Below are 72089 nucleotides of genomic sequence, written 5' to 3'. Positions count from 1 at the left end.
CATGGTAGACGCATCCAACACAGCAATCGGAGCTTGCCTACAACAGCTTGTCAACTCGCACTGGCAACCTCTCGCTTTCTACTCCAGGAAGCTTATCAAAGCTGAGATGAATTATAGCGCTTACGACAGAGAGCTATTAGCAGCGTATGCGGCAGTGAAGCAATTTCAACACATGATCGAAGGAAAACATTTCATCCTCTACACAGACCACAAACCCTTGACGTTTGCGTTTCGTCAAAAGCCTCACAAGACATCTCCCCGACAAACACGACATCTTGACTTTATCGGACAGCATACCACCGACATACGACACGTATCAGGCGTACAGAACCAAGTCTCTGATGCTCTTTCTAGAATACAAGCCATTGCATGCCCTCCATCAATAGACTATTCCAAGATCGCAGAAGCTCAAGCGACCGACAGCGAGCTTGATTCTCTCAAGCATTCCTCCTCATTAAAACTCAACATCTGCAATTTAGTTGGTATAGACAAACCGCTCTGGTGTGACACATCCTGCAATCGAGTACGTCCATATATACCGAATACTCTTCGAAGACACGTTTTCGATGTTCTTCACAATCTATGTCACCCAGGCATCAAAGCCACAACACATCTTGTCTGCGATCGCTTTGTATGGCCTTCAATTCGGAAAGACTGCACCATCTGGACTCGATGTTGTGTGCCTTGCCAAAAGTCAAAGGTGCACAAACATACTGTTTCCGCTCCAGGAAAAATAGAAATGCCAGACGCTCGTTTCAAGCACGTTCACATCGATATCATTGGTCCACTTCCGTCATCCCAAGATTACACATATTGCCTCACCTGCATCGATCGATTCAGCCGTTGGGTCGAAGTCTTACCGATGAAGGACATGACAGCAGCCACTGTTGCTTCAACATTCTATTCTGGTTGGATCAGTCGTTTCGGAACCCCAGAGAAAATAACAACAGACCAAGGTCGACAGTTCGAAAGCTTCATCTTTCACGAACTCACCAAACTACTTGGTATTCAGCACATCAGGACGACACCTTACCATTGTGGGGAATCGGTTAAAGCCGTCCGGATATTATATATATTTTTCCTTGTGGTTGGAAGAGAAGTCAAAGCCGTCTAGAGATGACACTCGGTGTTTTGGTTGAGGTGTCACATGTTGTCGCGTATGTGTATGTCCGTTCCATGCGTATGTAGTGATTTTTGTTATTTGTTTTAGTTTAATAAATAAATTGAATAGATTTTATCATCGTTAATCACTACAACTGGTGACCTATATTGTGAAGAGGACAGGCAACCAAAGGATTTAAGCAAAACAAAATGGCAGATGAAAACGCAACTGGTTCGGCAGAGATCGCCCATGTTTCCGTAAAAGCTCCACCGTTTTGGCGAGCAAATCCGGAGATATGGTTTAGGCAGATGGAAAGTCAGTTTCTTCTGGCAGGAGTGACAGCCGAGGTGACCAAGTATCATCACATCGTATCTGCCTTGCAACCAGAGGAGCTGTCTGTTGTCGGGGACATTATCACCAGCCCACCCACCGCAACATCTTACGCTACGCTAAAACACCGTTTGTGCACGCAGTATGCGGACTCGGAGGAACAGCGGTTGCGCGACCTAATTTCTGGATTGCAACTGGGTGAGCGGAAACCATCACGCCTTCTCCTGGAAATGCGAAGTAAAGCTGGGCAACGGGTGAGTGATGATATTTTGAAGTCTCTTTTCCTCCAGCGGCTGCCTACAAATGTTCAGCAAATACTAGCGATATCCAATGACAGCCTGGATAAATTGGCAGAAATGGCTGATGCCATACTTGCCGCCGCGGAAAGCTCCACTGCAATTCATGCGGTTTCAGCTGAAGCTTCGCAAATGCAGACCATTCTAATGGACATTTCTTCCCGTTTGCAGCGTCTCGAAACGCGTGCTCGATCCCAATCAAGAAATCACCGAGGATCTCGTCAGCGTTCCAGCAGTCGTGACAGAAATTACCAGCACTGCTGGTACCACTGGCGTTTCAAAGAAAAAGCAACCAAATGTGTCCAGCCTTGCAGTTTCAACCAGCAGGGAAACTAGTTGGGCCGTCACTCGATACTCAGAGTGACGGCAAACTCGAGTGCTTCCGGCTATATCTGTCTGACCAGTCATCTTCCGTGCAGTTCCTCATAGACACTGGCGCTGATGTATCTGTACTGCCACTACGCAAAGAAGATTCCCGACGTCAGCCAGACAAGCTTCAGTTGTTTGCTGCAAACGGAACTGCCATACACACCTTCGGTCAACGACTGTTAAAACTAGACCTAGGACTTCGTCGTGCATTTCATTGGTCATTCATCGTTGCTGCCGTTTCACGTCCAATCATCGGATCTGACTTTCTGCGGCATTTTGGACTGCTTATAGATGTTCGGCGCGGTCAATTAATCGATCCACTCACTCAGCTTCGTTCACATTGCAAGATTGCTGGTGCGGACGTACCATCCCCAGCAGTGAAATGCATCCGGGACAATAGTGAATTTCATCGAATTCTCACCGAGTTCCCTGAACTGACAGAGACTGTAGCAACGTTTAATGCTGTTAAACATGACGTCCAACACTGCATTGAGACAAAAGGCCCGCCAGTTGCATCAAAACCTCGCAGGCTACCACCGGATAAGCTGCGTGCAGCCAAGTGGGAATTCGATCATCTAGTTGCCCAAGGAGTTTGCCGACCATCTCAAAGTTGCTGGGCAAGCCCACTGCACATGGTACCCAAGTGCAACGGCGATTGGAGACCATGCGGCGACTACAGGAGACTGAATGCTGCAACTATCCCTGACAGATATCCCGTTCCGCACATCCAGGACTGTCTCCAGGTGCTAGAGGGGAAACAAATATTCTCCACCCTAGATCTCGCGAAAGCCTTTCATCAAATCCCTGTGAGACAAGAGGATATTCCGAAAACAGCCGTAACAACACCATTCGGGCTGTTCGAATTTCTCTTCATGCCTTTCGGACTGTCGAATGCAGCTGCAACATTCCAGAGGTTCATACATATGGTGCTGCAGGGTTTCACCTTTTGTGTACCGTATTTCGACGATGTTCTCGTGGCATCTACAAACGCTGAAGAGCACAAGGAACATTTGTGCCAAGTATTCAAACGTTTTTCAGAATTCGGAGTTCGCCTCAACGCTGCTAAATGTGTTCTGGGGCAACCATCAGCTCGATTTTTGGGTCATATGATCTCTGCAACTGGCGTTGCACCTCTTCCTGAGAAGGTGTCGGTCATCGCTCAATACCCAAAGCCAGACACAGTTAAAGAGCTCCGACGATTTTTGGCCCTCCTCAATTTTTATCGTCGCTTCGTTCCAAAAGCAGCAGAGACGCAGGCGCTCCTGTATAAATTTCTAGCGGGTTCCAAGCGATACGATAAGAGGAAGATCGTTTGGACCAAAGAAGCCGATGAAGCATTCCTGAAGTCTAAGCGGGATCTGGCAGATGCAACAGCTTTGGCATTTCCAGTGGCAGCAGCATCTTTGGCTATTGTGGTAGATGCTTCCGATATTGCCATGGGCGCAACTTTGCAACAACGTGTGTCAGGATCTTGGCAGCCACTTGGGTTCTACTCCAAGAAGTTATCTCCTGCACAAAAGAATTACAGTGCCTATGATCGAGAGCTGTTGGCAGCTTACTCTGCTATCAAATATTTCAGGCACATGGTTGAAGGCCATTCATTCGTCCTGTACACGGATCAGAAGCCTCTCACATATGCCTTCAGACAGACTACTGACAAATGCTCACCTCGTCAGCTTCGACACTTGGATTTCATTGGCCAGTTTACCACAGACATCCGACACATCAAGGGTGCAGAAAATGTTGTGGCAGATGCATTGTCTCGGATATCCATATCTTCCATAGACACACCATCTCCCACCGACTTCAAACGAATGGCAGAGGAACAACTCAAAGATGAGGGTATTCAGCAACTACTCACCAATCCTTTATCTACTTCCTTGAAAATCCACTCTCTTCCTGTTGATGAATCAAAGCTTCAGCTGTACTGTGACGTCTCTACAGGACGCATTCGACCACTGGTTCCATCCTCGATGCGTAGGGACATCTTCACTGCCTTGCATGGACTGTCACATCCTGGCGTGAAGGCCTCTGTGAAACCAGTTCAAGAGCGTTTCGTGTGGCCCGCACTGAAGGCTGACGTGACCACTTGGTCACGTACATGCATTAACTGTCAGAAGTCTAAAGTGAGTCGGCATACGAAGAGCCCACATGGGGAATTTTCACCACCTGATGCCAGGTTTGAACATGTCCACATTGATATTGTAGGTCCTTTGCCTCCATCAGAAGGCTACACATATTGCCTCACCTGTGTGGATCGCTTCTCTAAATGGCCTGAAGCCTTCCCTATGCCGGATAGCTCTGCTGATACCGTGGCCAAGGTTTTCTATTCTGGATGGGTTGCTCGGTTCGGTTCACCTAACAGAATCACCTCAGATCAAGGTGTCCAGTTTGAGTCCTTTTTGTTCAAGGCTCTAACCAAGTTCTTGGGAACCAATCGCCAGAGGACCACATCATACCATCCACAAGCAAATGGTCAAGTAGAACGCTTCCATCGAGACCTTAAGTCTGCTATCAAGGCTCACGCAACTAACCGCTGGGTAACAGTACTTCCTACGATTCTGTTGGGTTTTCGAGCCGCCTGGAAGGAGGACTTGCAAGCTACAACTGCGGAAATGGTGTATGGTGCACCTATACGGCTGCCAGGAGAGTTTTTCGTACCTAGTCGTCATCACCCAGATCCATCAAGCTTCGTTGATCAGTTGAAGACCACCATGGAAAATTTAAGCCCAAGACAGACTGTTCGCCACGGAAAACATTCTGTTTTTGTCAGCAAGGACCTGCTGTCTTGCTCATATGTTTTCCTCCGTACGGACAGAGTGAAGAAAGGCCTAGAACCTCCGTACGAGGGACCTTACCAAGTACTGTCAAGATCAGAAAGGGTGTTCCAAATACTAATAAAAGGTCGACCAGTATCTGTAAGCATAGACAGAGTCAAACCGGCTTACATCTGCGGTGATGACCTGCCTTTCAATGCCCACAAGCCTTCCAACGATCAACAAGAAACAACAACTTCAAAGCATCAGCAAGCAACAACAACTTCACGGCAAGCAACAACAACTTCACAGCAAGCAACCACAAGTTCAAAGCATCAGCAAGCAACAATAACTTCAAAAGATCAACAGACTTCCAGTGACGAGGACCAAACTTTCATGACCACCCGCTCAGGTAGACGGGTCAGATTCAGGTTGCCTTGCAGGTAGTTCTCTCGCTATCGCTGGTGGGGGACTACCTGTGGGGAATCGGTTAAAGCCGTCCGGATATTATATATATTTTTCCTTGTGGTTGGAAGAGAAGTCAAAGCCGTCTAGAGATGACACTCGGTGTTTTGGTTGAGGTGTCACATGTTGTCGCGTATGTGTATGTCCGTTCCATGCGTATGTAGTGATTTTTGTTATTTGTTTTAGTTTAATAAATAAATTGAATAGATTTTATCATCGTTAATCACTACACCATCCTCAAGCTAACGGGATGATAGAAAGAGTTCATCGACAACTGAAAGCAGCTCTGATAGCTAGGTTAAACATGAACTGGGTGAACACACTTCCAACAGTCCTGTTAGGGCTACGATCCTGCTACAAAGAAGACCTCAAAGCCACACCAGCACAACTCGTATACGGCACAGAGCTCAGATTGCCTGGCGATCTGATCACCAACAGTAGTAACAACATACCGTGTCCCACAGAATTCGTCTCCATTCTAAGGGACCAGATGCAGCAGCTACAACCAACTCCTGCAACGGCGCATGGTGAAAAGAGACTGTACATACATTCGGAACTGAAGAACACCACCCACGTCTTCCTGCGATCAGACACAGTGAAACGAGCACTCGCCCCCACTTACAACGGACCGTACGAAGTGCTGAAACGTGGTGAGAAGACATTTTGCCTTCTCATAAAAGGAAAACCTTCCACGGTATCGGTCGACAGGTTAAAACCTGCCTTTCTGCTCACCGGCAGTGTGCCTCAGCCAACCAACAAAAACACAGATGTATCCGTGCCAAAAACTTCCTTCATCGTTCCGAAAAGCATCCTAAAAAAGACAACGACCAGCAAAAATATTTGGAAAAACCGTCTACGTTCATCGAAGCAAGTGACTTTTAAAATTTAATTTTTTTTTTCTGTCCTCGTCCTTCGGACTGCGAGGGGGGTACTGTAGTGCTGCCCGTACGATGGCGCTGGCGTATCTTCCCAGCTTGTATAATTATTAGTGTATTTTCTGCTAGTGGCATCACAATGAAAATCGGGAGTCAAAGGCGTCTGGCTCGGTTTGTTGATGGTTGATGTTGTCCTACTCACCGACGGGCGTGTCTGTGTCTCGCCATGCACGGGCCACATTTTTCTCTACCAGCATTTACGTTTATATTGTGTAAATATTATCCGTTGTAAATAAAGTGTAAATATATAAACGAAATCATTTCATAGATCAACTAAAAGCATAATAACACGAATATTCAATACTCACATATAACTTTTAAAAAATTATCTTATAGTTGAATTGAACATATCGCACTGATTAGATAAAAAATGTTTCTTAACGATCTAGCTTCCTGTAAGAGGACGACATCTCCGACCTGTAGCTTAAGACCGTGATCTTTATTTTTCGTTTGGTAGAATGTCGTTAGCTCTTTCAGATATTCTTTCTGCAATCGATTCTAAAAGCCATTCAGGGCATCTCTTGCATTGACTACGATTTCTTCAGATGTGTAGCAGCAGGAACATTTTCCTTTGAAGGAATGATTGTCAGTCGTTGTCCAATCACGAAGTAAGCCGGCGTGAGAGGTTCTTCAAATGTGCCTTCCAGTTCAGTATGAGCTATCAAAGGACGCCTGTTGACTGCGGCTTCAATTCCACAAAAGTAGTCGTCAGGTCAGACGCGCATCGAGAGATGCACGTCTTAATGTTTTCCGTAGACCGTTCATTTGACGACACCGATCATGCGTTCCAACCATCCTCCCCACCAAGTTGCTCTAGGGCTATGAATTTTCAGGTTATTCCGTTGGAGGCGTAGATTAACCAGTTGGAGCGGGAAGTCAGTCAGTAGCAAAGAAGTGAATGTGAATTTGAGGACGAAATCAAAAGTAGTTTTCAATATTGTCTATTTGAAATAAGTATTGTTTAAGAAGTTTTTTGAAAATTGAAAATGTGGATGGCTGTATAAGATCATTTGGAAGGCTATTATAAAATTTAGGAATGAGGAAGCTAAAATGTTTTTTGAGAATATTGTTATGAACTAAAGGCAAAGAGTATGTGAAATTATGTCTATTGGATGTTCGTGACGAATTCAAAGGTAAAGCGAACTGTTCTTTCTTGATTATAAGTATGGATGTAAAAAAATATAAATGCCTTATATAAGGGTAGGATATTTAGGTGTAGAAAAAGTTCATTTGAAGGAGTGATGTAATTTCCCATCAAAATTCTAATAGCTTTTTTTTGTAAGGAAATTAAGGGAGCAATAATGGTGAGATAATCACTACCCCAGAGTGGCAGACCATAAAGTAAGTGTGATTGGAACGTTGAATGATAATACTTTAACAAAAAAGATTGGTTTACATATGGTTTCAGATTGTACAATTTGTAAATAATGAAACGGAGAGAGAGAGAAAGTTTTGCTTTTAAATAATTACAATGCGAGAGCCATTTTAAATTTTGATCAATATATAGTAAATACCGAGGTATTTTATGATGGATATTTGCTCTAGACGTTGACAGTTACATGAATTATTGATAGTACAAATTGGTTCATGCAAAATTATGTCATAGGCAATAGGTGGAATATTTTGTAAGGGAAAGGTGATAAATTTACTTTTGGAGACATTGATTAGGACATCAATAGCAATGAACCAATTACGAACTTATATTAGGTCAGTATTTATATTGTTGATAAGTGTTGGGAGGTCATCTTCTGACGATCATGGGTCACGATCATGGGCCCCCATAAGGCAGAAAGCTCATGATACGCGGCATGAAAAGTCTGTGCATTATCCGAATATACCGTGTTGGAAACACCTCGAAGAGCAACAAAACGCAAAAATGCTAACAAAACCTCATCTGCGGAACAATCCGTGACAAACTTGAGATATACCGAGATGTACACTTTCGTTGAGCCAGAACTTCGACAAACGTAAAGTGGGCCAGCTAAGTCTATTCCCACGACATTGAATGGTTTTTACTGTGTAGCTCTATATCTTAAAGAACTGGAAACTGGAGCTTCAATCGGTGATGGTGGCATGCTTCTAAACATTTTACAGGGAAGACTTTTTACAGGCGTAGGACACTTTTAATAATAACCTGCTGATCTCGAAGAATAAACTTGTCATTTCATAAATCCGATGGTGCAACACTCGTGCTGAGATGATGGATATGATTATGTACGTGACAAATGAGTATTTTGACACATGGATGTGATCCATCTAGCACCAAAGGATGTTTCGCAGTAGCTGGAAATGGTGCAATCTGCAATCGATCATTAACTCGTATCCGATTGTCACTACAATATCGATGGCATTGTGTAATTTTCGAATATTTTGGAAGTTGTTTGGTATGTCGAAGAGCATCAGAATCAGATAGAAAACAATCTATTTGAACTTGACAAATAAAATAGCTATTCGCGTTTCAAGTTCTTTTGCTGTTAATTCGCCCTGAAGTTTGTAAGACGAACGGCGGTTGCAACAAGAATCGTTGCACCCATGAAGTGACGTGAACCGGGAGGGGAGAAGGACTACATACCAACATCGAACTTTTCGCTGACTGCAGAATTTCAGTCTAATGCAAATCAACACTAATATCGGAAGTCCATGATTACTGTGTGTCAAAGAGCCAAGTAGGTCCATGCCACCAGGTGTTCAAGTTGAGAAGTGTTGTGGCAGAAAAACCTCGAGAAACGTCATTCGCAAGATTCGATTCACCAGGGCAATGACGCCATTACGTCGCTTTGGTGAAACGTTGAATTTCTATGACGCAGTTGCAAACAAAGGTTTTCAATTTGTTAGAGTCATGTCGGATCCATTCCAGGGCAACTGTAGAGTCTGACCGCAAAACTGCTTCACGTACATTGAGATCCGTTGCTGTACAGGAGTAGCTCAGCAAACTAGCACCAATAAAAGTAGCTAGAAGCTCAAGTCGGGGAAGCGGGATCATCTTCAGTGGAGCTATGTGGCTTTCAATTGTCGTAGTGCACTCGTGCGTAGATCGGAGATGTAGTACAGCACCGCAAACACGTTCTGATGCGTCACAGAAGGCATGAATGGATGAGTTGGAATGAGGATTATAACCAATCCAACGGAGTAGTCGACAACTTTTTAGAACATGAACTTCCGAAGTCCATGTCATCCAGTGGTTAGCGATTGCGGGAGGTAGAGATTTCATCCCGTGACAGATGTTGAAATCAAGTGTTTTAGAAAAGTAATTTGCCGCGATTGCTGAAAAGTGCATCGATGCCTAATGAATCGTACATACGAAGGCGTTTCGTGCATGACTCACCAACAACAGAGTCGGCAAACGAGGAAAAATCCACTCAGGATGTAGTAGAAAAGGGCTGCATGCTAGACCAAGCATCTAGTTGCGGCCCTGGTTGTACCTCTATCTTGCTCGTGGTGGCTAAGCTGCAAAAATGCTTGACATTCATCTCTGGTGGAAGCAATTGGGAACATTCCAAAACGTAGCAGAGTGGATAATGTCTCAGGAATTAAATTTGGACCACTCTCAAAAAAATCATTCAGGGATGGGTGTCTATTGACGTAAGATGATGCATCAAATACGATGCGCCCCTTCTCCGACCAGGAACGGTCTTTTCCACTGCGTGGAGAGGGAGATAATACATTCTAGGACAAGACTACTCCGGCCCGATTTCTACTTAAAAGTTCTGGATGTAGCGTTCCATTTGCTAAATGTATATTTCTCGCGGAAAGTGCGATCCTTACCCAGATGCCAACGAAGAGTGGCGTGGGGCGATCGGCACATTGTTCGAAGTGAGGCGCAAGTTTTCTTTCCACGATATTGAAAGGACACGACGATGATTTTCTAGGTTGCAGATTCGTGGAAGTCCTTCAATATTTTCGTTTTCACCAGTTTTTTTGAGAGATGTGTCGAAATGTGAGTTATGCCCGAAACGCCTTCGTATGTACGATCCATTAGTCATCGATGCACCTCTCAGCAATCGCGGAAAATTACACTTCACGTTTCAACATCTGTCACGGGCTGAAATCCTTACCTCCCGTAATAATCTAACCACTGGATGGCATGGATTTCGGTAGTTCGTGTTCTAAAAAGTTGTCGACTAGTCCGTTAGATTGGTCGAGAGATATTTTTCGTTTACCTCTATGATCTCTAGTGTCCAGAAGCGTTTGAATGAATCGTTTGTTTCTATGGAAGCCATACAATGCTGTTATTCGAAGCAAGAGTGTGTGTTGGACAAGAACGTTGGAACGGGTACCGCTTAAGATATGCCCAAGATGATCGAGCCTTCCGCCCGGCGCACTCAGTTCTCTCCAGTGTGGCCTAACTCCTAGGGGTGATGTGCTTATATCCCACATGGGGCAGAGCCTGGGTCATGTCTGGCACAACAGCCTCCTACGTTTCACCATCCTTGCCATTGGTGGAGCGGTCACACTACTTCCCGTGGAACGTATTGAGCCAGCCTTAACGCGAGTGTGGCCATGGCTTCATGCGAACGATAAGTACATATTCCTTAGAACAACGACGGAGTTCTTGGCTTTTGCAATCGCAATCGAGCATCGATTATCACTGAGAAGTTTTAGGGCCAATAACTGTACGATTCACAAAAGGGACAAAAAGGTAACTTGGTTTTCTCATTACGTTATAGGCGGAAGTGGACTTAGAAGTCTGTGGGGGGCATGATGATGATTATGTCAGCTCATAAAAACGCTAGATCAGTCGGCTCCAACTTTAACGCTGAGGGATAGGGGAGCTCAATGACCCCCCCTTCCCCCGCATGCGCCCCTCTCGTATCTCCGTCTATGGGTCCGAGTAATGTGGCTGGTGTTTTTCTAGCATAAAATCCAGAATAAAATCATCCCGATTTCCTGCTGCCATCTGATGATCGGGATAGAAATGATTCTCGAACCACGTCAGATCCGACACAGTTCAACTTGTATCGCCATCTACTGGGTTGATTTGTCTTTTCAGATGAAATGTACGAAAACTATGTTTAAAGGATACCACAACCCTTGAAGTGGAATTTTGAAAAATGATTTCACAAAAATTATCATTTAATTGTAAATAAAATGCTAAAAATTTCGTGTCAGTCGGTAAATTTGTTTTTTCACAATAGAGAAAAAGAAATAATGAATTGAAGCGTAAACGTATACAAAAAGAGACACCGTGAACACAATTTTCTCAGATTGCGGTTTTTCAGCTCATCCGTGAAATTAAGAAAAAATAATAAGAAAATTTTGAAAAGTTTCCAAAAATGTTTATTCGACGCGTGCAAATGAAACGAACCCTCCGATCTAAATTGTAACGAATGGTCATACATCCAAGTTCGTCGAAGGGCATTTTATTAACGCATGTCGAATAAACATTTCGGCAGAATTTTTGGGGCAGTTAATTTTTTTTTAATCTCACGGATGAGCTGAAAAACCGCAATCTAAGAAATTCGCGTTCAAAGTGTTTCTTCTCTCTTGTATACGTTCGATGAAAAAAATAATTTTTGAAACAAGTAATTTTTTTCAGAATCTGTGAACTTCATGATGTATATTAGTGAAAAATATTACTTCATTTCAGATTCAATTTTATCTCAGAATTATCAGTAATTGACCAAAAATCTATTCAGAATCAGTGAACAAATTATTTCAGAACTGATTAAAATTTATAGTTTAAAAAAATTATTCAGAAAAAAAAGTCTTCGAAAAAAATTCATTTTTCTCTGTTTTACTCTGACCCCATTGCCCCCCCCCCCTTTTCAGATGTCATTCAGTTCCGTGAGTTGATGGCGCTCGGGCTTCGTGAGAATTTTCAATTTGGCCCACGGTATCTGATAGGCTCAAGACCCTACCCTTGAATGAAAACAGCAGTAATCAACAAACATATTTGAATCTATTTTTGGCCACACCCGCAGAATTTTTGACTGAAATTTTTTGACATCAAGAAAAACAAATTTCTGTAGAAAGAAACTTTTTTCCCGAGAAATTGTGTTTCAAAGTGGGGATTCATTCTTATTTTATTTGTGTGACTTATATACGTCTTCAACATCAGAACAGTTTAAGAAAGGTGCACAGCCTTTTTAATCCATGGGCCAGATATGCGGTATTTCTGCCACTGGCGGGCCAGAAACTTGTACAGAAAGAGTGACCATATGTCCCATATTTTACGAGATATGCCCGTAATTTTGGCTGGTCCAACTTTTTTATATAAATGTTACCCGTTTTTTCCCCAAAGGAGTTTTCGTAATAGAGAAATTAAGATCCTTTTCATGGCTAATGAATTTTATTATGATAACTGTTTTAATTAAAATAACCAATAATAGTCTTATGAATATATTCATCTCATATATTTGTCAAGCATGTACGTTTTTTGCCTAATAACCTTTTGAGAGATTTGCAATACCCATCAGTCTCGGTGATTGGCAATTTGAGAGAGAGAAAAAAAAATACTACTTTTTTATTTGTATGAACAAAATACATGCATACAATGACATAACAGAAACAACACAACACATTAACTGCACACAAACTGAATACAAGGATATGATCTCCCAAAGGACCTATCTCCGTCTAGGAGTGACAACACATTGTTCTATATATACAAGTATATATCCCCTAAACTATCGTCCCATATCGATTTTGCCAACCTTGAGTAAAATCATTGAAAAAACGATGTACAATAGAATTTCGAATTTTCTAGAAAACAATTGCTCCATATATGAAAAACAATTTGGATTTCGTAAAAATATGTCAACTAAAACTGCACTTATACAGTTCACTGACACAGTGCGATGCGTTATAGATGATGGTAATTTCACGTACGGAATATTCTTAGACTTCAAGAAAGCATTTGATTTCGTAAACCACGAAATTCTACTAAAAAAACTTGCTCTCTATGAAATTCGTGATGTAGCGTTAAAGTTGTTTGAGGAAACAGGAAACACTTTTTACATATAGGAGCGTACAACTCTAGTATCAATCAACAACGTCACTTATACAACACCATAACAGGAAAAATGCCCAGCGAGGTGGCTGAGAAAAAGATGCCCATACAAATATGGATGTCATATATTTCAAAAATAAAGCGACCCAATTAAAAATGTAATTAGAAACATTATAAACAATATATACACATGATAAAATATTATACAATGCCCATAAAGAATACTTATGGTTGTCTTATTCTAAGTATGAATAGCTTCTCGATTTACCCCAACATGTTTATCGTATTTATTTTTAAACGTGTCAATTGTGTTACAATTTACTACCTCCGGGGGTAAGCAATTCCATTCATTAACAACCCTATTAAAGAAAAATTCCCTGCGACACCATAACCTTGCATTGTCCCTCACCAATCGATACTGGTGTCCCCTTGTAAAAGCAGTCGATTGGCGGTGTACTAAAAGTTCATGGTCCATTCTATCCATCCCATTGAAAATTTTGAACACTTCAATCATATCTCCGCGGGGTAACTCAGGGTTCTTGCCTCAGACCACTTGCCGCTGTGGTGGTCGAGTGGTCATAGTGACGGACTCGCATCACGAGGATCCGGGTTCGAACCCCACCGGCGCCACAGTGGTGGTCGGCTGAAGTTGGTTTTCTGTGGTTTCCAACTTCAAGATGCGAATGCGAGCCGATCTCCTCGTTAAAAAGTCTCGCCACAGAGAGCAACAGGCCTACAACGTTACAAATATTCAATCATTGCACTTCACTCACAATTTGACGTATAGATGGCAGAACTGAAATATCAAACACAACACTAGCTACACACTCAGACTGTTAGGTGCACTCACTTTGTCCCACACTCTGCCACGAAGCTGGGCTGGAAGAGATCTCGGCAACGGGATAAGTCCGGTGGCAGAGCCCCTGGCGTTCATTCATTCATGCCTCGGACCACTTTTATTTCTGGTCTATGTCAATGATATCTATAAAATATTCAGAAATTGCAAAGTGTTTATGTTTGCAGATGACACGGCCCTTTTTCAGGAAAACAAATTCCTCAAATCATAGATGAAATCAACTACGATATGAACTTATTAAGCACCTGGCTATCATTGAATAAGCTACAACTCAATATTTCTTAATCAGTTTGTATACTTTTCAGACCTTGGCAAAAGCCGTTAGACACTTTGCCATTGCCAATAAAATTCGAACAGGATGTGTTAAAGGAAACATTTATTTTCCGGATATTATGCTGAGTTGAACTCGAAAAGAAAAGTCATCTTGTCTCCGCCGGGACTTGAACCCAGACCCTCTTGCACACCGGGCAAGTTTGTCGATTCGGTTAAATACCTGAGAGTTATAATTTATGATCATCTTTCATGGTCTAACCATTAACTAGAAGTCAGCAAATCATTAAACTCCTATATATACATATTTTCGAAATCAAGGCATTTTGTACCCTTTTAAGTAATGCTAATGCTATATATTTTTCCCTTTTCTTCTCTAAATTAACTTATTGCTTGGAAGTATGGTCATCTGCCACTCAAACATCTCTGCAACCCCTGATAATTGCTCAAAAGAAAATATTGAGTGTATGAGCTCTGCCTCATTTAATAAGCACACGGCTCCTTTTTTTAGACTCTAGCGAATTCTTCCGTAAGATAGCTTGGTAAAATATCGATTAGCCATAATAATGTATGAATCACTACATAAACCAACAACAATTCTCTTTTTTCCTACCCCTGCACACGGATATGCAACAAGATTCTCCTCCAGAAACTGTATCCCCACCCCTACAGCGAGAACAAATTTCAAGAAAAATAGTTTTCTTCCGGGGTATTCACATTTGGCCATTGAGTGTTCGAAATAAGTCCTTAGCATTATTCAAAATGGTTGTATTTAACTATCTTCTGGATGAAAATCCATGAACAGTGCGCGCGTGCTCGTCTGTACATATGTACAAAAGCACTTGCTGTTATCACTGATATATAAGAGGTTTTTTTTCCTTCACCCCCTCCTCTCACCAAAAACTACAGGGTGATTATAAAAAAACTATCCCGACATATGGGCCCCTAACTATCATACCATTCACAGAAACTGAATGAAATTTTGGCATAAGGTATTTTGATGTATGATATGGATGTATGATATGGCTCAAGAATGATATGGAAAACAACAGTGTCACTCTAACAGTTACGGTTACAGTGAGAAAATTTCGAAAATATCAAATGGCAACACCAAGTTTTTTGTATTGTAATGTGATCTCCATTGTGAAAAACCCTAAATAGCGTTCGAACGGCAACTGTAGCATGAAAATCACCGGCGGTAGATAGGCTAAAAGTGAGGACAACCAATAAGGACAGAGAAGCAGCATAAAATAAAGCATTTTATTGTGTTTCACACATGACCTTGTGGAGGACTAATCAGGCTGGGATCTCAGCCGAAGAAACGGTGTGACGAATGAAACGAACATTAATGCTCTGGTGCACGGCAAAGTCCTTTTTCCTTGCCTAGCTCCGGGGATTTTCGTGCTACAGGTGCCATTCCAACGCTATTTAGTGTTTTTCAGTATGGAGATCGCATTCCAATACATTCCAAAACTTGGTGTTGTCATTTCATATTTTCGAAATTTTCTCACTGTAACCGTAACTGTTAGAGTGACACTGTTGTTTTCCATATCATTCTTGAGCGCATACCTCAAAATACCTTATGCCAAAATTTCATTCAGTTTCTGTGAATGGAATGATAGTTAGGGGCCCATATGCCGGGATAGTTTTTTTTATAATCACCCGTATTTTAAAGCATATCTTTGTAAATGTTTCTCCCTTTATACATTCTGTTTTTTATTTTTTCAATAACCAATTTTCTATAACCAGGTTTCTCCATAACCAATCTGTTGAAGTGACAATACCGGATTTTCTTACCGGCACGGTGTCCTTATCAGTATCCCTGCTTTATCCATACCTTTTTATCTTTCCCCCACATCAACAAGCCTTGTGAAGTGACTCACCTGGTCCATCTTAAAAAATTGATCTTTTCTCTGACTCGTTCTTCTGAACTAATTATACAACCACTTATAAACTTTTCACAGAAACTCAGATGAAACTCCTTTGATTGTGAAAGCAACTTTCTTTCAGTTTCATTAGCTGTGGTTAGTAAAGTACTGCAATGGCAATGTCACATTAACAAATTAATGAATGGGAAGATAATAAATGAAATTCAAACAAAAATTGTGAAATGAAAAATTAATTTAACCTGATATCAAATTTTCTATATCAAATAATAAATAATTCAATAGGTAAATTTAAATGGAATCAATAACTCGATTTCGTTATGTAGATAGTTAACATCAAGTGCAGACTCTTATTTATTTTAATTTTTGTCTAGCTTTTTCTCTCCCTTCTATATTATTAAAAATTTGTCATTGAATTAAAGTGAAAAAAAACCGTAGCATGAAATTCTCTTATATCAGCTTTTGGTTGCCATAATTCACTTTTTGAATTAATTAATAAATATATTTACACCTATTGGGCCGATATATACTTCATTCTTTTTATCTTTCTTTCAAGTCAAAAGAAATAAGATTTATGAGCATCACAAATACAGAGATGTCATAGGGTCGAGAGCATTTTACTAACTTTTAGCTACTGCTCTCTTCCGTGTCCCAGCTTCACATTATAAATTAACTGTTTTTTCTACAGTGTTCATTCAAATATTTTTTCTTTCTCTTTGCATTTTCTTTAAAATATTGTAAAATATGTAATTTGATTGTAAACTCTAATTTGTATAGTATTATCGTAATTAACTGGGGACAAATAAATTATGTTATGTTATGTACACTTACACATATAGTATATATATATATATATATATATATATATATATATATATATATATATATATATATATATATATACGTATTAGTTTGTCCCCACTTTTTTTAAGTATGTGTTTATTGGTTCCTCTTAAAACTTTATATACTATTTATGATATTCGTATTTTCCACGTATGTTTTAATCACAGTTTTATACTTTTTTAAGCATTTTTCATTGTTTATCTGTGAATCCAAGGTATTGTAAATTTTTGGTCATAAATAGATTGTTTTCCACTAAAGTTTTACGGACTTGGACTTAGATTTGGTTATTTAATGGAAGATGAATATTAGGAGTATTATATTTAAACTTTTCGTTCTTGTTTTATTTTAGTATTTTGAATATTACAGCCATAATCTTCTTCCCATACACAAATTCAATAATGAACAGTGCACAGGATTCCATGCATTCCAAATAGTTTTTGAAAAATTTTCTGATACAATATTTCGGAGATTATATATTCTAATATTATAGTATTTTATTCTATTGTTTATAATTTCTATATGATTTTTCCATTTCAAATCTCAACTAAATGTTATTCCCAAATACGTGAATGTTTCAATCTTTTCTATTTGATCGCAGAGCTCATCCATACAATTTAGAGAGTGATATCTTATCTGAAATTAAATACGAACGTTATTTCTTCGAAGCTGGAATTTTATGTATTTTGTTTTTGTGACATTTAACTGGAATGTATTTTTATAGAGCCAATATTGAATTCGATTCATGTCTTCTTTGGTGTATTGCTTTAATACTTGATCGTTTGAGGCTATGTTCAATGCAGATCATCGCAAAATGTAATTAATTTCACATGCAGTTGTAAAGGAGAATCAATATCGTTTATATATACTAAAAATGCCAGTGGTCCTAAAATGGATTCCTGAGGAATTCCTTTTCTTATTATCTTATAATCTCTTATTATATTATTTATTTTAACACGTTGCTTTTCTTCCAGGTTTTTTATTTTTGTTTTGTACTCATTTCGAATTCCGTTCAGTTCACTAATCGCTTGCAATAGGTTTTGTTTCAGATCTTTTATTCAATTTCCGTTTATTTCACTCACTTTTGTGAGCTTTTCGATAGAACTGCGGAAGCGTGCGTCCATCCCGTCCATTATTGTGTGTGCGTGCGTGTCGAGGAGATCATTTTCTTTAAAAAAATCTCCATTTAAAAGACACACATTAATAGGACGTTTTGGCTTGTCCTCTTGAACGTCGTATAAACGAGGTTCCGTTGTTACTAGAGAGAGTTTCATAGATATCGCCAAGAAGCTCGAGAAGCGATAAGTAGCTAATTTTTGTGCATATACAAATACAACGCCACAACAGGCAAATTGCCCAACGAGGCGGCCGACTTAAGAACATCATGGATCCCCGAGCCCCTACCTACTACTGCTACACCACACATGCACCCCCCCCCCCGCGGAACCCCCCAACGAATCGGTACATGCGGGAATGTGCGTGTAGTGCAACCTGACGTAAAGTTTTGTTTCTGTGTAATGCTTGTTATGTGTAGTGCTGTCATCTGCCCCCAGTTTTACTAACTATGAGTGAAGTGTTATGATTGAATGATTTATCGTTGTAGGACTGTTGCTCTCTGTGGCGAGACTTTTTAACGGGGAGATCGGCTCGCATTTGCGCCTTGAAGTTGGGAACCACAGAAAACCAACTTCAGCCGACCACCACTATGGGGTTCGAACCCGGATCCTCGCATCACGAGTCCGGCATTATAACCACTCGACCACCACAGCGGCCTATGTGATATTTTATAATTTTTTTCGGCTTTTATAATTGGACTCAGCCGCTAGTTTTTTTTTTTTATGTGTTTCAGGGTGAGATGAATATACTTTAATTTTTTCATAATTTTTTGAGGACCTTCCGACCCTTTCCTTGTAAGTGATACTGGTGTCCCCATGTCGAAGCAGTTGATCGATGGTGTATTAATAACTCATGGTTCATTCTATTCATTCCGTTGAAAACTTTAAACACTTCGATCCTATCCCCCGACAACTGCGTTCTTCTAATGTAAACATAACCAAGAAATTGAGTCTTTCTTCATAATTTCCCATATTTCAAGACTGGCAGAGACAAATCTTTGAGTTTTCGGTATCATTTTACTAGTGTGGCTTATACGCTGGAGTAGGGCTCCTGGTGCGGCCCGTGACGCTGCAGCTAACCATTATATTGGCCCTCGAACAGTGAGAAGTCGGCCATACCTGAAATAGTGTATATGCATGAATTCGAAAATTCATATCGTGGAATATTTTCCACAACCTTGATTAAAAGCTACTGTCTAACAGCTACTGAACACTCGGCATGTAATCGCAAAACTAGAGATTCAACGCTTTTTTAGGTGACTAATCGTCACGGGTCGTACACCCGTTAGACCTTCAACACTAGAAAGCTGTCAAAAAAGTAAGTTTGGCAGTGAACTTAAAAAATTAAGCTTATGATTGAAATGAAACGAGTGCTAAAAGGTAAAAAGGTAAGGACCTCCATTTGTATGCGACGGAAATAAAATGAGACATAGACATAACCATAGACAATTTAAAAAACTCTTGATGTCGTGCAGAACTGAACAAATCAATTGCCCGACATGCGCGGGGAATGTAAAAATTTCGACCAGGCGTGTATTTTTTTCGACCATATGCCCGATGCGGGTATATACGAACCGCAAATTACTGGCGCAACCGTTGACCCTAGAGGCATACTTCCAATCAGAAAAAGTCTCCAAATACCGCGCATACCTCAAGCATATCATATTGCAAGCGGTTGTATAGTTATTAAAATATAAAAATTAACTTTTTATACGGATACCCCCTGTGCTGAAAAACAAAATTAGAAGGTTGTTACCTTGTCTCTCCTGAGGCCAACAAAAGAAGTTAAACGTTTCTAAGTGCAAAGGAGAGATATTTGAATTTAAAAAACCGAAGAGTCGAAGAAACAGCATAAAACTAACGGATAACACTTCTTTCCCTGATTTTTTACGCTGTTTTTTTTTCGCACAACTGTTCTCCAATTTTTAAATTCAAATGTCTCTCTATTGCACTTAGAAACGTTTAACTTCTTTTGTTGGCCTCAGGAGAGACAAGGCAACAACCTTCTAAATTTAAAAACTTTGCTTTTCAGCACATGGGGTATCCGTATAAAAAGTTAATTTTTATATTTTAATAACTGTATAACCCCGTGCAATATGAATGACTTATCGTCAGGGCCGTCTTTAGAGCATCATGGGCACCCTGGCCTAGTGGTTTTTCTGAGGGCCTACCTTGTAAATTATAGAAAATTTCAATCGGATCTCATTTTTGTGAGGCCCCCCCCCCTCTCTTCTCCTGAGGCCTCCCGGGCCATGCCCGGTTGGGCCCGTGCGTTAAGACGGCACTACTTATCGTAGGTACATGCGTTATTTGGAGACCTTTTCTGATTGGTAGTGTGTCTCTAGAATCAACGGGGTTCGCCAGAAATTTGGGGTTCGCGTTGTTAGCTACGCACTCTGTGTAAAAAAAAAATTAAAAAATTAAAAAAGTTGTTGCCATTTTTTTCATCGACGATGATGCAAGAGTTCCCACACACGAGCGGCGTGAAATTCCCCAGAAATCATTTCTTTGGCAGCCATGATTCAAATGTGTAGTCAACGTGTTTTGATATATTTTCTCACAGTCCTAATATTAACAGCCCGGTACGGTCATGCACCCGGAATAGTACAACTGGACTCAACGTAGAATCATATACTAACTACAACTAGGCTGTTCCGGAAAACGGAAAACCCCATTTCCACCGAAATAGTATATCCTAATGGGGTATTCACAGAATACAAATACAACGCCACAACAGGCAAAATGCCCAACGAGGTGGCTGATAATGTAATGTTCTGGAGGTGGGTGGGTTTGAACTCATATACCCTGAACTCTTCCCATCTCTAACTCCGCATCTTACCAACCCACCACTACAGCACTAAATGAGCATGTGGTATAAAACTACAATTTTTTAATTTTATTTTTGGTTTTATGCTCCAAAATACCAGTTACTATGTTAAGAAGAGAAGACTTTTTCGTTTATGAAACGTATAAATATATTTTTGCATAAAAATTATGCATCAAATGACCCTATTATAAGTGCAGTATTGATGAAGTGTTGGAAAGCAATAAAAATTCTGCCATTAATTCTCAAACTCTTGAAAATATTTATAAGCATTTCTCTTCTACATAAAAATGCTGGAAAAAATATGGAACCTCTGCCGCCACCTATCAAATATAAACAAAACTCTTTATTATAATTTTTCAAGTAAAGTTAGTTTTTGCTTTCAAACCGGTATATAGCATGAAAACGAACAAAATGTGTTATAGTACCACCATATTATTTGTTTTTATGCTGCGTACTGCTGTGAATTTATGTGCCAAAATACAGGTTAATATGTTTTTATGTTTGCGCCAAGTTAATTTCGTAAACATAGTAACTGGTATTTTGGAGCATAAAACCAAAAATAAAATTAAAAAATTGTAGTTTTATACCACATGCTCATTTACTTTCATTCTACGCATACATACACTTGAAACCAAAAACCATTTTACTTTGTGAATTATGTTAGATAGTTTCGTTTTTGTTCAATAGATGACAGTAGCGTTCTCAGCTCAACGCAGTTTTTCGTATTTATAATAGCAAAGTATAAATATGAAACATAATAAAAGTCAGAAGCTTAGGAAATTTTCGAGCACGTAAAATATTGATTCGGGTATCTATGATTTCAAGTTACATGCCCGATGGGGCTTGTAAAAATTTTGGAAATTAGTCCAGCCCTGATGTCGCGATATATCGCCTTGCCGTGGTTATTACGGAATATTATTGCCGTGGCTATCTACGGAAAAATCGCGTTAAGAAAAATCTAACGGGATCTCGTGCACTAATATCATTAGATTTCCAACTTATACGTGAGGCCGCTGTGGTGGTCGAGTGGTTATAGTGCCGGACTCGTGATGCGAGGATCCGGGTTCGAACCCCACAGTGGTGGTCGGCTGAAGTTGGTTTTCTGTGGTTCCCAACTTCAAGGCGCAAATGCGAGCCGATCTCCCCGTTAAAAAGTCTCGCCACAGAGAGCAACAGTCCTACAACGGTAAATCATTCAATCATAACACTTCACTCATAGTTAGTAAAACTGGGGGCAGATGGCAGCACTACACATAACAAGCATTACACAGAAACAAACTTTACATCAGGTTGCACTACACGTACACGCACATTCCCGCATGTACCGATTCGTTGGGGGGTTCCGCGGGGGGGGGGTGCATGTGTGGTGTAGCAGTAGTAGGTAGGGACTCGGGGATCCATGGTATTCTTGGGTCAGCCACCTCGTTGGGCAATTTGCCTGTTGTGGCGTTGTATTTGTATTTGTAATGTTTCGTAAGAATTTTTTTAATGCTCCACAGAATCAAACGTCGCGGAATTTTTAAAAATCCGGAACCCGAAAAAGATGGACAAAAACTCTCTCGTTACTGATACTCGTATTGGTTGGAATTATTTTACATTACATTTTTAAACCAGAAGTGAGTTTCAACTCTGCACGAGGGAGTATCACGTCATAAATGTTGTTTTCCGTTTTAATGAGAGTTCTGATAAATACTAATTATAACATCATAAACATATTAATATACTTATAAATTTTATTTATAAGTATATTAATATATAATTATATTAATTTTATTACATTATTACTGTTTATTATTAATGATTATAGCGTATTGATATTTACTATTATTATCAACTTCATTACTTATTACTTTATTGCTTATTACCTTATTTATTGCTTTGGTTGTAAAAAAGGGGATTTTTTCTTTAGAATTTTTGTGTCTACTACGAAAGTGTGTTCTCGAGAACCAAGGAACTTACTCGAACTTTACGAGACACCCATAGACGTCTCAGCGCACCGCTGGGCACGGCCTGGAAGCGTCAGCTACACGGGGGGCATCAACGATAACAAGATCTATGGCATTATAAATCATGAGAAAAAAGTGCAGTATGTAAATCAGGAGGTAGATACCCCCAACATATCATTTTGAACGGATATCAATGATGTGGTTGAGATAAATAGTTAAAAGTTATTTTTGTGTTAAATGAAACAGCCTTGAAACCGCTGTGCGGTCATGTGGGCGTCGTGCTGTACTTACCTTCGAAAGGATCCAAGTTCGAAAGATCGTTGTCAGCACAGTGGTGGTCGGCTGAGGTCAGGGCCGCAACCAGAAATGAATGTTTATTTTGCCGCCCGGGCCAGTGTTCATTTTGGAGCCCCATCTTAAACAATTTTTGTCAGATGGGTAAAGGTAAAAACAAACCCTTCCTGATCCAGCGTTTTGAGGTAACACACCCCCTCCCCGAATTCTCCTAGTTACGACCATGACTGAAGTAGGTTCATGCGGTTTTCCCATTTCGTATTTCAAAAGAGAGCAGATCTCCCATTTGAAAAAGTCTCTACGCAGAGGGCAGGCAGACTTTCAACACGATACATACATACATACATACATTTAACATGAAAATTCAAGCATTTACATTCTTTCTTCATCTGTATGTCTTACATTCTTTAGAGTATGGAAGACATATGGCAGCACCAGTATAACAAGAAACAAGCATAACTCTGACAACAGGGACGTAAACGCCCCTTTCCGATTCAGTGTGTATCGGTACGTGTAGCGTGTGCATGTGTGGCTCTTTCGTAAGCATTTATGTCGTCATAATTAAGCAGCATTTCGTGTCCTAGTTGTGCTGCCATCTGTCTTCAAGCTGCGTTATTACTGTCTCATAAAGTGTTACCCAAAAAATGGACAAGATTTTTTTTCTTCTAAAATGGTGAGTGCGTGTTTTGAGGGGGAGTGATAGGCTCCGCCAATATCCGTTACAAATTTACTTCTTGAAAACTAGAGATGCATTTCTATCTTATCCTTGCCGAGAGAATGAGGAGCGCAGTCAAAAATTAGGACTGATTTGTGAGGAACACGTGGAAATGGACATGAAAATCTTTGTGTGGGGAGGGGAATGGTTATGATGATACGTTCATACGTACGCCGAGATTCATATACACGTAACTAGATCAGGCCGCTCCACCTTTGACACTGGGGGAAAACCCACCACTCGATCCTTTGGTTAAGAAACTCTGATCTACTCAAACACCACCCGTCAAATTTTAAAAATGTTCAAGATCAAAATTCCATGCTTCGCAGAGATGGCTACAAAGTCTTTCCTACGAATATTTCGCTTCTCACGTCCCATCGTGGTCGCTGTCATTGCGAAATTGATGGGCCACCCATCAAACGAGATTACGTCCAAGCAAGAAATATCCTCCATAATAAACAACAGAAGTGTTTCGAAAAATATCGGACGAGACCTTTAAGAACTGAGGGATGAGGAGTCTCTTCATATGGAGAGATGGAGAACGCGTTGTTTCGTGCAAAAATATGCCGTGGCTGAAAGACTGTGTGTGTGTGTGGGTGTGAGGATGTAGGTCGAAAAGGAATTGCGCACTCCTCACACACAGTGGCAACATCCGAAGTGTAACAACGGCCCAAAGCAGGGCCAGCAGTGTCGAATGAGCGCGGAATCGATTCTCTCTCTCTGGAAGTCGAAATCGATATCTGGCTGCATGACAAGCGAGGGAGCAGCAGCACAAGAAATTTTCTGCCCACGGAACAATTTCATCTCCAGCCATCCTCTCTCTCACATCCATCCCTCTCTTTTGAAATGTTGGCAGAGCGAGCAAGCTCTTGTATCGCCTTCCGTGTGCCGTCTTTTGAATGTCTGCGCATGTGCCGACTCATTCCCGGGACATGCGCAGATTCATTCTGACGTATATCATCTCCGATAGTTGGTTCTTTTTTTTTATATTTCTTTTTTTTTCTAAATAACCAGTGCCAAGAAATGTTCGGTGCACCCGCTGCGTACGCATAAGCACGCACTCGTCGAATTTTCAAGAGCCTGAACAGAGAGAGAGCGAAAAAAAAGCGATTTAATTTGATCGGCGTTTCCTTTTTCCAAGAAAACGAAAAAGTGTGGGATGGATCGGGAAATTAAATGCTTCGAGAGAACTTTATGCGCGTAGTTGTTGCCAAGTCGTGCGATTGCGATCACTTCGCGTGGAACTTATGACAAATAAGAACGACCTCACTAAGATTGAGGGATACCCTGCATTCCTCAGAAAAGCAATGCAACCTGCATTCCTTGCAAATTTGCCTCCTCAAGAGATAATTAATAGGAAAAATTTCCTATTGGAAAATGGTTCCTTTTTAGAGCTGGTCTTGGGGGCGAGTTCTCTCTCTAATAAATTTCAAAATTAACGCAGAAGTCGATTTACGGTTTTGCCACCTGTGGGCGAGTTGAATTACTATATAATTTTTGGAGTTTTCTCACAGCTCTGACGCTACGTGCTTTCCCTCCATCTCTACTCACACAATCTTGGCTCTACAGTTGCTCACTCACTGCATGCGATCACTCAACTCTGACTAGGAAGAGAATTATTCAGTCTTCAAATTGCACGCATTTACACGATTTTGACTCTGTGTGGGCACTCACTCAACCTTCACTCTGTATAATCACTAATTCAACCCTCAGTCTTCAGGTTCTCACTAAATCTTGACTCTGCATTCAGTCACATTCACTCCATCTTTACTTTCCAGGCATTTACATAACTCTGCAGACGCTCACTCAACTTTCACTCTGCAAGGGCTCAATGAACTCCAAGTCAAAATTTCTTGAACTGCACTCCAAATTATAGAAGACTGGTGGCAGCACCACAAGTGCACGAAACACGCATTATTTTGGCAGCATAAGTACGGTAGAGCTACACAAAAATTCCAGAATTCGTTAGAAATTTCCACCGGAATAAATGTTTATGAGATGCATGTACGGTAAAGTAGAAAGAAGTAGTACTACTTTAGCAGTGTTAAAAAAGAAAGAAGTGCTTAGAAGCACTTAACCACACAAAAACTCAACATCATCAGTTTGAAATGAACATATCCCTCTATATATGCAATGTGTGTACATAGAAAATAAAATGCCACGAGGGTGCGTGCCCCCCCCCCCCCAGAAAGTCATTAATAGATTTCAAATCATTACATCTTTAAACTGATTCATCTAAAAATGCTCTAATTATGCTTAGCCATCACCCTGTACTGATTTTGAGATTGAAAACACAGTGTATCACGAAACAAGAAATCTAAATATCTACACTGCCCCCCACCCCCATGGCCTCCAACACTTCCAATTAGAAAGTTGTTGCCCGTCTTTTCCGCCCCCAACCAAAGGAAAGTGCCACGTTTCCAAGCGCAATATTCGCAGAGATATTAAAATTCAGAAATTCTCTAAGAATAGGTAGGAAAGAACGGCATTACAACACTAACGGGCAGGTGCTCAATTTGCCGTTCTTTCCGGAAGAATATGCATTTTTGCATTTCGCAGAAAAGCAGTTTCTGATGGCAACCGCGAACTTCAGTGATGATTTTCAACGTCGTTAAGATATCAGCCAAACGGGAAGTTTCTGAGTAATCCTTGTTATGTGTTGTTCGTCAATTTCTGCCATCTTTCTTCTGAATTCTGAAGCAGATAAAAACTCGGCAGGTCATTTTTTATTTTTATTTTGCCTATTGTGTCATGCGTGAATATATTTAACCCAATAATCGAGTTTGACTGTTGTATATGATTGATATATGGCGTTCGGGATATAGAACTACTAAGTTTACCGTACATGCACCTCGTTAACATTCCTCTGGGGAATATCTAACGCATTGGTACATGCAAGAACGTGCTGTGTCTGTGCATACGTTACGGCAGCGGTTCTCAATCGGTGCTCCGTGTGCACTCTCCAGGGGCTCCGCGACCGATCGAGAAAAATATATAAAAACATTAAATTCGAAAAAAGAATAATCTATATATATAAAATTTATTTTGTGTCTGTGTGTAAGATTTAATTCTAGATCGATCGTCTCCAAATTTTGCATATATACCAAATGGGGCCCGACTTGAACGATAGGCTACTTTAAAATTTCGTCAGAGCAGGTCCAATGCCCCAAATGGGCAAAAAACTGTGGGGCAACAATGGTTTTCGGGCCTCAACAATCACTTTCCGAACGTTTACTTTGGTTACCATGGTTCCATAGTAATGCGTTTTAGACGTGTTTATGGTTTTACAATGGTTTGTCACTTCTTTAATGCTGCCAGTGATGTATAATAGTTTATGCCTATATAATGGTTTGCCACTCTTTTTCAATCCTCCCAGTAATGAGAGCTTTTTGAATAGATGTTAGAATCATCATCAGCATTACTTTGAGGGTCAGGCAAAGGATGATCCCCATAGAAATCGATGTTAAAATTGCCGATTTTACTGTAGAAATGCGGAAATTTAGTGGGGGTTTTCCGCCACATCAATAATTTAAAAAATTTTATAGAGCTCTTCATTTTTGAAATATTGAGTTCGCTTACACTTAGGTATTATGCATGATCACAGATAAAGGCGATAAATTTCAAGTATTTATTAAATTTACCAACGACACTTGGTTATTATGAATAATCGCCAGTAAAAGTGATAATGTTTCTAGTATTTATCAAATTTACCAACGGCGCTACGGCATTATGCATATTCGTCAATAAAAGGGATAAATTTATCAAGCTTATCAAGACGATTGGTAAGTATGTATAATAATCGATTTATCACATTTACCGTAACACAGCGGATCCCAACCTTTTTTGACTTGCTTTTTTTGGTATACAATTTCTATGACAGAGCCTCGTAGGCCCAGTTTTAATCATTCATCAAAGTTACTAATTTATATTTGTTATTTAAAAATATTTATAACTACCTGTAATACCTGGCGCCGCCCGGGTTTTCTTCAATGAGGCTTTTTGGATCACGTGATTTCTCCCTTCTTTCTTTGAGGGACATACAAACCGTGTCTATGTTAACCAATATGGCGACTTCCTACGCGACTCATGAAAGAAACAAATCTAGATTTAAAGAAACGTAGAAATGAATATATTTTTTTACCCTTTTTTAAGGGGCGCTGGTATTTCGATTCATCCCCTGAACTTCAAGTTATCCATCTGCCTGTTTCAGCTTCCAAAAATGCTTAATTAATGCAGTGGAGTTTTTTTCGATGTACTTTTTACGGGTCCATAATTTCAAAATATCCTAACCCACATGAATTTATGCAGTTGAATATCAAAAGACAATACGGAGACATTAATTTTCATGCTTGAGAAGATGTAAATAAAAAGTTGAAATCAATGTTAATTTGCATGGATATCCAACTCAAAATTATATATAGGTCCGGATAATTACTTCATATTTAATCTCCTGGGCTTCGTGTATCTCTGGTGAATTTGAGACATTTTTAAAAAAAAATTCAAATGAGTCTAGTATGGGATGAATATAGTCGGACCCCGATATAATGATAACAAATTTTGAGATCGTACCCCGATATAATGATACAATGCATGTATGAATTATCATGTATAATATGTATCGTACAGTACGATTTATCATGTTTACCAACGACGCGACGCTTGGGTATTATGCATAATCGCTGGCAAAAGTGATAATTTTTTTAATACGAACTAAATTTACCAACGACGCTTAGGTACTATGCATAATCGCCGGTTATTATGTATAATAACCGTATTTGTCACATTTACCGTGACATATATATATGCGTGGCTTTAATGTTGTTAGTTTAATTTTAGTTATTTATTTGTTTACGAGACAACCCCAAAAGGCATGAAGTGCGCTTACACTGGAAAATCAATAATAAATATAAATAAAATAATAATGATAATAATAAAAAATAAAAATAGTCCGAAGGGAAAGCACTTAGGAAAGCAAGTAGAAATCTTCAATAGCAGAAGCAAACCTTGCGTAGGAGGCACATGCAAGTTCTGATGGCAGACTGTCCCATATTCTGGCCACACGGCATCTTCTGTATCCGTGGTAAAAGCAATCTCTTTTGGCCGATGGCATTATTCTTTGGAAGTGATGCCTCTGCAGGTTATTAGATCGTCTATCCATGAGCTGAAAGCAAGGTTCTCCCGATGGTAGATAAACCATTTGGTGGAATTGTTTATTCACACATTGTTAAGGATACGCAGGCCAATTAGAATATTTCTTCAGTCCTTCCCTAATTTCCGAATCCTCGAGAATGTCAAAAGTTTCAAACTTGCCTGAATGTTTATTCAGCAATTCAACGACCTGTTTTCTATAGCCACAACGAAGAACTTCCGGAGATTCTTTCATGAACAATATGCAGAGACCCTGGTGTATCAGCTATTCTCACCTTGAATTATTGAGATCCGATTCTTTTGATTTCAAAGAAAATGTGTCCCTGAGAACCTTCATAATTTTTGGAATATTAACTGTTGTCACTGTTACGTTTGTTTCGTGTTATACTCTCTGTCGCTGCCATCTGTCTTTAATATTTTGCATTGAAAATGTGGGTAATTAGAACTGAAAGCTTCTTTTGTTGGACCAGTTTTTATTATAGTCGAGTTTTTTTAATACAAGCAACGTACTTTTCTAAAATTCTCTCTCTCTCTCTGGAACAAGTAAAAACTCTATTACATAGTACGTAAAGAGTCGGTGTTGAAGTAAAGATGCTGTAATGTTGGGTGCCCTGTGAATATTCTTCCCGGAAGAAGACGTATTCATACGTTCTACTTCTCGTTTGCAAATCAAAAAAGCTTTCGCTCTTCTCTATCCGATATTTTCCACTGTTCTTTCATTTTTTTTTCCACACTGTTTCTGTCGGTCGATTTATCGATCGATCTCTCTTTAATCTTCGTGTTGAAAGGTCTTTTCAGATGCATATTTCAGTCTATTAACCCCCTTTTGCAGTCGGTTTCTTTTCAACGAATATTACGATGAAAGAATTCCGACAACCACTAAAGAGCAAAAGCTAGAATTCATTTCCCTTTGCATGATCGTGTTGTAGGAGCAACTGCTTTTTGCGAGCAAAAAATAAAATCAAAGAAGATAATCTAATCAAGAAAAGAGGAAGAACGATCAACTGGAAGACAGCATAAATCGAGGCTTTATGCACGAAGCTCTTATGCCTCATGGGTCTGTAGTGATGAGTGGAGCTCTGTAAAGAAGTTTTTACACATCCATCACCTTGTATACGGACGAGTACTCGGAAAAAATAGGCCGGCGATAGTGAAGCTCAAAACCCCGAAGAAGTTAAGAGATGGAAGTAGCCTATGGTTTGTAGTCCCACCGGTATACATTAATCGTTTGGAGGGAAATGCGTAATCCAGGTTTCGACACTCGGGGTTTCTTGGATCGCAACCCCCCCCCCTTCCCATTTACAAGAAAACTTGCTATTTCTTTCAACTTTTAGCTTTATTAGTCTTCCTTACTTCTTCAGACGTCAAATGATCTAAAAAGGAAGTTCCGCACTCGTCATGAGTTTGGGAAAGAATTTCTGAGACCAGCGATATGTTACTGTAATTAACGGAAAATCTTTTAATTTAATTTGTCATTCAGCTTCGTTTAATTTCCATTTTTATAAGAAATCACACAATACTAAATATGACAAAATCCACACTTGTTTGAATAAAGTTCAGCTGCAATTTCACAGACGCTATGACGTTAATGAATCTTTTTATTAACCTACTCGTGACATTTTAGTGAGGTCGAAAAGGCTAACGACAATTAAATATGGCGGTGCCCTGACAGGAAACAAAGAACTAAACTGATCCGGAAAAATTTACGTTTCCGCACAACAACAGAGGAAACTTCTGCGAATAGCTTATGCGCCCTCCTTTTTCCTTGGGCGTAGTGATGGCACAGCTGCCAGCTTCTCCGTATTTCAGCTCGTTGTCTCTGCAGCAGCAGCAGTAGCATCGCTTTGATGCGAAAGAGGCACGTCTTTGAAGAAGAAGGTCATTATCTGGATGAAACATGTCCGAGATGTCTCTTAGTTTACCCAGCGGTGAATCCGTTCGGAAAACATCGTCTCCTTCCCTCGAAAATCATTAATGAATTTCGGGAGGAAGAGAGAGGGTAGGTTTATGGCTCCTCTTCCTCTTCAGCGAAAGTTCTCCGAGCGCCATTATTAATTCTAAGAATTCACTTACTTTCCTCTCAAAACGCCTAGATCTCTTTCGTGGTTACAACTTCGTAATCATCGTGTATGTAAAACTACAATTTCAATAGCAGCTCTTGATCTCATGCCGAAGATTGTTTCTGAAGTACTCAACTTCTTGCTACGAAACTCATAGTAAAATACTCTTTGTTATCACAGTTTCTGCGATAAACATTTGAAGGTAGCAACACGTGAGGTTTGAACATTGTAACTCCGGTCGAAAAACCGGCAGAACGGGATAAGCTAATATATGGAATGCGGGAGAGAGTGCTACAATGATCGTCCTTAGTACCAATATTGTTACTTAGAGTGTCTCGTATGGCGTCGGAGTTACAAAAGAAGAAAATGTAATGATACAAGTGTTCTCACATGACTTCTGGTAATAATTTCTACAGACAACTTGGGGGAATCACGACAGAAATCGAACATAGCTCCAAAAAAAACTTCTATAAACAAACATACGTACAGGCATTTATGCGATGCATTTAACCTGTAAATCCATTTATGAAAACCTTTTCATATCAAGAGGAAAAAACTGGCAAAAACTCATTATGAGGTGTTTTGATTTTATTTTAATTTTTATTCATTCATATTTAATCGGAATTTGCGTTTTAAAGATTTTTTTTTTTTTTTTTGTATTTTGCATTGAAATTCAATGGGTTTTCAGTAAATAATAAGCTTTTCAAATACTTTTGAGTAATTAATCAGAGATATTTAAGTGCGAGGATGTCGGGTCAGCCGTCACAATTTTTCCAGTCGGATAAAATACAAGCCGAGAAAATTTCGTAATTTTGTTTTTATAAAAGAGGGGAATGTCAAAATATTTTCGGACAATCATATCCAGTCAAAAGATCCACAGCACGGAACGTCAGCTCTCATTCAAGCCATCAGATGCAATACAAGTCTTCTTGCTCAACAGCAACCAACACTTATCATTAGGTAATCTCATCCAGTCCGTTTGATCTTTACCCGTACAAGGGCTCTAATACGATCCAATGATGAACGGCAATTGATGTCTGATGTTACTTTATCTCAGCATTATTTTTTCATTTTTTTTCTCGCTACGATTCAAAGAATAAAATGAAAATACAGTATTGCATGCATTCAAACTCGATTATAACGCAATCGTATATTTCGCAGACTTTATCGTTATAACCAAGATATCGTTACAATCGAATCTGACGTTTTCAATATCTTTTCTAACGAAAAATGTGGTCAGGTGTCATAAAACACTGCAGCAACAAGTTGGTTTTCTTTTTCTTTTTCATTGGAATGGCTATGTATGATCAAGAAAATTACGAAAAATAGAAAACAGTATGAAATTTCAACAGTTCTTTTCAAAAATGTGGCTAATTGTCGAAGAAGTTGACAAATATTAATCATAAATAACTCTTTGTGCGAAATACACAGCTACAACAAATCTGCTAAAGTTTAAAATATATTTTAAGGAAAAAAAATTGACAAAAAATATGCCAAATACTGTATTCCTCCCGCATTAATCAGAATGCCGTAAAAATTGAGGAGCACCATTTTTTTTTAATTGTGGAGTCTGAGCCGTTCCCGGCAGGCCGGTGAAAGCGAGGTTTCATAAAGATCACATTATTCATTCAACCAATTCAATGGATATTTCGAATAATAATATTATTAAGACATTTGAGAATTTTCCAGAATCTATTATTCGAATTTCTCGGCACGCTGTTCCTGGCAGGGGGAATATGGTAATAATCATAGTCATAATCATTGCAACAGAATTTATATAAATTATGCAAATTACTTTCATTCCCGATTCTACTAATAGTTAGGGATAGGAGAAATTTCGTTGAAGAAACAGGACATCTTTATGAAAAAGAAATCGGGAAGGTCAAAATATTACGGTAAAGTACGGATCATATCAACGAGCCTGTTGGGGTGTCAAATACTTAATTTTTTCCAACATCAATGCATCAATTAGTGCAACAAGCAAACACTGTCCCGATGAATGTTCAAATTTTGGAAATTTCTTAGCAAAAAACCAAAAAAAACGGAATTAAAAGCAACAAAAAATGAATCGGAAATCGTTGAGTTTCCATCGAAGATATCAGCAATGTTCATTAACATTCGTCTCTAATTGCTGTCGACGACCGTCCATCCCTTTGGGAAAAAACGCAAACCATTCCAAGATGGCCTCAATATAGTAGAGCTCTCTTTCGCTTTTACATGCGTATAGTAGAAAGATACGTCATATATGTGGGAGAAAAATCACTAACAAGAATATAGTTATATATATATATAATTATTATATTTTTATTAAATATTTATATTTAAAATTTTATTTTTAATATAATAAATTTTATATTAATTTAATAATTAATTATATATAATAATAATATAAATAATAATAAATAATTAATTAATAATTAAATAAAAATAAAAAATATAATTTAAAAAAATAAAAAATAAAATTTAAAAAAATAAAAAATAAAAATAATAATAAAATAAAAAATAATTTAAAAAAAATTAAATATATATAAAAATATAACAAGGGTTACAATATAGCTTCGCGATGGTGAGAAGAGAGGAAAAAGCATAGAGAACTCTGAATTGGATTTACTCCACTGGTGTTTGAACGAAATGTTTCGTCCGCGATCGTAAAGAAGTTAAAGGGAGATATCAAAGGTTCCTGCACATGATATTTGGTTAAGTGGGGCATTCGATTATGCGGGGTCAATTCAATTGCCGTTTCACACCGATAGTATAGTTTGCAAAAGGTCTTGTATATTTTGCAATGTCTTAAACATCAAAATGTTTCTTCACTGCCATCCGTGTAACCATCCGTTTTAAGCGGAAAATTTTTCAGCATTTTAAAAAATTTAGGCGATTTCCATTACTTTTTGCATACTCGTGGCATCGTTGATTAATGCAGTTTTGGATTTTTTCAGCATGAAGCCATTGTAAAACAACTTTGTGGACATCGTCGAAATCAGATTTTCTCTTGCGTTATCTGGTCAAGCTTCCGGTCTTTCGCCAATCTTCTTAAACTTCATCCGAATTTCTGTTGGTACTTGACACGTAAGATCGTGGAATTTCATACTTTTTGACAATATCAGCTGTTGTTCAAAATTTTTACTTCCTGTTTTTTTTTATTGCATCCAAAACTTAATTTTTTGCACAAAAATCCATTTTTTTCCGAAATCGTTTTTTCTAATTTCAAGATAATGCATGAAGCCATGGCATTTGCGTAGATTTTATGAAATTCTTACTTTTATTATAAAACTGCTGGCGCTATCTATGGGCTTAACAAAGAACTAAAATTAAATAAATAAATGTAATGAAGACAGCTGGGCCCGAAGCCCCAAGAATAGATTTTTTTCTAATTCTCATCTGGTAACATATATTCTATAATTTTCAAATTCATTTAGTAAAAATATTTTGTACATAGTGGTTGATATATTAAAGTTTTTCGTGCGGATCGTAATATTTTATTTAGCCAGTAAAAGTTGATAGTATTCTTTTAAGTGGAGAAATATTTTTAGCATTGTCTATATAGAAGAAGTTTTGATTCCAGAGGATTGTCTTTTGCGTCTTAAGGTCTTTCTCATCCATTTGAGAGGGGTAACCATTCATCGGTTACCCGATTTAGCGGGGCCATCTTCATATCTCAAATCAGTTCAGGAAAACCAAATTTGTTTTGCCAGGCTTTCATAAATTTGAATAAATTGAAAAACATTGAACGGTATGGTAATCGAAATTTCAACAACAAAATACGTTAATTTATTTCCGACTACTGAGCACCTCTATATGCCCGTCTCCAAAAAAGACAAGCATCAAAATTCTGCAATGAATGGTTTTATCATAGTGCTAATAAAGCACAAGCATCGAGCACACACACACTCTCGCTCTGGCCGAATTTAAAGCTAGTGTTAATGAAACCTATAAAGTTGCATTATTCAGCGGAACATGGAGGGTAAAGTTCCAATATGAATAGTTACATTAAATAATCAGGGAAACGGTTCGGCAAAAGAAACGCTTTGAAAATATACGCATCTCCAACTCTTCGTGCAAAAAAGAGACCATTCGTTGTTTGTCCATAAATTACACTCTACTATATCTACTCACAACGTATGGAAAATTTCGGGGAGGGGGAGCAAAAGCAAAACATTTCCTTGCTTCTATTTTCTTGAATTATATATGAACGCATGCAGTGAGCGTTTTCTTCTCTATCATCTTATGATGGATTGTTTCTCATCGGCAACGCGAAATGTTTTCTGCTCCTAAAAGTGCCGCTTCATTCAAAACGGTAATTTTTTTTTTTTTTTTTTTTTTTTGCATGTTTCTCATTTCTTAAGACACTGGGAAAAGTTTTCTATTTTAAACTAACACGATTTATATAGGAATCTGGTATATGTATATATGCACACATCCCATTTACATATGTACTTACGTAGTACTTGTTTCTACGAATATTAAATATATATATATATAATATATACAACCCAGTAACAGCAATACTGGGAAATATCCTTTTATATCCCTTCCCTTTCTAAAAATCACAGGTTGAAAAAAAAATAAACTGAATGTACAGCATTTTGAACTGCCAAGAACCAGTTCGACATTAATCCGGCCTGTAAAATTCGATGAGAATACTTAATTGGGATGAAGCAGTGTTGCACAACCTATGGGCCGTAGACAAAATGCGACCCGCCAGTTTTTCCGCTAAAAAAGCAACAATGCAAGCAAAACGATTTATAAATACTTTGCATCAACATATCTCCTTCATAGAAATACGGGAAATTGGAATCCGTGCGGGTTATCACCAATTATCATCAAAAAACTGTCAAATGCAATTAAAATTGCTCATCACAACTAATAAATTTTCAAAAACAAGTTGACAACTTTTATGAAAAAATATTATCAAAGCAAGTAAACTCGCAAATTTTTTCCAAAACAGTCGCAAATCACAGCCCCCAAAAAATTGATAAAGGCAAGTAAAGTTATGATAAAGTTCATACCTTTCGGGCTCATGCCGTGTTTGAAGCAGACGTTTCGTCCACTGCTGCGGTAACATCTTCAGCGCAGTTTTTGACAAGCAAGGAAACGAAACATCCTTGAATGATCGTTATCCACTGACGCTTTTGCTGAAGATGCCAAAGGATCAACCTCGTCGTTGTGACGTTAAAACAATAAATGAATAATTAATTTTATTGATTTGACCAGTAGGTCCTTCAATGAGTGGTAATTCGTTGTTGCTACTGTTTACAGTCATGTTTACAAAATATACAATGCATTGGGAATATAATGAAGCACATATGTTGGTGTCAGAACGATTAATATAAGGCAAGGGGGGGAAAATGAAAAGCAAATGACGTGTCGATGTTGGTTGTTAATCTTTCCGCATCTACAGCAAAAGCGTCAGTGGATAACGGTCATCCAAGGAGATAGTTTCGTCTCCTTGCTTGTCGGAAACGCCACCGCAGTAGTGGACGAAACGATTTATCTTATCATTGGTTAATAAGACAGGCACAAAAAAAGTTCAGCAACTGCATCTGCACCAAAATTTTTATTTGCTTTTACATGGCTTTAAAGTCCTTTGTAATGAATAGAAATTCCTTTAACTCATCGTCGTCCGGACCTAACGAAAATATTTTGTCCAACTGACGACATAAAACTGTCAAAAAAACTGCCTTTGCATATGTTATCCTCGAGGAAGGAACAATTTTACTAACAATTCAGCGTCATTGTTTTGGCAGAGGATACGGATGCCATTGTGCGTAACCCATATGCAGTGAAACGCCTATATAAAGATACTCAAGAAACCTGAGAAACGTATCGTTAAAAAGGGTGTTATCGTTATAAATGGAATATACAGGGTGACCTGTAAGTTCTAATTCGGCCTTCATTTCATTAACCGTTCGCTGGAAAGGCACGATTCCGATTAAAAAAATTCTCAAAATACGTTCAAAAATCATTCTGTACCAGTTTTGGGACGATGTGCCGATAAGCTGCCGATGTGCAGACTCGACGATGGGTCGAAAAGTGTTTGTTTAATTTTTTTTTGTCTGTTTTGTCAATTGTGCTGTTTGTTCAATAAAAAAAAAAAAATAAAAAAAATAAAAAAATTAAATTTTTAATTAAATTATTTTTATGTGGACACCCTGTCCTAAAAATCCCAATCAGATAGTTTTTGCAAAGTTCTCTCGCCTAAGGTCAGCAAAAATTTCATGTTTTCAAGTGCAATATTCACTGGGATATTTTAATTCAAAAATTAGACAAATGTTAGGAAAGAACAGCATAATTTAATGAACAATACTGCTTATCTTCATTTATGTTGTTCTTCCCTCATTTTCAGCTGTTTTGGAATCCAAATATCTCAGCGAATATTGCAAACGTGATTTTTTTTTTTACCACAGCGGGACCGTACAAAAATTTAGGATTTTTTATTTTGTCTTACACTGTATTTTCACTCTCAAAACTGGTACATGATGATTTTTGTAACACATTTTAACATTTTTTTAAATTGGAACCATGCCTCTACGACTAGCATTGATGAGATAAAGACCGAATCGGGACTCACGGGACACCTTGTATTAACACAGTGAAAAAAAGTGCATCGGGACCAGAGAGAAATATCGTTATGTTAGTGATTATCGTTAATGGGATTTTCACTATTCTTCGTACACCCATTAGTTGTCAACACGCATGAGAAAAGTGACATAAATACACCTAAAAATATGCTTTTAGAAAACTCAAAACTTAATAAATTCTATAGGTGCCAAGTACTCGTGCTGATTGATTAGCACGTTGACTTTTCCTGCTTCTGCAAAATATGCTGCATATTTTTCTTTCTACAGCTTGTTACTTACTACATTGTGATACTTTTTCACGATCACATCAGAAAAAAGGAAAGTAGACCTTAATCCTTAAAATGCTCAATTCTTTTTTTCGAAGTGATAGTTTTTTCATAGTTAATGATACAAGATCAACGGTTCGCCAGCAAAATGTGGCACTTATGGACTTTCCTTATTGCTCTAAAAACTTTCTTTTTGACTCAAACTATAGTAGGAAAGAAAATTCGGGTCGCAAACTTTAACGTTAAAAAAAAATTGTAACGCGAACAAGACATTTTAAAAAATTAGCGAAATCACAGCCACATATGCTCTGCAAAAAACAAAGTGCTGTTGTCGTTAATGGGCACCAGCAAATTCAAAATATAAAATGGAAAGAATATGACCTCAGCTTATGTGCAAAGTCGATTCTGAATCTTCATCTTCAAAACTGGCGAACGTAATGAACGTTTGAAGGACCCCTTTGCACATACGCAAAACTGCGCATTTCATGGTAAATAATTTCTCCTAGGTTACTCTTATTTAATCCTTCAACGGGATTTCTCGCCTCTTTAAGAGCCTTTTATTTTAGAATTGTGAAGCCCAGATATTTTGTAAAATTGATTTCTGTGTGGAACACACCTTATACCACTTAGGTTGCACCTGCTTAAAGTCGGAAGTCTATTTCATTCAAAAATATGTGGCATTTTTAATTGGGTTTGGTGATTTCTGCTGTACCCCTTAAAGGGTTAAGTTACTTTATTTGAGCTTTTGATTATCGAAACTCAACAAAATTTCTTCATTACCGAAAAATAAATTCATTGCACTGTGTTCATGTAAAACGTGTGGATGCTGGTATGTGATCAATTCAAATATATATATATATATAGCTATATATATTGCTAGTGATACTGATACAAAATGAATAGGTCTTAACATGAAAAGGTATCAAAAGTTTTCCTTTCGACAGCGAGAGAATAGAGCATCTCTGAATATCCTGCAACTAGCTATTAGTTTGATTCGTTGGTCAAGCGGATATCGTTTAGAAAAGATTCGACTCAGAGGATGTTCGATAGATTTATTCCTCCATCCACAAGTTCGCCCTCATATTTCGGTGTTTTTCTCTCTGCATGAAGCAAGCAAGCTAGTGAATTGTTCCTTTTTTTTCTCCTTTTTTGATTCCGCTCTGGGCATTGCTTGCCCCTGACTACATGCTATACTCACCTACCGCCTTCTCTTAGTGGTAAGAAGTGGTCTGTGGATGGCGGTGGGTGAGATGATGTTGATGCTCTCTGCGTTAGTGCGTAAGTGGCGCAGCTGCACGGCTAGGAGAAGGATGGAGGCACAACACACATCCAGGAGAAAGAAAGAGAGAGAGAGAGCCGCCGTCGACACTGTCGTCGCATCGACCCCTAAAAGAGCTTCCCGCGATTCTTTTAGTCGCTGGGCACATCCTGATGAGAACTGATATTTAAAGCAAGAGAAAGAGCTGCTGCTGCCGCCCCCACGCCTTGCCCACGAAACGTATCGATATGAATATGTGCGAGAAATCCCCGGAAAAAAGTGAGCGGGGAAAAGTTTCGGGCAACCGATCGCCTGAATTCTACCCGATGAATTCCATCCAAGGAATACTCTCGCAGCGGCTATAGATCCACAATATACCTACTTACTCTAGCTTTCGATTCTGGGCCTGCTTTCTGTGGATGATAATCGCCGTTTTCTGTTTTTCGTCTGAAGCCGCTGGTATCGAATACGTTCCTGGTCATGGCGGAGACTCGCGAAAGAATACAAAAGACTCTTCCGAAGATCTAGAAGTGAACGACGGATACTGCTTGTAAAATATGAAGGGATGCATCGGGAAAAAACAGCGTTACCGATGGCCCTCAATCGTCGTCACACGCCAAGGAAATGCTCTTGGCCGACAGGAAAGTCGGTTTCGGGTCGGACAGCAGAAACGAATAACAACGAGTGATGGTCATCAGTGAAACGATCCTGTTGCGGGCGAGAGAGAGACGAGACTCCTCTCTTTTAACGGTGGCAAAGATGTTCGTTGTATAGCGAGTGCGGGTTTTTTCGAATAGAGTAAATAGGTACTTGATCTGGCATGCCAAGACTCCGCGAACACCTACACTCCCAGCAGTTCTCGAGTCATGGACTTTAAAAGCGCGCTTACTCTCACCGTCGTAGTGATAACTTACTATGGAACGCTTACAGGTATATATTTTCAAATATAGTTGCAATTATATTTCCACTCAAATGAGAAAATTCACATTCAAAACATTATATTTAGTGCATATTTATATGATTTTCTCTTTAGCATTAATTAAAACTCATTTATAAATATATGTATTAGGATAGGATAATTACTATGCAAATACAATTAAACCTCGATACAACGATATTCTGCGAGCAAGAAAAAATACCGGTATAGAGGGGTTATCGTTTTATCGAGAAGTAGTACGTACTATCATCAGGCGCAGCCAAATTTATGCTTGACATCCTAGCTGAATTGGTGTTGTTAGTACCCAAATAAAATGCATTTGTAAGTATTTATTCGCAGCAAAATATTCTAATTGATTAGTTAACGAATAAAACTTATTTAGAGGTTTCACCTAGTATAAGAGTTTACCGCATAGCAATTTTGTGTGTACTATACACAGAAAACAGTCTCACCTCAACTTCATCAACACTTTCGGAGTGTTGATGACAGTGAAAAATACCGATGTTGTTAAACAGCTTCGAAAGAACAAAAACTGGTGACGAATTTAAAAATATATTGAAGGTGATTTTTTTGAGCGAAAATAAAAAAAATTGCTCCAGTGAAAGAGATTTTGAAATATCCTCAAAAATATGGTTAGAGAGGGATTTATCGTAGTAGAAGATATCGTTGTATTCAGAGGACATTAGACTATATGCAATTTTAAACAACATTTGAAAAAAATATCGTTGTACAGGGATTTACCATTATATCTAGCATCGTTGTAGCGAGATTTCGCTGAACATATTTATGTAATAGGGGTACATACGTTGGTATTTTATCGCAAGGGTGGCTTAGCTACCCTAACAGACACGCCTATTTTCGTTCGAAATAACCATGCAGTGGGTTCCCCCGGATGTTGATCTTTGTATTGGTTCAACAAAAAGATTTCATATATATTCATTTTATCACCATGTATATTTATATAGACATACAGGGTGTAACGTTAAGTCCTCATACGCCCTCTTTTAACTTCTAAACCAATGATTCTAGATACACACTTTTAATTACAAAAGTAGCGAAATAACGTACCAATTTTAGATATATATGCCATTTACTTTACTAGGGGTCCTGCATGTACCGAGATACAAAATTTAATTTTTATGCGGTCTCCCTGCCATCTAATTTCCAATCTCAAAATTATTACTATTCCTCTCTCAACCCAAGAAAAAATTCTATGTTTCTGATTGTAATATCCGCCGACATATTTCAATTCAAAATTACTGATATCAAATATCAGCAATTTATGAATTGAAATATGCGGATAAATTTTTCTGATAAATACCTAATAAATTTTATCAGAGAAAGAGCACCATATATTGAGGGGAAAAAATATAGTCATAAGTTAGAAATATTTTTTAATGTTTTAGTTTATTAAAATAAATGGAACTCCGAGATGTCTCTCCAACTTCCAATGAGCAATATCTCGGTGAATATTGCACCACCACAATGGAGCACAATGGAGAAAGGATTAAAAATTTTCGATTGAACGTTAGAGGACAAGAGGACCGTGTAAGAAAACTAAATTTTGTTTATCTTGTTACATATATAGTGAGTAAAATGGATGACATATTTAACGGTGATCCCGAGATATCTCGCCTCCTTAACACACCCTCTCTCATTTGGCAATAACAATCCCAGAGAGAGACTGGGTTGTGTTTTTTTCCCCTACTTAATCATGTTTTCCATTTCCCTTTCTCAACCTCCTGTCGATCAACAGCCAGCGGGAAGAACCAGCTTTTGTTCTCATTTTGGTAACAGGAGAGAGACGCTGTCTGAGAATTGGTACAATACTTCTTGCTTCCCCCCCCCCCCGCCGCCTTCGGACAAGATCGACATTTGGAATCGACACAAGGAATTTCCTGCAGAGAATTTCGAGTTACTAACCTTCAGGAAGCATTTCAATGAAACGAAATGAATTAATACGTGGTAATTATAAATTCATGGGTCAAACTTTAAGAGATGATATAAGACACCTAAACAATCATTTTGGTCATACAGTGTGTGGTCGAATCGCAATAGCAAAGGTGGTAGAGGGTGGGTTTTTAGAAAGTGATCAACAGCATTTCACCGAAACAAATATAACTTTCTGACGGATTTGCTGCAATAAGTGCAATCAGCCATCCGAGGGGTTTCGGGTATTGTAATGCGGTAGGCCAACTCATGATGCAACCTGTGTAACGCAAATTCTACTACGTGTCATTATACCGCTTAACCATTGTTTGGCGCAGCATAAACTTTATGGTCCTTACACAAATATACAATGAACTCCAGTTCAATCCGAAGGTGCATATGTATTCTCGAATGGTTGAGAGCACATATCGTAGCAAATCCGTCAGAAAAATTATATTGGCTTTTGGTGAAATGCTGCTCTCTGAAAACACCCTCTACCACCTTTGCAATTTCGATTCCACCAAAAACGCTTGTTTAGGTGTCTCATATCACCTCTTAAAGTTTATCCCATGCCATGAATTTAGAATCTCCCTGTTTAGCATAAATGGTATTTTTTTCGTAATTTAAATTTTTTTACAAGAATATTTGGAAATGTTTTTAATTTTTCATGGTCTTGGGGGGGGGGGGTGCATGGGTCTCTTGTGACCCACTGCGTACGCCCCTACCTTAAGGGTAGAATAGAAATATGCGCGTACAATATAATAGGACAAAAACTGAGACCTCTTCCTCGGTTTACTATTTTTAGAGTCGGGGAAGCACTATCACCTGCACAAAATAAGGGGAAAAAAGTCTTCTTTTGAAAAAACATGTGGCATTTTGCAGGGAGTTAAGCAATTTCCGTTGTGCCAGTTATGATGCGGATTCCCTGGAATTTATAAAACCGTGGAAAGGGTTAAAATGTCCCTATTATTTGAATGCTAATACTATCAAATTCTAATTGAAAGTATATACCTTATAAATAACCAACGTTGCAAAAGATAAAGGATATATATGAACTTTCATAAGAATTTACCCTGTACGTGAATACGGAATGAGCCGTCCAATTTTAAAGCCAGATAAATCACTTTTGATATAATTTTTTCAGGAAAAAAAACTAATTAATTGCATTATTTATGGAAAAATTTTATTTACTTATTTTCTACAAATCAGTATTAAATAAACACAGGTCTTGACCAAAAAGTTTAGCTTTGTATAAATATTACTTTGAGAGAAAAAAAATATTTTCTTTTGAATCTAATCTAGTTTTGCCACCAAGCTATGGAATCTATCTATGCCTACGCGCTCAATGATCTATCTGCTTTTGAAACTTATTCCTTTACTTATCTGGTTTTGCAACCAATTGCTTCTTCCACATTGGAAAATGAATAGCAGTATATAAGAACTATCTGGATTTCAAATTACACAGCTCAAATATACTCTATACAGGGTGATTCAAAACTCAACATACAAACTTTTAGCGGAAGTAGAAAATACAAAAACAAAACAGAATCACATAGGAATGTATGACTAGAAACCCCAACTTCATCAGCTGGAGGATAAACGAAGATACAGAAATGACAAGCCAATAATGGTGGGGGGGGGGGATTCTTTATCTAGTGATATTTTACAAGAAGATAGTACGTGTACATGTTAAGTTTCCCAAAAAATGCATATTGCGATACATTCCTATGTGATTCTGTTTTGTTTTTGTTTTCTACCTCCCCTAAAATTTTGCATGTTGAGTTTTGAATCACCCTGTATATTTTATAGGCTATGGTTCAATAGTTTTCTATTTTATCTGTAGAAACCATGTTTTATATAGTTAACAAATTTACTTGCCTATAAACAGTATAAATTATGTTTTATACTTTCTATAGACAAGTAAATTTCTTTGTAGGGGAAAATGCTGAACCATAAAAGATTAGCCGTATTGGAAGAAAAACCTTTCATGGATCTATCCTTCAGGAAATTGGTCAATGTTGCCCATTAATATATTTGTCGTTTCAGAAATGTTACACTGTGTTTTTTTCTCTTTCTTCAAGTAATATTCTCAGCAATGTTATAAATTTGGTGGAGTATTTTTCCATTGTAATATAAGTTTTAAATCGAATCGAATATTGGCTTGGGAAGAATGGAATCAATTTGACAGAATAATGTAATTTTTATAGTTTTCTTTTTTTCGAGAGTCGGTAGTTATTTCTACTAGTCATAGGGGAGCCGTTGATTAAAATCTACTGAAGAATGCTTTACATAAAACAAATTCTGTAAAACCGCTCGAAGAGAACCACTCTTTAATTCCAAAGAAAATTCCTCCTACGGAGATCAATGTTTGCAACACAAATTGCATGATTTTTGTCATTTTTTTTGTTAATAATAACAATATTATTATTATTATGGCGCTGTATTCGCCATTCATAATCTGAAACGGCTCGTTTGGATGTGATACAAGTGAAGAGGAGGAAAAACACCACATTCAGGGATTTCTTGCATACAATGGCTGTTTACTATGGGCGTTGGTTGATGGAGATTCATATATTCTTTGACATTTTCCTTTTACCCATATGATTTATCTCTTTGCGAAAATAAAGTACACGGATATATATTTTCCGTCGTCTCTTGAAGAACGCTGGCCACAAAATCAATTCCCCCCCCCCCCAAACACCGAAAATAAAATAAGAAAAGAAAAAACCATAAGGAGTAAAGGGTCAATCTCTATTTTATTTTGAAAGAAAGTAAGTGATGTTTCAGGGAGAGAAACTTCTTCATTCGAACAGATAATTTCTATCCATATGAACCATCACCTATATACTCCATCAAAGTTTATATATATTGATGATTTCCTTTCTTTTTCCTCTCATTCTTTTTCCTTTTTCAACTCATTCGTAAGGATTTATCGCATTTCTGATTTGTACAAGCACTTTAAGTACAAATCGATCCCAATTGGGATTTTATAAAAACGTCTCTTTTACAATGCAGTTAAACTCAATTGTAACAACATTTAAGAAACGAGAAGCTGCTTTGTTAGAAGAAAAGTGTGTCTTAGAGAAAAAGCGAATTTCAGGTTTTTAATACACTAGTTTGAAATATATAATCAAATGCTATTCTAGAGCAGTTTTTTAGCCTTATGTAAATAATACAGAAATAAGAAACGCTTGTACCTCCAGCAGATAAAATCTTGCTATGCAGACACGCAGAAAATATTTATGAAATCTTAATTTATGATATAAACAAATAACTTATTCTGACCCTGGCGTATTTCTTGGAGTGTTTCTCAACCTTTTTAGCCCGTGGCTCCCTTTGGATCATATATTTTTCTCGTGCGTTCCCCTGCCTCCCATGTTATCTAGAGGCCCTCCACCCTAATCCGGGAGTGAGACCTTTATACGTATAAAACTATATGTAATAAAAACTACGTTTATAATGAGGAAAAATTTCGTAAGATTGATCTCTGTAGTCTTGGGCCACACCTGAATCCAGAAGTTGGAATGATCATTCCCCCCCCCCCTCCCAGAGCGGAATTACATGTGAAAAATAGGTCTGTGCAAAATACCGGACAATCCAACGAACATCGGGACGGACGATAAATGACCTTTCCCGAGACATCACCCTGGGTCAGTGCCTACCCTGAATTAAAGTTATGTGAGTTCCCTTCTCCTGGGGGTTCTATTCATGGCCGTCTCAACACCATGTGTCCTAGAGAAGAGTGTCGTTCTGGCTGTTTTAGAAGAAGTATTCAGAAAACTGGATTGGGATAAAAAAGAATTAAAATAAATGGAGAATTTCTCAACCATTTGCGTTTTGCAGACGACATTGCTGTAGTAATCCAGATAAACTAGAAGAAATGATACAAGAATTGTCAAAGGCAAGTATTCAGGTGGGCTTGAAACTGAATCTGCATAAGACTAAAGTTATGTTCAACCCCTGTGCGTTGAAGAGGACAATCTTTCTCAACAACACAGAGATAGAAGAAGTAGAAAGCTATGTATACCTGGGACAAGAAATTACCATGGACAACGGAATCATTAATGAAGCAACGGAATCATAATGATTAAACCGAAGGATCAGGATTGGATGGAGCACTTTTGGCAAAAACTGTACTTCTGAAGCACATACCATTATGCCTGAAAATAAAGGTTTTTAACCAGTGCGTGCTACCAGGACTGACTTATGGAGCTGAAACATAGACACTGACAAGCTAGACAATACAAAGGCTACAGACAACACAAAGGATCATGGAAAGATATATGCTAGGCATCACAAGGAGAGACAGAAAACGAATCACTTGGATAAGGAACCACACAAAGGTGTATGATATCATGGAAAGAATTAAACGTTTGAAATGGAAACGGGCTGGGCATATTGCGAGAAGACAGGACAACAGATGGACCACAAGTATTCTAGAGTGGTATCCCCGTGGTGTTAAACGTCTGAGGGGCGTCCCCAAGCAAGATGGATTGACGAGATCAGGAAAGTAGGCAGGAGTCAACTGGGTGGCTAAAGCATCAGACAGAGCAGAATAGAAAAATTTAGTAAGACCATCCAGCAGTGAATTGAAAATGGTTGTTGATGATGGTGATGACATAACGTTGCACTAGGCATAACATAAGTTACAGCAAATGTGATGAATCGGTAACTATGGAAATAGGCTTTTTTCAGCATTTAGGTAGTAAAGAAGAAAAGATGAATAGAATTGGTCTCCCCTAATTCATTCGTTATATCAGGGGACGACCGTAAAATTTATTGAATGCGAAATCGTTATATCGGGGTGCGATCTTGAAATTTGTTAAATAGGCTATCTAATTTCAGAATTCGTCAAATAGGATTTAAGTATAGGAGTTATGAATGTGCATTATGCATTATAAAAGGCAAATATTGTGAATTTAGTAGGATTTGTCATGTTCAAAAAATACACTTGGATATTATGTATGATCACCAATAAAAGTGATGCTTTTAAAAAAATTTATGAAGATTACCAAAATGATCAGCAATTGTACGTAATAACCGGATTTATTAAAGTTACAGATTTCAAGGTTTAATATCAGGATTTTTTTTTTCTCTGTCATAGTTACTATAATTTGCCGTCGAGTGGTCATAGTAACGAAACCGCATCGCGGGGACCCGGATTGGAACCCCACCGTTGCCACAGTGGTGGTCGGCTGAAGTTGGTTTTCTGTGGTTCCCAACTTCAAGGGCACAAATGTGAGCCGACCTCCCCGTTAAAAAGTCTCGCGGCAGAGAGCAACAGGCCTACAAAGGTATACTATTCAATCATTACACTTCATGCATAGTTAGAAACCTTGATGGCAGATGGCAGCACTACACATAGCAAACATTACACAGAAACAAACTTCACAGAAAGTTCACTACACGCACACACGCACGTACCAACATGCGCCAATTCGTTAGAAGTTCCGTTAAGGAATATGGACGAGGAGCATGTCCGGTTTAGTAGTAGTAGTTGCTATAACTATGACCTCGCATCCACCCCGTTAACATTGCCTGAAAACCATCCAATAATTTAGTGACGTATGTTGAAAAAAGTAATTATTGCCACAGGTCATTTCACGAACCCAGTTCAGCCATTCCATCTCACAGTGAGGAAACCCACGTTGCTTCAAGAACTCGCATCACTTCTACCCACAATGGTATGAAATCACTTACTTGCACTAAGTCCCCCGTCCCACACCTAGGTCTTCACCCCCCCCCTATTCCACACCAGCGAAAAATATTAAATCACAAAATACATACAGTGATATTGATATGTATAAAATTATTAACTGATGACCTCACCATAACTGTATAATTTATGCGTATGAAAAAATTTACAGGGTGTCTTACAAATTCGTAAATACAGTATTTGAAAAATTCATTAAAATTGTAGGAATTGGTATATTTGAATCTCACTTGTAAAAAAGTTATTCACACGAATTCCCGGAAATATGCAAAGCAGAGTCCTATAAAATGCAGGGGTGTACGATTAACAGCTCATTTCTGAATTTTCGGTGATATTCATAACGAGATCCACGATAACATTAAGCCCAAATAGTAGCTATTTAATGCGTCGTGGCAGAATGACTATTTTTCCCTTTCCCGAACGAAAAAACAAATCTGGCCAAAAGCTACTCAATTCAATGGAAATATAAAAGATATTAAGGGAATAGAGAGAGAGAGAGAGAGAGAGAGAGCCTGTCTTCGAAACCATCATGAATTCACCAACGGATGAATATTTGAGGCATACTTACGATGGTAAAGTCATTTCGACGAATTAAAAGACACTTCTGCGACACTTACGATGCCAAGAGATAATTTTAATATTTTCATTATATTAATATGAATAAGAAGAAAATGGAGAGTTTTTATTCAATTCCATTAAATGGGGGTTTTATTGAATAAAATTCTATATCAAACCAATTTCAGCCTACGTCTTGCCTGTTTTAAAACAATCAATTAAGTATTCCTCTGTATCCAACTCATTTATTTATCAGAATCGAATTTTATAGCTTCAAAATTTTCTATCGCTGAGTTTCTCTGATGTCCGTAAAATGACTATTCGGAAAGGTTTTTTTTCGTTTAACTATCTACATGCAAGCTATATTTACTGCTGAAAAAATATTCTTGTCACGCAGACTATCAGAAATAATTGTCTTTGGTGTACTAGAATCAAAGTTAGCGCCTAATTGGTGCACTGATAAGATGCTTGTCTTTCACCATGACGGTTGCTGTAAAGGTCCACGGGGTCGAATCCAGGGAATAACATATCAGAAACAAGTTCTTTACCTACCGAGCCCGGATCGACCAACGATAGATGGCCCCTTCATTTCCAACCCAATTACACTGGTTGGAAATTACTGTATGTTGGGCATCACTGCAACATTGGTGTCTCTGCAAGAAAAGCTACCACAGGAAAAGAACTCGATGGCACGCGTCTTGGAGCAGTGATGGACAAACTTTTTAGTAGTGGACCAAAAAGCCAAAAAAATAATAATTTTTGTGGGCTGGGCACATTCAGACATTGATTCATAATTCATAATATGCTCAGAAATGAAGTGGGGCAATGTGAACATTGAACTACGGTTTCATTACAAATGAGGGTCAAAGGTTTATCCTTTACAACTGCGAAACTTTTGATAACTTTAATGTTTATTTATGGCATGTGTTCGATTTGAATAATTTTTTTCAAATTGAGATTTCTTAGGTTAACGTCGTTTTGCAAACGTTTATTAAAATATACAGGGTAATTTCATAACTCCCTCTCGCCGCATTTCACTGCTGAACCATTGATCATAGAGGTATACTTCCTGTATTGTAATCACATCAATTGCAATATGACATGAATTTGATGCATTATATGCTCATCCAAAAAAAAATAAGAATGAATTTATAACAATAAAAATCTCGAATGCGAAAAATAACCATATTGCTGACATTGTAAAAATAAGGAGAAAATTCAACTGCAACTATGCACAATAAAGACAATGCCAGAGAAAATTATGAAAAAATTAGATACCTGATTAATTGCGGAAGAAAGAGTAAAAAACAGCACACATATAAATGCCTCTGAATTGCGATCACAGCAGCGCGTATGAAATATTTAGATATTTTTTCTATTCGAAAATATGCCTCTAAGATCAGTGGATTGCTAGAGGAATTCAAAACTGGGATTAAAAAAAGACTAAGTGCGATTTTTTCAAAAAATGTTTTTTGGAAAGAAGAATGCAAGTTTTAATGCAATGAAATAAAACTGAAATTTCTCTAACGATTGGTTAGTTTGTTTATTGTAGCTCCCACTAGGTAGTGCTTGATAGTTTTATATTTGAACGGCTTAAAAGCCATATAAATGAGTTACTTCGAGAGGAAAGATCGTTAACTTATTTTCCATATCAAAAATATAATATTATTTCTGAAATTCAGATACTTTCATTGTATTGCATATAGAACGGTTATTATATTACATATAACTTTCGAGAAACTTTCACTGGTTGAGTAAATGTAAGCACAACTACCAAATTGAAATTAAACTGTATCATCGTGAAATGTGAATTAAAGGAAAAGATACAAAGTCTTGATTCGTTTCACGTTTTTCCTTATCAGAGAGATAAAGAAAAACTTTTTTCATATAGTCTTGTAAATTATTTCATTCAACAATTCTGAACAATTCAAATCAAACATTTATTCGCACATAGGCCACAGATTACAATTCTGAAATTAATTCTAAACGTATAATACTGAATTTATTTCCAAATTTAATACTGAAACTATTTATAATGTAATACTAAAACCATTTTTTAACGTAGTATGTCTGATAACGAAATTATCTGAAATAATTTCGTTATCATTGGAAATTCATTTAATAACTCTCAGAAATTTCCTAAAATTAATTATTAAATTATTAAATTATTTCTTTCAATTATCCTGCCATTAATTTTATATGTAATACCGAAATTATTTCTTAATGTAATTCTGAAATAATATTTATCATTGAAGATTCATTCAATAATCCTCAGGTATACAGGGCTTTTTGTCAGCCTAATATATCAAGGAAACAGATACTTTCTGGATTTTATGCCGAGGTGAACTGTGAAAGAAAAGTCATCTGATCTCCATCTGGACTCGAACCCAGGCCATTTTGCATTCCGGGCAAGCATACTACCATTTATACCACTGGAGACACGGCCCTACTATTATATCACACTCGTCCATATTCTTCTGCAGAACTTCTAACGAATTGGTACATGCTGGAAAGTTCGTGTCCATGTCGTGAACCTTACGTAAAATTTGTTTCTGTGCAATGCTTGTAATTCGCAGTGCTGTCATCTGCCATTAATTTTTCTAACTATGAGTGGTGTGGTGATGATTAAAGATGTTACCGTTGTAGACCTGCTGCTCTGAATGGCGAGACTTTTAAACGGAGATCAGCTCGCATTCGCGCATCCAGGGCCGAATGCAAAATAAGTACGTGCTTAAGGCATCGAGAAAACAGGGGGCACTACAAAGACTTATCAAATTATATTTCTTTACAAGGTTCATCGAAAGACTGGTTATTTGTGGAGATGAAGATTACAAGGAAGAAAATTCATCACTGCCGCCACGGGGACTCGAACCCCGGTCTCTCGCTTGCCGGACGAGTGCTCTACCATCTAAGCTATGGAAGCAGATAGAATATTTCAACCTTGGAGCGTATATATATGTTGAAAGCTTCCATAGCTTGGATGGTAGAGCACTCGTCCGGCAAGCGAGAGACCGGGGTTCGAGTCCCCGTGGCGGCAGTGATGAATTTTCTTCCTTGTAATCTTCATCTTCACAAATAACCAGTCTTTCGATGAACCTTGTATTGACAAGTGGAGAGGACGTTTCTATATGTTATATTCTTTATTCATGTACAATTTTCTCACTGTATCAACCATTCGGTAGAAAATCGTCAACGATAATATTGGTAATGAAAGTGTATGTTGAAGTTCTCCCCCTTAGCACATGCTATTTCCACAGCAACAATAATGAGATCTCAAATCCATAGAAACTGGTAATATTGCAAACTAAAGTCCACGTTAATGCTGAGTTTTTGAAATGATGTGTTACAAATTTTCTATAAAGTAAGACCAGGGCATAGGCGGAGATAGACCTGAAAGTCTGGAGAGGCACGATGACTGCTGGGGTGGAGGGCATGATGTCAGTTCATATATACGCAAATACATTAGATCAGTCGGCTTTACCTTTGAAGCTGGGAGAACATTGCCCCTCCATGCCCCCCCCCGTATCTCCGTCCATGGATTAGGGCATCCTTAACAGTATCACAGAATCTACAGGCTTACGCAGGAAGGAGCCCCGTACCTCCCAAACGTCTATTAAAAATTAAAAATGATTTTATAAAAAGAATTAAAATATATACTTTTATATGTTACCAAATCAATATCTGTTGATTTAAAATGCTTTTTTGTAGTTTGTAACTCAACATTTTTCTGGAAAGATTCCTTGTGCCCCTTGAAAGGTCGATCCTGTGTATGCTCTTGAGAGGCCCCCGGGCAAAGCGATTTTTTCGAGGCTCCCATCTAGCTAAAAATACATGCTTTTCAATTTGCCTACTTACTCCCGAAAACTATACTTACTCCCGAAAACGACGATCTAATTATCGCAAGGCCCTCTCGGGTACTTGAAAGTCACCGAGGCGTGCTCGGTTGGTCCCATGCATGGAGGAAGTACAGAGTAAGTAAAGTTTTACAGAATAAGGACATGAACTTAAAACGTGCAGATCTACCATTAAACTCGTACATGGATCATAAGCGGATCAACTGTATTTTGATCTACCATGGAAGGAAAAGAAATGCTACCGGATATCTAGATCGCAAACGAATACGAAAATGTATCGGAAAAAGTACCCGATGATAGTGATTAACTAACAAAACTAAGGTGCATGTACTTGTGGATAATATTGTGGATATGCCTGAAGCTGGTTCTAAAAAGCTTTCGGTGGGAGAAAATATCTTGGAATGTTTCAAAAGACCAGAACAAAAGGTAAAAATCAATGGTCTGCGTTTTTTAAAAATTTGAAAGGATAAATACCAAAGCGTACGTTACGGCAAATTCAAAAACTGTGACAGTAAAGATGTGTGACGTAGCATTGGTTTTGAGTCAAAGACTTTGCAAATGAGTAAAAGCGAAGGGAAGCCTTCAAATAAATGAAATGCGTGCTTAGAAAAATATTCATACTATTTTCTGCCTTAGATATTACAGTATTTAATTCTGAAATATAAAATTTCATTCACCGTTTTTCAATTTTTCAATTGATAGATTAAGGATTTGTCAGGATAGATTTATAGGAGCGAGGGGGGGGGGGGGAGAGACACCAAAATTACTCAAGTGCTTAGGGTTTTAAGCGTCTCCGTCCCTGCGGGCATCGGACATACGACCATGTCTTTCTTATTTCACGCACTGCCACAGTGCGTGAAATAAGAAAGACATGGTGGGAAATAAGGAGGCAGTGTCGTGTCTCCAGTGTTGTAGATGGTAGCATGGTTGCCCGGAATGCAAGTGGTCCTGGGTTCGAGTCTCGGGGGAGACCATGACTGCTTTCTGCGTTCACCTAGCCAAAAAAATCTAGAAAATATCTGTTTTCTTGAATATTCTATTTCACCATTTTCTTATCTCAATTTTTTTATTATTATTATTTTTTTTTTTTTTTTTTTGTTAATTTCCTACAAAATACGGTTATGTAAATACAATCGAATCTTATTACAACGAACTCCAAGGGGCTGAAGAAATCACCTCATTACAAAGGAATTTCCGGTTTCACGAATTTTAACATTGGTTAAAAAAGTTTCATTGCAGTGGAATTTCTTTCTAAGGAAAAATTTACTTATTTCCTAGATGACAAAAAACAAATGAGCTGAATATAAAAAATAAGTCAATTAGGTATTGAATTTTGGATAAGTTTCACTTAATTAACATATTAAAGGCAAATAATCTTTTTTTTTATTACAAGTATTGTTAAAGCCGGGAAAACCTACTCTGCAGTACACGTGTGATTAAATGCTTCCAATGATTGAAAGATTTTGCTTTCTGAAGAACATAAAAATTCTAGTCTTTTCTCATATGAGTGGCTGGTAACGGGCGCATTTCGGGAACGAATGTCCTGGAACCATGCATGTTTCTGGAAAATGTCTTGAATCAATGTCTCCTTGTAAAGACAGATACAGTCACATCTTGAAAATTTTAAAGCGTTGTTTTATGTCTATGGGATCCTATAAGTGATGTTATAATTTGAAATTCCAACCTCGTCCGATTTTTCAAAAATGTTTAAAGAATTGATAAAAACATGCCTTATTTTAATGCCGCACTGTTTTCATTTGCTCCGGCTTCAGAAATGATCTTAAGGTTTTCTTTAATTGAAAATCTTAATTTATTCCTTTCGAGGCCACGTATTTTGAAACAGAAGAAATATGAAACAATCCTAACGCGTGTGACATTTGTCTTACCACAGATTTTATTTCTTTTTCACGCACCGTATTGGTTAAAGTTTGTCTACTCCGCAAGCCATAGAAAAACAACCCTTTTCTTCCACAACAAGTTAATTTCTCAAGTTAATTAAAGATTTTACGGGATCATTTTCTTGGAACGTTCTGTGCTCTTTTTGTTGATTTTCAGAAACATGTTCTTGAATTCGTTATAACGGATTTTTCATTTCGTGATATCGGAATTCGCAATACATTCGCATTGTTCCTAACTTATTTTAGGATTAGAAGTTTCGTTACAACGAGATTTTCGCATATAACGGTATTCGTTACAACAGGATTTCACTGTACAATTGATTTTTTGGTGGTGTCTTTCTTGAGAGCTGCTGCAATTTTACTTGTTGAGAGTTTCATAAAATCGCATAAAATAGATTGGTTTGAAAATAAAATTCAAAGCAAAAGCTATTCAACTCTGCTAAGCAAGATTTTATCTGTTTATAAATAACTTTAAAATCGCTGCAAACTGTATATTTTACCCGTTAACAACCATTGAAGAAATTAAAACAAGTTCTCTGTGTTTTTTTTCCTCTCTCTCTCTCTCTCTTCATCATTGTGGAGCTTCATAGTAACCATATCTACGGAAGTTGTTCTTTCTTTCCCTTCTTTCTTTCTATACTCCTGTTAATAATTTTTGTTCTACACATATAATGTATGTTTCTACTACACGTGTAAAAGCGAAAGAGAACACGTAACGTGAAGATGAAAAGAAGGAACAAAAAAAATTTAAAAAAAACGCTCTTTGCTATTTTACTTTTTTCCTTTATATTTGTTTTTCGTCCCGCTCCCTTCTTTCTTTTCCTAACGTGCGGGTAGGTTACGACGAGGTCACCATATTTATCGGAGATTCGTCAAATAGGGATAATCGAAATTTCTTGCCAAAAGCTTGTACGTGAAGTTGTTAAAAATATGCTAACAGCACCAGTTTGCATACGTATTTTCTAAAGAAAAGTTTTTCCAATACGCCATTGGGGGTCAATCCCCCTTTTCTATTTTAAGTAGCTATTTTCTCAAAATGGTCGATAGACCACGGCGAAAAGATTGCGAGGGCCGTGTTTGGCCGGCGAGCGGGCCATGTGTTGAAGACGCCCTGTTTTAATTGATTTTCCATCTCCCAACGTCCTTAAACCTGCAGGGTTCGATTTTATACATACATAGTGTTTACTTTTCCCGTTCGTTACTTTCACGTCGGAATGTTGCGAAAGACGATCAAAGAAAAGATGGGGGGAAACAGATAAATGATAGAGAGAGGGAACGAAATGTGCCTGACTACCAACAGGTAGTGATGATGATGATGCTGATTTCGTTTCAGTGAATCAAAGACGGTGGCGACAATCTTATCAAAGAAAGACGAGAATCATCACCACACGAAAACACTTTTTTAAGAAGAAGGACAAGAAAAAGAACCTTATTTCATTTGAACGACCGAAAAGCTTAGCACAAAAACTCTCTCTCTCTCTCTCTCGAAGTATCTCGAACAGGTCGAGATGTTGGTTGCTCAGGGCAACCATTCCTGACGTCATAAGTGTATACAATTTACTAAAAATATCTCTGCAGCTGGGGAATGCCGAGAATAATACACACATACACAATCTCTATCTCTTTCTCTCTCTCAGTGCGAGATCAAATGTGTTGTGACCTCAAGAACGAGAAAAATCTGAATCTTTTTTTTTCTTTTTTTGACAAATACAAAACATACTTCTGTTTCTTTCATAACATAATTATAGAGACTTAATAAAATCTGATAATGTAATATACATGAGCCGAATTATATGGTGAAAATAGGTCTGTGTAAAATACGTGACAATCCAATGAACATATACATATAAATCGTCCCTCCACCCAGGGCTAGATTTTAGTGAGCTTCTTTCTGGAGGAAACCCTACATGGCCGTCTCAACATGATGGGTTTCCGAGCAAGGTGATGTTCCGGGTTCACATACTTGGCTGGAAGCACGGCTTTCATATTTGCATGCTCACATTCAAAAATCATGGCACCGGATCTACCCATGTAGGTCCCGGGCCATGCGCGAATGGGCCTAAGGCTAAAGAGTGCTCTAGTTCTATGGACATCTTTGCTCTGGGTACCAAAAGTAACCACATAATTTTTTCCCACCATATTTCGCATGAAAGCTTTTTCTCTTCACAGCTCACCGTGCCCCCTACTTTACTACTTGCCGTGGCCCCCTTTTCATCTGATTTTCACTCGTGCCCCTCCCATAAAACAGCCCACGACCGCAACGGAGCCATATGGCTCCAGGTTGAGAACCACTGGTACACGACACGCGCAGAAGAAATCTGTGATGTTCTCATAAACATTCTAACAGGTCAACGTGTTTTTTAATTTTCACGCTGGTCGTCCACTGGAAGCGACAGCAGCCGACATTGAGTCATATGACCAGGGGGTGTCTGATGCCGTCCACTAAAAAGGACTCTTACGTGCAACTCAGTTCGCGACTGCACTCAATGCATAGGAGTGTGCTCGTTTATAATCTTGAGGAAATATTGAAAAACGATAATATTTAATCCATTGCTACTTGTCATCACAACCCATGAACGGCGATTATGAAATTATTAGCTTCCATTTTTACCCAAGAAATGAGAGAAAGAGTCTAAAGAGAGGGAAAAACGGCGCAGGTGAGTAGTTGAGAAAAAATTTAAACATCTTCACTGCATCTGCACAAAAATGACAAGATGCGTCAAATCCCGATTCAGTGGGATTCGTTACTTGTCTGCTTTCGTCACTCTCTCAAGATCGTTCGCAGCGTGTGGATGACGTTCTCTTACTTTCTGTACAATGGATGAGTCTTGCGGATAGAAACGACTGCGCGTGATTTGTTTAGCGCTTCTACTGGCTTCCAGTGGGGACGCGACGCGAGCATGATTTATAATTACGGATTTAACTATGTAAATAGCCGCACACTTCAAGAGCAAAAAATTATATTCTTTCTATAACACACGGAGAGATTTATGTGCGAATGATCTGATGAAGACTATTGGTTCCCATAAACCCGTTTTATGTGGTCCAATGAATCGAAAAGCAGAAGGCAATTTGCTCGTTTTTTGTGTGTGTGTGCGCGTACGTGCGTGTTTTTTTTTAATTCCAGTCGTAAATGCGAGCCGCGATCTCCTCAGCAAAGAAATCTTTCCATAGAGAGCAATCAGGTCGGTAACATTTAAATTCATACATACACCTACGTACAAGCAACAGCGTTTCGATTATTCACTTCTGAATTTGGAATATAGTTAACGGTCCTCCTGTAACACAGAACACACACGCCTTAAAACGATCTTTTTTATGTGAGGGACAAAACATATACACACGTACACAACACTTTATGGTTTTCCCTCAATAGATGTGCTGTAGGAGAGTATTTACGAGTTGCGTGTGTAATTTAGTAGCTATAGTAATTGTGTGCACTTGGTCAATGTCACAAAATGTTGAAAATTGTAGAAATTTTGTTTCAGAATATTTTAGGATGTTTTCGTCAAAGGCCCAGTACACAGGTTGGTTCTGATTAAATTGTCCTTACTTCGAGCCCTCTGGAGAGTGAACCATTAAAAGAAACACCAAATATGATTGATATGCATTCCAGGCAATGTGAAAACAATTTTACAGGCAAAAATATATATATATCGTCATCGCCCGCAGAGGATAATTTCTGATCGCTTACCATTGTAACCCCCTAATGAATTCCTATGGAATGAAAGTGGTTGGTGAGACACGTAGGGAAAAAAATATTGGTTCCTCTTCTTACCTATGCATGCACCATCTTATGTACTCACGCATACGCAATCTGGTGTCCTTAAAAAACTATTTTTATGGGTTATTTTTAAAACATTTATTTTCATTTCATTCAACCTCACAAAAGAAAACTTCAGTTAATATCCAGCTCGGAATCCGCATCCGCACCAATAAATTCAAAGTTTTTAATATATAATACGCGGAATGCATGCGCATTTACCGTATATACTCGTATATAAGCCGACCCCCCAACTTCAGGACCACCAAAATCACAATAAATTGAAAAACCGTGTATAAGCCGACCCCAAAAACTCCTTACATTTCAGAGAAAAAAAATTCTTATATTTTCATGCAAAATGAATAGCTTACGGAAATTTACAACAGAAAACGATTCAAACTTTTTAAACCGTTTCTTCTGAGTCTGCAAGCTCATCGTAATCCATCAGATCATCATAGGGGGTGCGGCATCTTCGTTTTTATCCTCATCTGGGCTGTCATCGCCATTGTCACTTTAAAAGAGGATATCATCTTCAGTTCCGTCCATCGCATTGTTGATGCAACACTTTTTGAAAGATCGGATGATAATTTTGGTGGAAACAGAATTCCACGCCTCATGTATCCATTCAAGTATGTATTTCTTCAAGGCACCACTTTTTTGTAGTTTCTTTATCTTTGAGAGGCTTGTTAATGCTCACATCTAAGACTGTATAATCAACGTTAGCCACCACCAGCCAATGATTTCGATTTCTTTGCCTCGTCTTTCACATTATCAGTTCTGTGGGGTTTGAACATATCTCATACCAATAATACCGGTTTCTCGAACACTGTTACAAAAATGGCTACTGATTGCAGGGGTCGATATTTTCTCATAAAAAACTGACCCGAGTATAAGCTGACCCCCCCCCCCCACTTTGGGAACGAATTTTTCCACAAAAAAACTCGGCTTATACACGAGTATATACGGTAATTACGATAGTGTCAAAATATCGACCGATCGTTGAAATTTTAATCCGATCATTTCCTGATGACTTTTTAATGTGATGATAATACGTCATGAAAACCCTATTGTACATGCGATAAATTTTCATACGCAGTGCCATATAAGCCCTTATCGATAGTTTTTCGAACAAATCGCTTTTTGGCAAATAAACTGCATCGGATATAACGAACTCTGATTTAACGAGTTTTTCCGAAAATCCCCGAAATAACTCCTATAATTAATTCTTATATGACGAATACTGAAAGCGGATGTATTGAGAAAACTTGTTTTTCAATAACAAATTTTCCAATTTTACCCCGATATATTGAACTCTCATTTAAAAAATTCTACGATCGTACCCTGATATACTTGTATAATAAACTCCTATTTAACAAACTTCACGATAGTTACCAGATATAACGAACTCTCATCTGACAAATTCTTTGAATTTACGAATTTTTAATCACAATTTGCAATCGTTACGTCATGAAATTCATTAAACTGGAGTTCAATTATATCGGCGTGTGGAAATATTTATGAAACATACTAGGCGCATTTAGGATTTTTTTTTTCACAGGGAGTATATTGTAACCAAGGGGGGATATTATACCTAATCACAGGTGAAAGTGATAGATTTCAGCATTTATAAAATTTACCAACGACGCTTGGGTGTTATGTATAATTGCCGGTAAAACTGATAAATTTATCCAACGTACCGAGATGATTGGCGATTATGCATAATAACTGATTTATTACGTTTATCTTAACATATATACTTTAATTAGAACTCTCTGTTCGATACAAACTTGCTCCTCTCGTATTCAATCGCACAAATCGGGTTGTAATAATTTCTTTCGCATTGAGTTTCTGGATCGAGAAGAAGTTTGTTTTGGTTCATGTTTAATTACAAGAATAACAGTTGTTTTGAGCCTAGGAATGCAGTTTTATTGATTTCGAACACAATCACGCTCTCAGTCACTAATTGATTGTTCTCATCAACGAAGAAAAGCAGTCGGAGTCTCTGATTGAAGTCGATGCATCCATCTACTCGCAAGAGCAATGCATGTTAGGAAGGAAACTTTTGTATACACTTATACAGTTTCATTCAATGCTTTCTGGGTCGAATGGGACATTGACGGCCGTGAATTCTCCATATCGTTGTCCTTATTTCATTTTTCCTTTCCTGATATCAAAACTTTTCTATCAAGCAGAAAAAAGGGGAATGACGAAACCAACTCTAATTATTGATCTATCAGATGCATCTGAGTACTAAATGCAATCAGAAAACATCGTCCGGAAACTGAAATTTGTTTCATCTTCAAATGATAATAAAACACGCGCATGTATACCCGAACGTCCACTGATTATTTTTTTGGGGAAATAATGAGATCTTTCCTCGAGCAAAATATAAATACAAACAAGAAACTTTTCGTGAATTAGAGCATTCCAGCACATAATACGGTCAACCCTCGTTTAATACTAATTACGAATTAAAATACCCGTAATTAAATACTCATTTAATATGAATTAAATACTTGTCCCGTGGGTGGTATTGGAGAGTAATCTTCGTTTAATCCAAATATCCTGTTTAAGATAAAATAACAATTAATTCTGAAACCTAATTTTTCTCTTCAAGATTTCTCTCTGGGAATTAAATCAAATGTAATGTACAGGATCATTCAATAATAATGGGTGACACAGCCTTTGTCCTTCCGTGTATGAATCACATAATTCGACTGTGATCTGCAGCTTTGTAATCATTTTATTCCTCTATCCTGCTTCGTTATTTGCATTTGCAAGTGATCCTTCACCTTTTTTCCCCACCCTCACCCCTAGTGCAATACGACTTACGTTCCGGCAACCCCCTAAATAAACAGTTTTCTATTCATTATTTTTTCTGTAACCAATTCAATAAATTACCCCTGTGTATTGATTAATTTTCATATAAACTCCTATATTTATTATTCAATTCCTTTATCGGCTAGTTTGAATATTTAATTTTGGCTTTTTTTAATTAATTCAAAACCTAAACCAAAAAAAAAAAAGATGCTGTTTCATTCAAGATTTTCTAGAAATTTGGGGAAAAGTTACAATGAATTTTCTTCACTTATTGATTTTCCAGCGGGTACAACAATATACAAATTGTGCTTTAAGTCCTAACTCGACCTTCAAGCGTTCGTCGTAGAAAAACTTTTAAAATTTAAAAAATGCTCGAAATGTGTTGTTCCCTATATTAGCTCTGAGAGTGTGTCACAAAATAAAAAATCTAAATTTTTTAGACATCTATACGGACTAGGACGCATTATAGATGTCAAAAAGTGGGGTCCATGGAACACAGAAAATTAAGAACCCCTTGCTTTTGCAGTCAATTGTGAAGATACAAACTTCCTTCGACCCTGTATTCATATATACATAGCTTGTATACATAATACAAGGCACTTAATTCTTTTATTCTAGTATGAATTCAAAACATGAATACAAAAATATAATAAATAATATAATACAATAACCTAATATAGTCAATTCGCGTCAGGTCAAACTCCGATAACCCGAATATCTATTTTATCTATTTAAATCGAGATTTTCACTCAGCCTCAGAACGTTTTTCGTATTTTAATACTCAAATTTTCCCTTAACTCGAAGCTTTCTTCCTTTAAATAGAAGTTATCGCGAATGAGAAAAATTTTTAAATTTTTCATTTAGTAATGGAATGTGGCATTTTGCAATAGAATTTAGCAGATACATTTGTCTTATTCTAAAAAATGAATGATTTTCTCACGAGAAAAAGACAAAAAAAGTCTAAGTTCACTGCATTTTTTCACAGAAAATAATCTTATACACGCTTTATTTATAATTCGTTTCATCTATAGGAGTATTATGCGTCCGTTCCCATAACACAATATGTGTGTTTAGTTTATCTCTGAGTATTCTCACTCAATAATTAAATACGATTTATTCAACTGATGACGATCATTCACTAGCAAGTCGGATAAATACTGATTTACTGCTAATTCGTAATTGGTTTATCAGTAATGACTTACAAATAAATGTAACAAAAACTAAGTTTATGTACTTCTCTTCAATAGCTAATGTAAACTTCAACCATAATCCGATATTCCACAGTAATATAATTGCCGAAATATTTTCACTTGTAACTGCCAGTCTCGAACAGGTTTCCACGATTAAATACGTAGGTATTCATATCGATTATAACCTTAGAAGGAAAACTCATGTAAAATATTTGCAAAATAAACTGCCTTATCTAATTTACAAACTATATTACCTTAAACCATGTATAGATCACTCGTTCATGTTAACACTTTATTACTCATTATTTCATTACTTGCATTACATGGTTTGACTATCTGGGGTGGTGACTTCGTTTCAAATCTTACATCAATAATAAAGCTCCAAAAAAGAGCAAGTGACTTTTTAAATCCTTCAAAACAATTTTTTCACAGTCTTGGAATCCTTGCCTTTTACGTCAGCTTTACTTCTACAAATCTACTAAAATTATTTCTAAACGACAATTTGCTTTGCCTTTAAACAGTTCTCGTTCCTCAAATAGATTTAACAATATACACTCGCTACCACTTATTTACACAACTCTTCTAAAGAAGCATTTTACTTACCTCATCCCAAATTTTTCAACTCTTTACCACCTGATATCTTGATGATATAATAAATATATGACTTATTTATTCCTTCATATTACCTTTCAAAAGACACATGAAGCGATATATTCTTTCAATCAGTGACATTGAGTGTTTCTTTTTAACTGTCATATGCTCCTTACTCAATTAAATTACGAATATATTCGATCTTACGCATTGCAACATTATATTGATTCTTATTTGTACTCATCTGAAAACCATGCAATATATATCTCATATAGCTGCACTACTTGCTGTTGCCAAAAATACTACAAATCATGAGAAAGTTTATTGATATTTGATTTTTTCCCTCATATTAACCACCACAAAAAAAGGGGGGAAAGAAAAAGTTTAATTTTAAAATCCCCTTCTTTTGCGTTTTTTTATTTTATTTTTTTTTTCCGTTTTAGTTTGTTGATATTATTCACTAATAAGTAAGTGTTCATTAGTATTCATTATAAACTTGCAATGTATCAATCAGTATGGAGACCCCTTGACTGATTTTTTGGCTCATCTTGTATTTTATGTAACAAAATGAAACAATAAAATGAAATTCAATTGAAAAATTATAATAGCTTATCTTTTCGAATTTCTTTATCTCCAGTAGTTGTGATATTTTTCTAATACGATATTCGTAAAAATTGTGGTTATTTTAACAAATGTTTCTTTTTCCCACTCCGAAATAGAAATTTCTGATAAGTCGAACACGATAACTCGAAATTCTTTCGAATTCAATGGAAAATAAAATAAGTTGTGTTTTATATGAAGCAGCGATTATTACAAACGTGCTAACACAGTTGTATTTTTTTTTTCAGTCATGGCTTCTGAAGACGAGGAGCGACTCGTTCGAGATCTTTTCCGAGATTACAACAAGCTCATCAGACCGGTCGAGGTCATGAACAGGACCGTCGAAGTTCAGTTCGGCCTTTCGTTCATTCAGCTCATCAACGTGGTGAGGTTTTAATTATCGCATATTGTGTTTCATGAAGAGCATTCGAAAGAAATCATTTTTACGGTTGAGTATGTCATTAAAGTAAACTATGGAAAATAATCAGAAAAAATAAATTCAGCTGTGACTGCTTCGGATTATTACGTAAGTTAATAATTTCACAATACAGAAAGCAAAAATATTTATAGTTTAAACAGCTCTTGTAATCAAAGAAAATGCCAGTTTATAGAAATTGCGACTACTGTAAGCACCGAAAGAAATTCATTAAATGAAAATTCATCGAGGTACTGGTGAATGAAGATTACGTTTCTTGTTGGGTTTTTTTTTTTTGCCATTTCTTAGGAGCTAAAGTACACAAATCTTAAATTGAATTGCACTTGTCATTATAAGTAGCAGAAATCAAGAACTTCAATAACCAGTCTTAGAAAGTTTTTATTCAAATATTATAGGGTTTTTGTTCTTTCGGTACAATGCCAAAGAGACAAATTTTATTTACTTTTTTTTTTTTCTTTTCTTTTCTTTTTTTTACTTCACCGAGGCTGCATAAAAATTGAAATTAAAATATTTTCCCCGAATATGAGTTCATAAAAGTTAAATAATCACAAATCGATTTTTCCAACCATATACATTTTTCATATTTTACCAAAATTTTAGATTGAACATAGAATTTTTTTTTCCTTACGGCTGCTCATTCACTAGGAAACGTATATTAACATACAGGGTGTCCTGTAAATGTTAGAAGGCCCTTTATCTCATCAACCATCCGTCGTAGAGGTATGATTCCAATTTCAAAAATGCGCAACAGGCATTAAAAAATTACCCTGTACCAGTTTTGAGTGAAAGTACAGTGTGCAGCAAATCAAAAATTTTCGATTTGATCGAAAAACAAATAAATCAAAATTTTTAAATGGTCCCCCCGTGCTCTCACTTCCAATTAGAAAGTTGTTGCCCCATCTCTCTTGATGACAACAAAAAAAATCATGTTTCTAAGTGCAATATTCACAGAGATATTCGAATTTCAAAAAATGCAGCAAGTTTTGGGAAAAAACAGCGTTAAATGCGGGTAAAACGGTTTTTCCGCATTTAACGCTGTTCTTTTCCAAATTTCCTCCGTTTTCTGGAATTCAAATATCTTAGCGAATATTGCACTGAGAAACATAGAATTTTTCTGCTGGCATCAAGAGACAGGGCATCAACTTCCCAATTGGATGCACAGGGGAGCAGTTTAAAAATTTAGATTTCTTATTTTGTGACATACTGTATTTCCACTCTCAAAACTGCTACAGGGTAATTTTTGAATGCCTGGTGAGCATTTTGTGTATAGGAATCATATTTCCGGGACGGATGGTTGATGAGATAAAGGCCATGCTAGCACTTACAGGACACACTGTATATGTAAATATAGTGTTTTAGTTCTTTTTATACATGTCATCGACGTTACTTTTTTGTTGCATACAGTAGGCCTACTTTCGGGTCAGGGTGCCTCTAGTACACTATTTCACCCTGGAGAACTCCCTTAATTCTGTTAAGATGGCTCTGGCTATCCTCTCTATCCAGATTTCTCCCCTGGAAATACAGATACCTTCTAATACGTTCGTTTCCCCTTGCGTTTCCCCATGAAATATCATTTTCACTGATAATACGTTGGGTTTTGTTTTTCAGTCTTTTGTAGCTTATATTCTTTTTTTTCTTTTTAGAACGAAAAGAATCAGATCATGACATCCAACGTCTGGCTGCAGTTTGTAAGTATTGTGTTATACGTACCATGGAATGAACTAGCTTTGATAGAGGGTTTTATAACATTAGAAGTAATTAAGAAAAATAATAAATAAGCAATTATGTAGTATAATTAAGGCATTAAATGTTTTTTTTAATTTCACCGATATTCAAAATATCTGTACATCATTAGTTGCATGTAATTGATGGCATGATAAGAATTATATGAACACGAATATCAATTGTTTTTGTCGTTATTTTCACTTCGTTGCAGTCCTGGTACGATTATCAACTCAGGTGGGACGAAGCTGACTATGGTGGAATTAATGTTCTCAGACTGCCTCCGGACAAAGTGTGGAAGCCAGACATTGTTCTCTTCAATAAGTAAGGAAATATATATTTTTTCAATTAATACGAGTATTCTCCGTGTACATAAGGCATTCTTTAATATTACAACGTGAATGTTTTTCCCGAGTTCAAAATATTAGGCCAATATATGAGACTAGCTATAATACCCGGCGCTGCCCGGGTTTTCTACAATGAGGCTTTTTTGGATCACGTGATATCTCCCTCTTTCTTTGAAGGACATGCAAACTGTGTTAACGAATATGGCGACTTCCTGCGCGACTCATGAAATAAACAAATCTATATTTAAAAAAACGTAGAAATGAATATATTTTTTCCTTTTTTTAAGGAGCGCGCGTGCGATCTCCCCCCCCCCCCCTGAACTTCAAGTTATCCATCTGCCTGTTTCAGCTTCCAAAAATGCTTAATTAATGCAGTGGAGTTTTTTTCGATGTACTTTTTACGGGTCCATAATTTCAAAATATCCTAACCCACATGAATTTATGCAGTTGAATATCAAAAGACAATACAGAGACATTAATTTTCATGCTTGAGAAGATGTAAATAAAAAGTTGAAATCAATGTTAATTTGCATGGATATCCAACTCAAGTAGGTTCAGCAAATTACTTCATATTTAATCTCCTGGGCTTCGTATATCTCTAAGCGACCTCAATATTTGAAAAATCGAGAATTCAATACAATTTTTTAAATTATTGATGTGGGGGGAAAACCCCGCCAAATTTCCGCATTTATACAGTAGCATCGGCAATTATAACACTGATTTCTATGAGGATCACCCTTTTCCTGACCCTCAAAGCGATGATGGTGATGATTATGACGTCTATTCAAAAAGCCTCATTACTGAGAGTATGAAAATGTGGTAAACCATTATAAAGGCATAAACTATTATACATATACTAACAGGATTAGAGAAGTGACAAACCGTTGTAAAGGCATTTGCACGTCTGAAACGCATAGGGAACCACGGTAACCAAAGTAAACGTTCGGAAAGTGATTGTTGAGGCCCGAAAACCATTGTTGCCCAACCGTTTTTTGCCCATTTGGGGCATTTTCCCTGCTCTGACAGAATTTTAAAGTAGCCTATCGTTCAAGTCGGGTCCCATTTGGTATATATGCAAAATTTGGTGACGATCGATCTAAAATTGTAGATTTGTGTAGATTTGTACACACACACACACAGAAAATCAATTTTATATGTATAGATACAAAATTTGAAGTTTTGAAAAATAAATGTCTCAAGTTGTTCGTAGTGTGATAACCACAATATAATTTGTTCCCGTTTTTTTTTTATTTTACTGCAGTGCCGACGGCAACTACGAAGTTCGCTACAAGTCTAACGTGCTGATTTATCCGAACGGTGAAGTGATGTGGGTTCCTCCTGCGATCTACCAGAGCTCATGCACCATAGACGTGACGTACTTCCCTTTTGATCAGCAAAAGTGCGTCATGAAATTCGGCTCTTGGACATTCAACGGTGATCAAGTGTCCTTAAAGCTGTACAATGACAACAATTGGGTGGACTTGTCGGATTATTGGAAGTCCGGCACCTGGGACATAGTAGAAGTACCCGCGTTTTTGAATTACCACAACCAGTCCAAGAACGGGCAGCCGACGGAAACGGACATCTCTTTCTATATCACGATCCGTAGGAAAACTCTCTTTTATACGGTGAACTTGATTCTGCCGACAGTGCTCATCTCTTTTCTATGCATCTTAGTGTTCTATTTGCCTGCAGAAGCCGGGGAAAAAGTGACCCTCGGCATATCGATCTTGCTTTCCCTGGTCGTCTTCCTGCTGCTGGTGTCAAAGATCTTGCCACCGACCTCTCTCGTTCTTCCGCTCATCGCCAAGTACCTGCTTTTTACGTTTCTCATGAACACGGTGTCCATCCTGGTCACCGTGATCATCCTCAACTGGAACTTCCGGGGCCCTCGAACACATCGGATGTCCAATTGGGTCAGGGTGGTGTTCCTCAAGTACCTGCCCATCATGCTTTTCATGAAGAGGCCGAAGAAAACGCGCCTGAGGTGGATGATGGAGATGCCCGGCATCGCCGCCATGCACCATCACCACCAGCATTACCACCACGGTGCCGGGGGGAACAACTCGCCCCCAGACATGATGAAGTGCGGGGGCACTTCCTATCACAAGGGGAGCGGTGCCACTAGCCCCAAGATGGACTTTGTGGAGCTGGCCGACGTCCACCACCCGAACTGCACAGTTGCGAGAAATTCGGCCGTCGTTGGGGCGGACGGACAGTTGCGCGACGTCGAGGGCGTAGATACCTTGTACCTCACCCCGGAAGCCTATCGAGCAACCGAAGCGATAGAATTCATAGCGGAACATCTCAGAAGTGAGGACGAGTACATTCAAGTGAGTTAATATAATCATTTTCTGACAGCAGAGTGCGCATTAAAAAAAAGCACAGGCCCATATCCAGTACCTCGCGTGGAGAAAAAAAACCGTCCTTCCTTATAACTGATTTTTTTCTTGAGATATGACCGCTAAACAGCCCATCGGATAGACGGCTTGAGATCTTTCTCAAGAAGAGAGAGATGAGAGACCCTTTTTATTCCACATTTAGCATTTCTTCTTTAAAAAAAATCATGTAACAATTTGAACAGGATGAAGAAAAAATTTGTACATATATATATATATATATTTCTTTTTACCTATGCATATAAACATATACATAAATTCTCACAAAATTTCTGCAACAGATATTATAGCTAGCAAAAAATAAAATAAAAAGAAAAAAGAACAAACATCAACAAATGAAAAGTAGGAAAGAACTCGAAATCTATTACAAGCTGACAGATATAATTCAAATTCATCAATTAATAATTTCGGCGAAATTTTCAAGATAGAAGTCCAATTATAATCCTGAATATTTGAGATACCAGTATTTTTAAATAATCGCTTTCTCTGAATGTCCCACTTGCAGCACGCAAACATGAAGTGATCACTTGAATCTTCAGAACTGCAAAAATCACAATTAGCCGAACGTTCCCGATTTATTCTGAAAAGATACCTTTTGGTTGGGGATCTGTTAGCTAACAACCAGTAGAATAATATCTCATATTTGCGTCTTGAAAAATGATGTGAAAACTTTTCAATTGATTTGAAGAAACCATCAACCTGAGGGTAATTTAATTTATCCCTAATGAATTGGTAAACATGAAGTTTCCATTTATATTGGAGCAAATTCAGAACATCTTCCACACATGCATATTCTGGAGGTGGAGTGACAGGATTGTTAGAATTTCATTGTATAAGATGTTTTTGTGTCCTGGTGACCAGACAACAGATATTGAATTATCTTTATAAGAGACATGTGCCAATGCACAAAAAGTGGTTAAAATGACAGAATGAGATTTAAGATTAATTGTAGATAGTGCTAAGATGGCAGATTTACTATCGTTAAACACTCCGCTTGCACATTTGCTCACTCATTAACTGCCTAACTCTTTGCTCACTTAGGGCGGTATTCACCGACATGGTTTATAGTCAAAATTTTTTGGTAAGAGATCGACACGGATTGGTTAAATTCACGATTTTAACCAATCTATGTTGATCCCTTATCCAAAAATTGTGACTTCGGTTTAAATCACGTCGGTGAATACGGCCCTTACTTGCTCATTAACCAACTCCCTGTGTGACTAATACTTCCTCATTTATTCACTCACTCACCAACTCATGCACTCACTCACTATATCACTTTATCGATGAATTTAGTTATCTGACGGTGAATTTTCCTAGTGATGAATTGTCATGTCGGTGTGAACAGTTGTCGGTTAATTTTCCCGCAGTAAATTGTTGGCGATGAATTTTCCTCAATATTTGGACTACTGTTCGAATTCGAAAATGAAACTTTCTATATTTCGCTAACTGTTGTTTTTTCTCTCTCTTACATTTAGATCCGCGAAGACTGGAAGTATGTTGCAATGGTGATCGATCGGTTGCAGCTGTACATATTCTTTGCAGTAACGACGGCTGGGACAGTTGGAATCTTGTTGGATGCTCCTCATATCTTCCAATACGTAGATCAAGATAAGATCATCGAGATTTACAAAAAGAGATCGACCTGAACGGGTTTTTTTATTCCCCAACCTCGACGTTACGTTTTGCCTTCTCTTCAATCGCAAAAAAAAAAAAAAGAACTAAAAGTGCTAATGAAATTTGCGCGAGTGCTTCAAAAGAAGGAATAAGCAAAAACGATCGCGTGGACATTAAAAAAGAAAATCTATCTGTCAAGTCTGTCTCTCACACTCTTTTTCGATTCCTTCCCTTCCAGCGATTTCTCGAATATATCATAATAACTTTTGTTTTCTCTTCTGATGATCTCTATACGACATCAGCGCCCGACGAACATTGACAATTTGCCCATATTCATCTGGTTGACTTAGCATTTTTTTAAAAGTAACAAGAAACAATGGCGTTTTCGATGGTTTCGAATCGCGTGTTATATCGCGCGGAGGAAAGAGGATTATCTTGTTGTTTGTTGTTGTTGTTGCTCGTGGTGCCGCGCGAGTTCCTTTCGGTCCTATAAGTAAAGAAAAAACCCTTTTGGAAGCGATCTATAATTATACATATAATACATTCCATTACGGGTTATATAACAAAAAAAATGCGTTTATTGCGTGCCGATTTCAAGGCACCTCACCAAAAAAATGCTCAAATATGATCAAAGCGTGGTGCTTCTTTGATTATATAGTTTAATCATTTCGCGATAGATTTCCGGGTGCGATTTAGAACGTCAAGTACAAAAAAAAAATGAACATTGTAATCGAAGTTTGCTTCCGTTGCTTTCAAAGAACGTCTAAAGCGAATTGGTTTTTCTCTCATCCCGAGAAAAAAAACGATTGATTTTTCTTTTGAGTCTGTGCTGTAAATGCGGCTTTGTTCGTATCGACTGCAAAATCTGTATTGACGACGCTCGTTCCCTCGTAATCTGATTTTACTCGAAGGTGCAAATCGCACTGATCGCAAATTTTTTCAAAGTTCGAAGGCGTAAAAGTTCAGATTTTCGATGTTTCTCTTTTTTTTTTTAAATTTCTGATCGATTTCCTTTGTTTTACTTTTTCCTAATTTTTCGACATCAGTTTGTATCTGGTGATGATATACGAAGTCCTATAATTATGCTGCCAATTCTTAACCCACTTACATCACTAAGATACAAGAGAGTTAACCACATTTTCCAATTTTTGAATATCATATCCATGGATCAGTCGTTTTCATTCTGAGGCCATATGCCCCTCCCCTATGTTCCTGTCATACTCATATGGTGCCACGGGAGGAAATTACTTGAAAGGGAAGGCTCATGAAAGGTAGTTAAGCGGACAACAGAGAACGGTGAAAAAAAATACATAAGAGAAGAAATAAAATTATTAAGTGAAATATGGTACAAAAATCTAGTATAACAGCACAAAAAACCACTGTCAACTTGACGTAAAATCTCATTCAGGCATAGCCTGGGGGAGTGGGAGTACAGGAGGAGATTTGGTACTATGAGATTTGCGACAGCAACTATGTAAGTATTTAAGCTGTTATTTCCAGCGAAGAACGTGGCCTCAGGACATCACTTTGCCCAGGGCTCCTGTTGTACAGTTGGCCTTAAGCGAAACCTACACAAGAGGAAAGTTCACTGCCAAGGGATTTAGAGATGAATTTTGTTTGAATTTACTATTTTGAAAATCTGTTCGATAAGCAGAAAGATCTTAGGATATGACAGGGAGCCACGGGAAGAAAATATTTTACAAATTTTACTATGGGCAGAAAAGGTCATGATACATTAATCTAGATGAAGGTGCTACTACTCCAGATCCAGGGGTGCAACAAAGCAAGCTCAAGGGTACGAGATTAAAAATATTCTATAACATGACCTACTGAGATTCCATGTATACCAATTATTCCAAAATGCAAGTTGAAGAGAAATACACAAACTATGGCGAAGTAGAGAAGTCAAGAATCAATGCTTTTGATGGCCATTAGAGAACAAATGTCGTGATTCTGTGATTTCAATGACTAGGTACAAGAACAAACAATTTTTCAGGGTTACCTGAAGCAAAGGATATATGTACGAAAGCATCACATAACTGATGAACTGAGACAGAGCATCCATACACAGATAACACCCTTAGATTGAACCCGGTGCTATGTTAAGGATTAAGGAACCGACGAAATTTTTTTTTATTCTAGCGACAGTCTAAAACATGATATGTTCAAAAATTATATGGGGTGCAATAAATTCCTGTATTACAAAAAACTTTTTATAGATAACAGTTCAAAATACAGTAACTGAGTTTAAATTTGACCCATCATTGAAGGACACCGAGAATAGAACAGTTTACTCTTGTGAGGCGAAACAGTTACCTGCATATAGAAATGTCCTCACCAATTGTTAAAACAAAATTAATTGAAAGACTGGTAATTTGTGGGGGTGAAGATTGCAAGGAAGAAAATTCTTCACTGCACCCACGGGGGTTCGAAACCTGGTCTCGCGCTTGCCGG

The 72089-nt window shown here is 37.8% G+C and overlaps 3 protein-coding genes across 3 annotated transcripts; all 3 read left to right on the top strand.

The window, feature by feature from the left end:
* The first annotated feature begins 1311 nt into the window (after positions 1 to 1311).
* Positions 1312 to 1876, top strand: LOC149067050 (uncharacterized). Its single transcript, XM_089252802.1, has 2 exons — positions 1312 to 1686; positions 1787 to 1876. Exons 1-2 carry the CDS (start codon positions 1312 to 1314, stop codon positions 1874 to 1876), a joined length of 465 nt encoding a protein of 154 aa, XP_089108928.1.
* A 3692-nt stretch (positions 1877 to 5568) lies between these two features.
* On the top strand, positions 5569 to 6207 carry LOC149067049 (uncharacterized). The gene has a single exon (XM_089252801.1). The coding sequence runs from the start codon at positions 5569 to 5571 to the stop codon at positions 6205 to 6207; it is 639 nt and encodes a 212-aa protein (XP_089108927.1).
* A 33130-nt stretch (positions 6208 to 39337) lies between these two features.
* On the top strand, positions 39338 to 69753 carry LOC149067048 (acetylcholine receptor subunit beta-like 1). Its single transcript, XM_089252939.1, has 6 exons — positions 39338 to 40194; positions 63363 to 63499; positions 65194 to 65238; positions 65487 to 65596; positions 66881 to 67952; positions 69497 to 69753. The coding sequence occupies exons 1-6, from the start codon at positions 40131 to 40133 to the stop codon at positions 69665 to 69667; spliced, it is 1599 nt and encodes a 532-aa protein (XP_089109065.1). The 5' UTR covers positions 39338 to 40130; the 3' UTR covers positions 69668 to 69753.
* The last annotated feature ends 2336 nt before the right edge of the window (positions 69754 to 72089 follow it).

Source organism: Pholcus phalangioides, unplaced genomic scaffold, assembly GCF_987345545.1.
Source record: "Pholcus phalangioides strain wild (caught in Gottingen) unplaced genomic scaffold, Ppha-v1.0 ptg000031l_1, whole genome shotgun sequence".
Lineage (NCBI taxonomy): Eukaryota > Metazoa > Arthropoda > Arachnida > Araneae > Pholcidae > Pholcus > Pholcus phalangioides.
The sequence above is the reverse complement of the archived record's forward strand: the minus strand, read 5'-3'. Positions and strand labels throughout refer to the sequence as shown.

Excerpts from the sequence above, each read along its gene's own strand:
- LOC149067050 (XM_089252802.1), top strand. The coding sequence starts at position 1,312 with ATGGCAGATGAAAACGCAACTGGTTCGGCAGAGATCGCCCATGTTTCC. Across the intron at positions 1,687-1,786 it reads GAAGTAAAGCTGGGCAACGG|AAATGGCTGATGCCATACTT; the intron begins GTGAGTGATGAT and ends ATAAATTGGCAG.
- LOC149067049 (XM_089252801.1), top strand. The coding sequence starts at position 5,569 with ATGATAGAAAGAGTTCATCGACAACTGAAAGCAGCTCTGATAGCTAGG.
- LOC149067048 (XM_089252939.1), top strand. The coding sequence starts at position 40,131 with ATGGACTTTAAAAGCGCGCTTACTCTCACCGTCGTAGTGATAACTTAC. Across the intron at positions 63,500-65,193 it reads TCATTCAGCTCATCAACGTG|AACGAAAAGAATCAGATCAT; the intron begins GTGAGGTTTTAA and ends TTTTCTTTTTAG. Across the intron at positions 67,953-69,496 it reads GTGAGGACGAGTACATTCAA|ATCCGCGAAGACTGGAAGTA; the intron begins GTGAGTTAATAT and ends TCTTACATTTAG.